General features: G+C 43.8%; 1 protein-coding gene across 1 annotated transcript; it reads right to left on the bottom strand.

Moving 5' to 3' along the window:
• Positions 1–24,797: 24,797 nt before the first annotated feature.
• Positions 24,798–40,626, bottom strand: LOC135040802 (vomeronasal type-2 receptor 26-like). Its single transcript, XM_063954865.1, has 5 exons — positions 40,429–40,626; positions 39,789–39,872; positions 32,245–32,349; positions 25,849–25,972; positions 24,798–25,705 (listed from the first exon to the last, which is right to left on the bottom strand). Exons 1-5 carry the CDS (start codon positions 40,624–40,626, stop codon positions 24,798–24,800), a joined length of 1,419 nt encoding a protein of 472 aa, XP_063810935.1.
• Between the last annotated feature and the right edge of the window lie 30,484 nt (positions 40,627–71,110).

Genomic DNA, 71,110 nt, shown 5'->3' with positions numbered 1-71,110 from the left:
TCATCATATATACCTGTCACTGATCATTATAGTGTAATACTCACTCCAGATCTATCAGGCTGCAGCGATGTTCCCTGCTAGAGTCTCATCATATATACCTGTCACTGATCATTATAGTGTAATACTCACTCCAGATCTATCAGGGCTGCAGCGATGTTCCCTGCTAGAGTCTCATCATATATACCTGTCACTGATCATTATAGTGTAATACTCACTCCAGATCTATCAGACTGCAGAGATGTTCCCTGCTAGAGTCTCATCATATATACCTGTCACTGATCATTATAGTGTAATACTCACTCCAGATCTATCAGGACTGCAGCAATGTTCCCTGCTAGAGTCTCATCATATATACCTGTCACTGATCATTATAGTGTAATACTCACTCCAGATCTATCAGGCTGCAGCGATGTTCCCTGCTAGAGTCTCATCATATATACCTGTCACTGATCATTATAGTGTAATACTCACTCCAGATCTATCAGGCTGCAGCGATGTTCCCTGCTAGAGTCTCATCATATATACCTGTCACTGATCATTATAGTGTAATACTCACTCCTGATCTATCAGGACTGCAGCGATGTTCCCTGCTAGAGTCTCATCATATATACCTGTCACTGATCATTATAGTGTAATACTCACTCCAGATCTATCAGGCTGCAGTGATGTTCTCTGCTAGAGTCTCATCATATATACCTGTCACTGATCATTATAGTGTAATACTCACTCCAGATCTATCAGGCTGCAGCGATGTTCCCTGCTAGAGTCTCATCATATATACCTGTCACTGATCATTATAGTGTAATACTCACTCCAGATCTATCAGGCTGCAGCGATGTTCCCTGCTAGAGTCTCATCCTATATACCGGTCACTGATCATTATAGTGTAATACTCACTCCAGATCTATCAGGCTGCAGTGATGTTCTCTGCTAGAGTCTCATCATATATACCTGTCACTGATCATTATAGTGTAATACTCACTCCAGATCTATCAGGCTGCAGCGATGTTCCCTGCTAGAGTCTCATCATATATACCTGTCACTGATCATTATAGTGTAATACTCACTCCAGATCTATCAGGCTGCAGCGATGTTCCCTGCTAGAGTCTCATCCTATATACCGGTCACTGATCATTATAGTGTAATACTCACTCCAGATCTATCAGGCTGCAGCGATGTTCCCTGCTAGAGTCTCATCATATATACCTGTCACTGATCATTATAGTGTAATACTCACTCCAGATCTATCAGGCTGCAGCGATGTTCCCTGCTAGAGTCTCATCATATATACCTGTCACTGATCATTATACAGTGTAATACTCACTCCTGATCTATCAGGCTTCAGCGATGTTCCCTGCTAGAGTCTCATCATATATACCTGTCACTGATCAGTATACAGTGTGTGACTGTTACACAGCGTGTGTGACATATACAGCAATGAGACACTGTGACACTGTCACCTCTGCAGAACTGTCACTGCGTTAGTCACACTCACACCTGGAGAGACACCTGGTGGTAGCTGCACACATGTTGTGGGGTCTCTCAGTACATGTATGTAATAGGTGGTGTGTTGTTGGGAAATGTGTGTCCCTATTTCACTATTGTAATATGTTTTCCCTAGATAACAAAACAAACAGAAAGACCCCTGTAAATAAGCCAACAAGCAATTACAGTAAATAGTTAAAACACAGAAAATACACAAAGAATGACCTACCCTGTACATACAGGGTGCAATATAGACCTGCCGTATCCATATATATTCACTGACGTTTTGAAATGAGCAGATATCAGTCCTCCGATAATGATGTCTCCATCTTGGCAATATTTAAACTCAAATACAGGCTTGAATGCAGCAAGGTGACACTGATTATATCCAAAAAACAGAGTAGAGTAACTTGCGCCTTAGTTGCGAGTTATTTCTATCTGGGAATAGAATTATTTTCCCTTAGTGTTGTAAAATTTCTTTTCATTCCACACTTCGGTTCGCACCTTTGGACTGACCTCCAAACGGTGCGGGATGTACATCAAAAGGTTTCTTTATACTTTTTCACAGCATCTCAGATTGCATCAATAGGACATCACCCCGTCCCTTGTAGGGAACACTCACCTCTACTAGGTTCCCTATGTTCCTTGAAAGGTTTCTTTAGCCGTAACACCGTCCTGATTCTCTCAAGGGTCAAATTGCCATTCACCACATCAAACGGTTGAACAAGAGGCCAAAAAACCAGATGGTAATAAAATTCTTTCCAAACAAGGGAATATTTTTATTCCGACGTATAAAAAAGTAACAATGGATAAAAACAACTACAACATAAAAAAACAATAGAGATCCCGCTGATCCTGTGTTTGTTCTGCTCTATACCCTCAGGAACCACTTGCAGAAAAAAGAATGTCCTAAAGCAATGGACCTTAATAACGGGTAGGGGCTTAAAAGAACACTTACAGGCAGGGGTCAACACAAGTACCAACGCATTTCGGATAGGTTATCCTTCCTCAGGGCATGTTGCAGAACAAACACAGTCGGCCATTTATACCCACTGGTCTCTTCCTATGTGTCCAGGAACCAATCACTGTTTAGGACATCAACTCTATGCGTTACACATCTGTATTTGAATATCTCCACTTTATCTAAATTATACATTAGCATATCAGCATTTAGGATTATTCAATATAAACAAATAACTTTAAAACACCGAAGAAAATCAAATATATCATATAATTGGTCTTCCAAATATCCTGTACTGGATTGACAGGATTTAAAAAACCCCATATAGTCACTTTTTAAACATATGATCAATCCGGATTTTTATGCCGTTTTTCTTCTTTTACTTCCATGTGGCAAAAAGTCCATCCCTCTCATTTCCCCCGGAAGTGATGTATATCAGTACGGCCCGGTCTGTTGTCCCCTCACAATAGGTGCACGTTTTCATCAGTTCCCATATGGGAGTGCATTTCTTTGCGGTCAGTCCGTTCGTGACCGGAAGTGACATCTGTGTACATCCTGTTGGTGGAACGCAAGTTCCAGGTATTGGTGGAACGCACAGACATCTTCCCCATATGAAATATATTTGTTCGTAGTAAACTCATATATCATAGAAAGAAGAAAGGATAAAACATTGATTACTATACATAAACAGACTCCTTCTCCAAGGACATAACACCATGATTAGTAAAAAAATAAAATAGACAGGATTTTTATAGCCGTCATAATATAGTCTATCTCAATTTCTCGGTATAGATGGCACATTGACGCATCCATTTTCCAGGGGATTAGAATTATATTTTTTAGGAACTGGTTCCAACCATAAGGTGATATTCTTCTATTACATTATAGGAACCACTTCATTTCAAAGTCGATATTGAGCCCTTTCGGGTCTAGGGTTCTCAACTCATAAATTGTTTGCATTTCAGCCTTGGCTAGCTGTATCTCCCCATCATTTGTTCTCCAGTTGGGGATAACAGCTTTTATTCCACAGAAGCTAGCCAAATGGTCTATATTGCATTTGTGATCTTTTTTAAAATGAAGTGAGACGTTATGGGTTTCCAAACCCTTTCTGATGTTCCTTACGTGTTCTGCCATGCGGGTCTTCAGCATGCGGGTTGTTCGCCCAACATACTGAGAGCCACACGAACACTCCAGCAAATACACGCAATTTTTCGTATTGCACGTAATGAAGTCTCTGATGGTATAAGTCTTATTAGTTTGTGTGGACTTGTAGTGGGTAACTTTATTCCCCTTACTCTTACATGTCCGACACATAATACATGTGCCGCACCTATAGAATCCTTTGGAGACATTCCTTGTCGCCATTTTCGGTGCGGCTACTACACTTTTAACAATGCTCTCTTTTAAATTCTAAGCTCTTCTGTACACAAACCTTGGAACTTCAGATATGTGTTTTTTGAGTATGGGATCCCTACTTAGAATTGACCAGTGACGTCTAATTAACTTTTCAACTTCCTTATGTTGGCTACTAAAGCCCATAATAAGGGGGATATCTTTAGGGTTATTTCTTTTCTTGTCTGCACACCTGGTGAGCATATTCTGGCAATCACTCTTGCCTGTTTCTTCCATTACTTTTTGAACTAGTGCTTGATTATATCCCTTTTCTGTGAATTGTTCCCGTAATGTACCTGCCTGCTCCCAATATATCTCCACATCAGTACAATTCCTCCTAATTCTTTGGAATTGACTGACTGGTATACTTTGTAACCAATTGTGATGATGATTACTTTGATAATCTATAAATGAATTGCAGTCAGTTTGTTTAACAAAGTTACTGGTCTTAATTTTATTATCTTCAATATATATCCGAAGATCTAAGAAGTTGACTTCTTTTTCACTAATATTGAAAGATAATTGGATGTTATTGGAATTGTTATTAAGATATTTGCAGAATGCATCTTAAGAGGTAAGGTCACCCCTCCATATAAACAATATATCATCTATATAGCGGTGCCATGACACCAGACTGGCACCCCATTCATGACCACTCCACACTTGGTGTTCCTCCCAGTGTGCCATGAATAGGTTAGCATAACTGGGTGCCAGTCTGGTGCCCATGGCTGTTCCTGTCAGTTGAAGATAAAATGCATTATCAAACCAAAAGAAATTATTATGTAATATTAATGAGGTTCCCTCAAGGACAAAGTTTATCTTCTCCGTGGGTATATCATCTTTATCCATAAAATAGGCCATGGCATCTAGTCCCTGTTGATGGTAAATAACAGTATACAGAGATGTGACGTCCGCAGTAATTAGAAGGAAGTCTTGTTGCCAATCTACCAACATGAGTTTGTTAATGGTTGTTATAGTATCTTTCAAATAAGATCTAGTGGTTTTCACCATGGGTTGTAACATGTGATCTATAAAATACGATAAATTCGATAGGCTGGAATTGGTTCCTGCTACAATTGGACGACCTGGGGGTACCTTTTTATCCTTATGGATCTTCGGCAAGATATATAATACCGGTATAGTCGGATTCTCTATGGTCATAAATTTCTGCTCTTCTTCTGAAATAACACCCTTTGTAAGGTACATAGCCAGGAAGATCTCTAGCTTCTTGTCTATATTGTTACTGGGATTTCCTCTTAGTTTTTTATAGGTGGTATTATCCATTAGTTGACGAAAGTGACCTCACCGCTGAGCAGAAAGTTCCCACCATTGGTTACAATGGAGCGCATAGGCGCTACATTGTAACACTGCCGTGTGCCGCCTGTCAGTCAGTACAGGAGCACACAGCCGATCAGGAGGGTGCTACAACGTGGCGCTCCCTGATTGGCTGAAGAAACCCACTTAGACATCAGTCAGAGTGGGTTTCTGGCATTCGGGGAAAGGGGGCCCATGTGCAAACATGGGTCCCCTTTCAGTGCGTGGCTCGGGTGTCCGTTTTTTTTTTTAATCAAGTACGTGGATTACAAAAGGATTCTCCGAGGAGCCTGGGACCCTGGATCTGGTGAGTAGAATTTATTCAACAGGTACCCCATGGATTCTACTGGAGAAGAGGACCGACCCTCGTGTGAACATAAGGTAAGTATGTTTGTATGTTTGTGTGGATGTATGTAATAAAACTTTACTTTCAAGGTGTGTGTGTATTGTCTTTTTTTGGGTATTTTTTTAGTAGTAGTACTACAGGTACCAGCGGGCCCGTTTTTCCGCCGCATGCTGGTACTTGTGGTTCTCCAAGTACCAGCATGTGGGGGAGGCTTGCTGGGCCTTGTAGTACTGCTACTAAAAACAATATCTTTTCATTTTCACAAAAGGCTATCAGCCCCCCATCCGCAGCCAATTGGATGGGGGGGACAGCCTCGGGCTTCACCCCTTGCCCTTGGGTGGCTGGGGGGGGACCCCTTGATTGAAGGGGTCCCCACTCCCCCAGGGTACCCCGGCCAGGGGTGACTAGTTGGATATTTGATGCCACGGCCGCAGGGCACTATATAAAAGTGACCCCCGGCTGTGGCATTATCTGTCCAGCTAGTGGAGCCCGGTGCTGGTTTTAAAAATACGGGGGACCCCTACTCTTTTTGTCCCCCGTATTTTTGGAACCAGGACCAGGCGCAGAGCCCGATGCTGGTTGCTTAAATATGGGGGAACCCCAGTCAATTTTTTCCCCATATTTCTGCAACCAGGATCGGCTCAAAGAGCCCGAGGCTGGTTAAGCTTAGGAGGGGGGACCCCACGCAATTTTTTTAAAGTTTTACAGTGTTTATTTAAAAAAAAAAAATTGAACCCCAGCACGGATCACACAGATCCGGCCGAGATTCATTTTGAAAAAGTCGGCAGTGTTTTGCTAATCACTGCCGTAAAAAACAAAAAAAAAAAACGAATGACATCGACATCGGAAAACCCGAAAAGGCAAAATACGGCAGCTTAGTAAATTAGTCGTAATCAATTAAAAAAGTTGCAAATTTACACTGTCGATGTCATTCGTGATTGAACTTTGACCTTTTTCCGAAAATTACGAATGTTAGTAAATATACCCCTTTGAGTTACATTGAATTACATTGGTTCCATTACATCCCCCAACAAGCCCTCCCATTGGATATTCTGCCTAGCACTAAGATAAGAAACTGCATCTACCAGCTGTTCCTTGTTTTGGTACAGACTGGTACAAGAATGTCAACATATCATCCTTGAAACTGTTTAAAGGGAAAGGGGAAAGAGGTTTCTTTTCTCTGATTTGCACATTCCTTGTCTTGTCCATGATAGTCATGTAGCTGAAGCAGATTGGTTCATTAATAATATACAGTATAAGTATAAGAACATGGCTGGTGGTGTTACAAAATGGCGACTATAAATGAAGAACATAAAGTTGACTTTCTCATCTGTCTGTGAGATCATCATCTCTAGGTTATACAACATTGGTTATTACTTGGAAGCACTGGTGCAGGGGGAGAAGTGATGGCCCCTAATCTTCTGCAATATGGCCCTGGCAATTACTGTTACAGTGTTGGTCAGTATATACACATGTTTGTATACACTTATGATCACATCCAGGGCATCTGCAAGGACAAGTAACTATTTTCATTTGAACTCCTTCCCAGAAGGCATGTCTAGAAATGTTACTTGTAGCCTGGCCAGTGGTTTCTGAAGGTCAGATAATGGGTGTGATGTTCATAAGGGAAAATGCATCCAAAGTCTATTATGTGACATTGTCCACAATTTCCATATGTTCTAAGCCCTGGACATTGGGATTACGTTGTGGAATGTAACACCAGCTTTTATCCACATCCTTCATGATAGGGATCCAAACAGATCCATCCCAGCACCCCACTCAACCACGGTGGCACTCTGCACATACACAGAGGGACTCCTGGACCAAAATACATATGTCAGGGGAACGGAGCTAATTGCAAAGGGCTTCTGCAATACTAATCACATATATTGTTCAGGTTCTTGATACCTGCACCCAACCCTGTACTTGGTATTGTCTGTGATAAATAAGTGCATATACGGTCTGTAAATACTTTTATTTTTGCAGTCACCATGCTCAGTATAACAGACAGTACAATATTGCATATATATTAGTACACATGTAATTTGAGTGATCACACAGTATTATCCATGTTCATAGCAGTAGCATGCATTCAGTGTAAACAAACTGATGTGTAGAGAAATGAATGCAAACTTGATGTTGTGTGATGAATACAGTAATAAACAGTCTTGAGAGTAAATAATGTCTCTATTCCGGATATTTCCAGTGGCAGTCTTTTCCTAAAGGGACTTCCATGTCCCCCAGTATGAGTCTGATTAACTGTGCCCAAAAGCAGTTCTTTCTCAATGTCTGGTTTCTGATGGGGGTCATGTTCTGGGAGGTCGGCATCGCGGCCTTCCAGGTGCAACTTACCCTCACAATGGGGTGCCTCATTCTCGTTGTTCACTCTGTGGTGAGCCTCTGTGCAACCGCTTGCGTAACTTCAACCCTCTCCGTCCCAAGTGGTGATCCTCTGCATGCAGTGCTGGATGTCTTCCTGGTTCTGCTGCTGGGCCGCTGGTACCCACCGGAAGCCGCACTGAACACCGCAAGTTGCATTGCAATAAGGCTCTGCTTCTTCCTGTGTCCTGTGCGGTCTCAATAGCCGCTCCACTCGCCAGCTGGCGAGCAGTCATATGGATGTGGTCTGCGGTGATGTACAGGCAATGCAGGCTTGTAGTGTCTGTGTGTAGATCTGTCTCCAATGTGTTTTGGCCACAAACAGCCTGTGTCAAGGACTAATCACATATGTTAGTACATGTTTAATTATTAGAGATGTGCACTTGAAATTTTTCGGGTTTTGTGTTTTGGTTTTGGGTTCGGTTCCGCGGCCGTGTTTTTGTTTCGACCGCGTTTTGGCAAAACCTCACCGAATTTTTTTTGTCGGATTCGGGTGTGTTTTGGATTCGGGTGTTTTTTTCAAAAAAACACTAAAAAACAGCTTAAATCATAGAATTTGGGGGTCATTTTGATCCCAAAGTATTATTAACCTCAAAAACCATAATTTCCACTCATTTTCAGTCTATTCTGAATACCTCACACCTCACAATATTATTTTTAGTCCTAAAATTTGCACCGAGGTCGCTGGATGACTAAGCTAAGCGACCCTAGTGGCCGACACAAACACCTGGCCCATCTAGGAGTGGCACTGCAGTGTCACGCAGGATGGCCCTTCCAAAAAACACTCCCCAAACAGCACATGACGCAAAGAAAAAAGAGGCGCAATGAGGTAGCTGTGTGAGTAAGATAAGCGACCCTAGTGGCCGACACAAACACCTGGCCCATCTAGGAGTGTCACTGCAGTGTCACGCAGGATGGCCCTTCCAAAAAACACTCCCCAAACAGCACATGACGCAAAGAAAAAAAGAGGCGCAATGAGGTAGCTGTGTGAGTAAGATAAGCGACCCTAGTGGCCGACACAAACACCTGGCCCATCTAGGAGTGGCACTGCAGTGTCACGCAGGATGGCCCTTCCAAAAAACACTCCCCAAACAGCACATGACGCAAAGAAAAAAAGAGGCGCAATGAGGTAGCTGTGTGAGTAAGATAAGCGACCCTAGTGGCCGACACAAACACCTGGCCCATCTAGGAGTGGCACTGCAGTGTCACGCAGGATGGCCCTTCCAAAAAACACTCCCCAAACAGCACATGACGCAAAGAAAAAAAGAGGCGCAATGAGGTAGCTGTGTGAGTAAGATAAGCGACCCTAGTGGCCGACACAAACACCTGGCCCATCTAGGAGTGGCACTGCAGTGTCACGCAGGATGGCCCTTCCAAAAAACACTCCCCAAACAGCACATGACGCAAAGAAAAAAAGAGGCGCAATGAGGTAGCTGTGTGAGTAAGATAAGCGACCCTAGTGGCCGACACAAACACCTGGCCCATCTAGGAGTGGCACTGCAGTGTCACGCAGGATGGCCCTTCCAAAAAACACTCCCCAAACAGCACATGACGCAAAGAAAAAAAGAGGCGCAATGAGGTAGCTGTGTGAGTAAGATAAGCGACCCTAGTGGCCGACACAAACACCTGGCCCATCTAGGAGTGGCACTGCAGTGTCACGTAGGATGGCCCTTCCAAAAAACACTCCCCAAACAGCACATGACGCAAAGAAAAAAAGAGGCGCAATGAGGTAGCTGTGTGAGTAAGATAAGCGACCCTAGTGGCCGACACAAACACCTGGCCCATCTAGGAGTGGCACTGCAGTGTCACGCAGGATGGCCCTTCCAAAAAACACTCCCCAAACAGCACATGACGCAAAGAAAAAAAGAGGCGCAATGAGGTAGCTGTGTGAGTAAGATAAGCGACCCTAGTGGCCGACACAAACACCTGGCCCATCTAGGAGTGGCACTGCAGTGTCACGCAGGATGGCCCTTCCAAAAAACACTCCCCAAACAGCACATGATGCAAAGAAAAAAAGAGGCGCAATGAGGTAGCTGTGTGAGTAAGATAAGCGACCCTAGTGGCCGACACAAACACCTGGCCCATCTAGGAGTGGCACTGCAGTGTCACACAGGATGGCCCTTCCAAAAACACTCCCCAAACAGCACATGACGCAAAGAAAAAAAGAGGCGCAATGAGGTAGCTGTGTGAGTAAGATAAGCGACCCTAGTGGCCGACACAAACACCTGGCCCATCTAGGAGTGGCACTGCAGTGTCACGCAGGATGGCCCTTCCAAAAAACACTCCCCAAAAAGCACATGACGCAAAGAAAAAAAGAGGCGCAATGAGGTAGCTGTGTGAGTAAGATAAGCGACCCTAGTGGCCGACACAAACACCTGGCCCATCTAGGAGTGGCACTGCAGTGTCACGCAGGATGGCCCTTCCAAAAAACACTCCCCAAACAGCACATGACGCAAAGAAAAAAAGAGGCACAATGAGGTAGCTGTGTGAGTAAGATAAGCGACCCTAGTGGCCGACACAAACACCTGGCCCATCTAGGAGTGGCACTGCAGTGTCACGCAGGATGGCCCTTCCAAAAAACACTCCCCAAACAGCACATGACGCAAAGAAAAAAAGAGGCGCAATGAGGTAGCTGTGTGAGTAAGATAAGCGACCCTAGTGGCCGACACAAACACCTGGCCCATCTAGGAGTGGCACTGCAGTGTCACGCAGGATGGCCCTTCCAAAAAACACTCCCCAAACAGCACATGACGCAAAGAAAAAAAGAGGCGCAATGAGGTAGCTGTGTGAGTAAGATAAGCGACCCTAGTGGCCGACACAAACACCTGGCCCATCTAGGAGTGGCACTGCAGTGTCACGCAGGATGGCCCTTCCAAAAAACACTCCCCAAACAGCACATGACGCAAAGAAAAAAAGAGGCGCAATGAGGTAGCTGTGTGAGTAAGATAAGCGACCCTAGTGGCCGACACAAACACCTGGCCCATCTAGGAGTGGCACTGCAGTGTCACGCAGGATGGCCCTTCCAAAAAACACTCCCCAAACAGCACATGACGCAAATAAAAATGAAAGAAAAAAGAGGTGCAAGATGGAATTGTCCTTGGGCCCTCCCACCCACCCTTATGTTGTATAAACAGGACATGCACACTTTAACCAACCCATCATTTCAGTGACAGGGTCTGCCACACGACTGTGACTGAAATGACAGGTTGGTTTGGACCCCCACCGAAAAAGAAGCAATTAATCTCTCCTTGCACAAACTGGCTCTACAGAGGCAAGATGTCCACCTCATCATCATCCTCCGATATATCACCGTGTACATCCCGCTCCTCACAGATTATCAATTCGTCCCCACTGGAATCCACCATCTCAGCTCCCTGTGTACTTTGTGGAGGCAATTGCTGCTGGTCAATGTCTCCACGGAGGAATTGATTATAATTCATTTTAATGAACATCATCTTCTCCACATTTTCTAGAAGTAACCTCGTACGCTGATTGCTGACAAGGTGAGCGGCGGCACTAAACACTCTTTCGGAGTACACACTTGTGGGAGGGCAACTTAGGTAGAATAAAGCCAGTTTGTGCAAGGGCCTCCAAATTGCCTCTTTTTCCTGCCAGTATAAGTACGGACTGTCTGACGTGCCTACTTGGATGCGGTCACTCATATAATCCTCCACCATTCTTTCAATGGGGAGAGAATCATATGCAGTGACAGTAGACGACATGTCCGTAATCGTTGTCAGGTCCTTCAGTCCGGACCAGATGTCAGCATCAGCAGTCGCTCCAGACTGCCCTGCATCACCGCCAGCGGGTGGGCTCGGAATTCTGAGCCTTTTCCTCGCACCCCCAGTTGCGGGAGAATGTGAAGGAGGAGATGTTGACAGGTCGCGTTCCGCTTGACTTGACAATTTTGTCACCAGCAGGTCTTTGAACCCCAGCAGACTTGTGTCTGCCGGAAAGAGAGATCCAAGGTAGGTTTTAAATCTAGGATCGAGCACGGTGGCCCAAATGTAGTGCTCTGATTTCAACAGATTGACCACCCGTGAATCCTCGTTAAGCGAATTAAGGGCTCCATCCACAAGTCCCACATGCCTAGCGGAATCGCTCCCTTTTAGCTCCTCCTTCAATGCCTCCAGCTTCTTCTGCAAAAGCCTGATGAGGGGAATGACCTGACTCAGGCTGCCAGTGTCTGAACTGACTTCACGTGTGGCAAGTTCAAAAGGTTGCAGAACCTTGCACAACGTTGAAATCATTCTCCACTGCGCTTGAGACAGGTACATTCCACCTCCTATATCGTGCTCAATTGTATAGGCTTGAATGGCCTTTTGCTGCTCCTCCAACCTCTGAAGCATATATAGGGTTGAATTCCACCTCGTTACCACTTCTTGCTTCAGATGATGGCAGGGCAGGTTCAGGCGTTTTTGGTGGTGCTCCAGTCTTCTGTACGTGGTGCCTGTACGCCGAAAGTGTCCCGCAATTCTTCTGGCCACTGACAGCATCTCTTGCACGCCCCTGTCGTTTTTTAAAAAATTCTGCACCACCAAATTCAAGGTATGTGCAAAACATTGGACGTGCTGGAATTTGCCCATATTTAATGCACACACAATATTGCTGGCGTTGTCCGATGCCACAAATCCACAGGAGAGTCCAATTGGGGTAAGCCATTCCGCGATGATCTTCCTCAGTTGCCGTAAGAGGTTTTCAGCTGTGTGCGTATTCTGGAAACCGGTGATACAAAGCGTAGCCTGCCTATGAAAGAGTTGGCGTTTGCGAGATGCTGCTACTGGTGCCGCCGCTGCTGTTCTTGCGGCGGGAGTCCATACATCTACCCAGTGGGCTGTCACAGTCATATAGTCCTGACCCTGCCCTGCTCCACTTGTCCACATGTCCGTGGTTAAGTGGACATTGGGTACAACTGCATTTTTTAGGACACTGGTGAGTCTTTTTCTGACGTCCGTGTACATTCTCGGTATCGCCTGCCTAGAGAAGTGGAACCTAGATGGTATTTGGTAACGGGGGCACACTACCTCAAGAAATTGTCTAGTTCCCTGTGAACTAACGGCGGATACCGGACGCACGTCTAACACCAACATAGTTGTCAAGGCCTCAGTTATCCGCTTTGCAACAGGATGACTGCTGTGATATTTAATCTTCCTCGCAAAGGACTGTTGGACAGTCAATAGCTTGGTGGAAGTAGTAAAAGTGGGCTTACGACTTCCCCTCTGGGATGACCATCGACTCCCAGCAGCAACAACAGCAGCGCCAGCAGCAGTAGGCGTTACACGCAAGGATGCATCGGAGGAATCCCAGGCAGGAGAGAACTCGTCAGAATTGCCAGTGACATGGCCTGCAGGACTATTGGCATTCCTGGGGAAGGAGGAAATTGACACTGAGGGAGTTGGTGGGGTGGTTTGCGTGAGCTTGGTTACAAGAGGAAGGGATTTACTGGTCAGTGGACTGCTTCCGCTGTCGCCCAAAGTTTTTGAACTTGTCACTGACTTATTATGAATGCGCTGCAGGTGACGTATAAGGGAGGATGTTCCGAGGTGGTTAACGTCCTTACCCCTACTTATTACAGCTTGACAAAGGCAACACACTGCTTGACAAATGTTGTCCGCATTTCTGGTGAAATACTTCCACACCGAAGAGCTGATTTTTTTGGTATTTTCACCAGGCATGTCAACGGCCCTATTCCTCCCACGGACAACAGGTGTCTCCCCGGGTGCCTGACTTAAACAAACCACCTCACCATCAGAATCCTCCTTGTCAATTTCCTCCCCAGCGCCAGCAACACCCATATCCTCCTCATCCTGGTGTACTTCAACACTGACATCTTCAATCTGACTATCAGGAACTGGACTGCGGGTGCTCCTTCCAGCACTTGCAGGGGGCGTGCAAATGGTGGAAGGCGCATGCTCTTCACGTCCAGTGTTGGGAAGGTCAGGCATCGCAACCGACACAATTGGACTCTCCTTGTGGATTTGGGATTTCGAAGAACGCACAGTTCTTTGCGGTGCTTTTGCCAGCTTGAGTCTTTTCATTTTTCTAGCGAGAGGCTGAGTGCTTCCATCCTCATGTGAAGCTGAACCACTAGCCATGAACATAGGCCAGGGCCTCAGCCGTTCCTTGCCACTCCGTGTGGTAAATGGCATATTGGCAAGTTTACGCTTCACCTCCGACAATTTTATTTTAGATTTTGGAGTCCTTTTTTTACTGATATTTGGTGTTTTGGATTTTACATGCTCTGTACTATGACATTGGGCATCGGCCTTGGCAGACGACGTTGCTGGCATTTCATCGTCTCGGCCATGACTAGTGGCAGCAGCTTCAGCACGAGGTGGAAGTGGATCTTGATATTTCCCTAATTTTGGAACCTCAACATTTTTGTTCTCCATATTTTAATAGGCACAACTAAAAGGCACCTCAGGTAAACAATGGAGATGGATGGATACTAGTATACTTATGGATGGACCAGCGACTGCCGACACAGAGGTAGCTACAGCCGTGGACTACCGTACTGTGTCTGCTGCTAATATAGACTGGATGATAATGAGATGAAATTAATATATATATATATATATATATATATATATATATAATATCACTAGTACTGCAGCCGGACAGGTATATATATTTATTATGTAATGACTGATTACGGACCTGCTGGACACTGTCTGCTCAGCAGCACCGCAGACTGCTACAGTAAGCTACTATAGTAGTATGTATCAAGAAGAAAGAAAAAAAAAACACGGGTAGGTGGTATACAATTATGGATGGACGAGCGACTGCCGACACAGAGGTAGCTACAGCCGTGGACTACCGTACTGTGTCTGCTGCTAATATAGACTGGATGATAATGAGATGAAATTAATATATATATATATTTAATATCACTAGTACTGCAGCCGGACAGGTATATATATTTATTATGTAATGACTGATGACGGACCTGCTGGACACTGTCAGCTCAGCAGCACCGCAGACTGCTACAGTAAGCTACTATAGTAGTATGTATCAAGAAGAAAGAAAAAAAAAACCACGGGTAGGTGGTATACAATTATGGATGGACCAGCGACTGCCGACACAGAGGTAGCTACAGCCGTGGACTACCGTACTGTGTCTGCTGCTAATATAGACTGGATGATAATGAGATGAAATCAATATATATATATATATAATATCACTAGTACTGCAGCCGGACAGGTAGATATATTTATTATGTAATGACTGATGACGGACCTGCTGGACACTGTCAGCTCAGCAGCACCGCAGACTGCTACAGTAAGCTACTATAGTAGTATGTATAAAGAAGAAAAAAAAAAACCACGGGTAGGTGGTATACAATATTATATATATATTATATACAATTATATATATATATATATATATATATATATATATATTAAACTGGTGGTGATTATTAAACTGGTGGTCAGGTCACTGGTCACACTATCAGCAACTTGCAAGTAGTACTCCTAAGCAGACAATCACAATATATATTATACTGGTGGTCAGTGTGGTCACAATGGCAGTGTGGCACTCTGGCAGCAAAAGTGTGCACTGTACATTATATGTACTCCTGAGTCCTGCTCTCAGACTCTAACTGCTCCCCACTGTCAGTGTCTCCCCCACAAGTCAGATAATACAGTCACACTATCTATCACTTCAGCAAGTAACTAGTCTAGTACTCCTCCTAATGCTCCCCAAAATTACTACTGTGTCTCTCTCTACTGTCTCACTCTCTTCTCTATAAACGGAGAGGACGCCAGCCACGTCCTCTCCCTATGAATCTCAATGCACGTGTGAAAATGGCGGCGACGCGCGGCTCCTTATATAGAATCCGAGTCTCGCGATAGAATCCGAGCCTCGCGAGAATCCGACAGCGGGATGATGACGTTCGGGCGCGCTCGGGTTAACCGAGCAAGGCGGGAAGATCCGAGTCGCTCGGACCCGTGTAAAAAAAAATGAAGTTCGGGCGGGTTTGGATTCTGAGGAACCGAACCCGCTCATCTCTATTAATTATTATGTATGTAATGTTTGTTGGAATGGATCACCCCCAAAAGTTGTGCACTCATTTTATTTCTTGAACTATTATGGCAAATTTATTGAATATATTTCATAGTTTTGAGTCAAAAACTGGGAGAACACTGTACAATAATCAGGCTGAACAGCCACTTCATGCCATAGGGACATCCTCCTTCTCTCCTGCACTGGGCTTTACTGCCTCTATAACTTGCATCTAGACCATGGCTCACACAGATTGTATGTGTTTACCTCCAGTGACTGATATTTCTCTACTGCTAGTGCCTTCACTTCAGTGTCAGTATCTCCCACAGGATGACTCTACCTGTTCAGCTGGATCTTCTAGGGGGCTTGTGACCCCTGTCCCTGCCTTCACTCACTGCTACCTGAAACGGGATGCTGCACTTAGGGAGGGCTTCTGTTTCTTATTATGAGATCATTCGATAAGTGTGGTAAATTTCTATGAGATGGTGCTACAATTCCATTGGTGACATGACACCTGGAAAGTTCCACGCTTCTAACTCCCCACACCACCACCACCACCACCACCACCACCACCACCACCACAAGCCAAATTGTAGTCAGAAGTGAAGCATTCACTTGTGTGGTCATCACTTGAAATGAGCCATTTAGCAGTTGCTACAATAATGAACAAAAACGAATTCCATGCAGTAGATTAAAGCAGAGTTAGAGGAAGTTCATGGGGAATCTGCTACTGCAATAGACAATCTATTTATGGATAAACATATTTTAAATTGGCCGAACATGCACTGAAGACAATATGCTCTTCGGACACCCAGTTGAAAACACCACATCAGATATGGTTGCAAAAATTCATGGTATCATTACAAAAGATCAATGAGGAAAGGTGCATGAGATTGCTGAGGACAGACATATTGAAGAAATGAGTACATAACATTCTGCAGGGAAATTTGCACATGAAAAGCTGTGTTCATGATGGGTGCCACAATTGATGACTCTTAATCAAAATATCACATCAAAGGACATTTCAGCACAGTATTTGGTGATGTATAAGCATAATACACAGGATTTCTGACATTGATTTGTAATAATGGTTGAAACTTGCATCCACCACTACACTCCAGGGTCAAAGAAGCAGTCAAAAGAGTGGACAATGCCTGGTGAAAATGAACCGACTAAGGTAAAGACTGTTGTCGGCTATAAAGGTGATGGCCACTGTTTTTTGAGAGTCCAGAGGAATTATCTTAATTGACTAGTCACAAAAATGTAAGACATTAAAAGAGAGTACTATGCAACTCTTCACTCTCTGCAATATGTAAGGAGTCCTAAAAATTCTTTAAATGTGTTTAGAACACTTGCAGACTGTATTACATTTTTTTTCCTCAGTAAGGTGTTTAGCTTGGTGGGAGATGCAGTAACCTAAAAAAACAACCTTTGGCTGAACTATTGATACATTGCAATTTTTGTCATACAAAAAGTGAAGAAAAGAGATTGTATCTTGCAAACACTGTGTCTATGTATCTGTGCCAAGTTGGAGATTATCTATATATTGTATGATCACCATGGCTGGATTGAAAGGTAACCAGTCTTTTAACACTAATGTCAGTATTCACTCAAGCTACTAGCCCCTACCTGGGGCAATCTTGTCCAAGTATATTGTACCCCATGGGGTGTGAATGCCAATATTTGCTGACTTTGTTTCGTTATAGTAACAGAGAAAAATGCATTTGCAAGATCTATAATTGTGCATTACCAAGAAGTGGGTGGTATGGAGTTTAGCAGTGTGTGTGTGGATTTGGCACTATGGGGGCATTTACTTGTATTATTTTTATTTTTTCCCTTAGATCATGCACCATTCTAAATTAAGGTGTTCCATCAGGATTGAGTGTCTTTATCCTAATGGGAAACAAAGGTGAGTTCCAACAGGAATTACATTCTTTAAGGACCCCTGCCTAAACATAATCCTGGTTCTGAGTTGTGATAGCAATTACTTGGTCAGGTCTTAGGAGGTACTGCTTAACTTTAACAGGCTGTACATTTGGTCTCAATTTAATCTGAACAGGCTGCACAGGTAACAATCTCACATCCATGTTTACTTTAGCCCACAACTCATCATGGACCTGAGATAAAACTTAATTAAAATGTGGGCTCTGGGGCTTTGCAAGCATAATACATTTCGTTATTAACCATGTAATGTCAAATACAACATTGCCAAATGCTCCTGGTTTCAAAATCAGAGTCACTTACCCATTTTTACACTGTATGACTGCAATTAATGCTGACAGCATGTCAGCTCCCAGTAAATGACAAGAACAAACATCAGAAACAAGAAATTGAGTTGTAATTACTACAGATTCATTAACACAGACTTGTAGGGGTTTTATCTTTTTGTACATATTGCAGATCTTCATTCAAGTCAGTTTCTGCCACAATAGAGGATGTGAGCATGTCAGAAGTTATCTAGATTGCACTGTTGATCTAGAAGCCCCAGAGTCTACCAATGTAGTAGTAGCTACTGTTCCCTGTATGTTGATAGGGACAATAGTATTTTTCGAACTGTATGTTTATAGGGACAATAGGATTAGGCAAACTGGGGAGCATATGACTCTGGGGCCACTTTCCTATGCTTGCTTTTCTTTGTGTTCCACTGTGGGTTTAGAGGCATGTGGGCAGTACATATTAAGGTGCCCTCTTTGTAGGCAATGGAAATACAGTTCATGATATGTGAATATTTGTGATCTTATTTTAACAAATGCGGATGCTGCTGGTTTAATTTTAGGGCGATCACAAAGGTTGCCTCTGGTTTCCTGGGGTTTGTACTTGGGATGCATTTGCTGCACTACATAAATAGGTTGTAGAGCCTCCTGGTGGAAGCCCACTGGATTTTTGGACAGTGGGGGTACATCTTGATCCTTATGGGACCAGGGTTTATACCAGGACACCTATTTATCTGGTTTTATAGGGTTGTTTACACCACCAGCTGCTCTTCCAGGAGTCATTTGGGAGAATACTGGATAAAGCAAGGTAGAGGTGGGGATAATATAGCTTGTGGTACCGAAGCCACGGATCCATTATAGGAGGGTGGATGACTGAGGGATTTTCTATTATCCCTATTCAAGCTGCATTTATCACATTTTGTCTCTTGCCACAGTTTAACAGTGGGACAATTACACCTCCAAGTGTACTTTTTGTTGTACGACAACCAATTGTTCTTAATTTTTGCATATCCCCTCTTATTATTTTTGGGAACATTAAATGCAATTGTTCTTAATTTTTGCATATCCCCTCTTATTATTTTTGGGAACATTAAATGGAGTTGTGCTGTAACAAGGTCTACATGACTCTGGCCAAGGGTTTTTAAAGACTATACACAACTGATCCTCAGATAAATTTCAAAATCTACAATCTGGATTTACACAACTCCAGTCTCTTCCAATATTGGCAATTACTAAACAACTTAAATTACAATTGTCCCAATAATTACCCAAATACATTGCAGCCATATGCTCTTCTAAATCTGGTGTTTACATTTCTAAGATTACCTATTCTACCACTTTGAGCCAACTGGACAACTTTCCCTTTATTTTATGACTTTTTATATAGGGACCACATGCTTTATGAATTTGGTGTAACTTAATTGGGTCCAATGTGCCCTTTTTTTGTCTATGCCAGCCTTTCTAAATAGAGCTGGTAGTCCTTATAAACCCTCATGACCTAAAACTGTGCTCATAATGTCCATAAGGCTTTGGATTTCTTCAAGACTTTTGCTGTCAGTATTACCCATAATAATTGTTCTGTGAATTTAACTAAAACCCCTCTGTTACTTGTTATGGTACCACCCTACCTTAGGACATGTTATAACTGGGTTTATCAATATTCTGGCTCTGTGTGTCAACCAAAAACCAAAGGAAAACAGATCACCTTTTTTACTGCAGTGGGATTTGGGTAATATATTGATCAATATATTGAATATGGGGTCTTTGCAGGTGATACTCAAATAAGACTTGGTATTTAAGACAATGTCATTCAGGCTTTGTCTTTTCCTGACAGTATAATGACTACACTTTTACAGTCCTTACGTCTAAACTTCTATATATATTTATAGACATGTCATATTGAAAATAACAGCAAGATCCTGAGACACATAGATATCCATACCTGTTACCGCAGACAGACATAGGAGGGCATAAATCAATGGACTCTAATGAGTGGCAAACCTACTCACCGCGGTTAGAGTCAGTGTCCAGGATTTAAGCCTCTCCCATCATGTCTGACCTTGGCTCAGAGTAAGTTATGGAATCAAGGGGTTTGCGTGGAGCGCACAGTATGTGTATCTTGTTCAAGGGGGCTGCTGGTATCTGGAGAGTTGTCCAGACTCTAGGGCTAGTGTTATCGTACAGGTTTTGGATACCTGCGCTCACCCTCTCTTTGGTGTTTGTATGTGAGAAATGATGTATCTCTATGATCTGTAAATACCTTTATAAGTCACAATGCTTAGTATAACAGATGGTACAATAATTCATATATAATTGATGATATTGTGATTACACATAAATGCCCTTATAGTAACGTGCATGTTGTGTGAACATCCAATGTATAGGGAAATTAAACACAAGATGAAATAAAATATGGTATTGCCGCTTGATGAATATCCTAAAAGAAAAAAAAAAGGAGTCTTATGAGAAAAGGAGTGTCTTTGTTCCAGATATATAGGAGTCAGTCTTTATCTGAAGGGATTTCCTTTCCCCTCAGTGTGAGTCTAAACAGTGTGCCCAGAGGCGTTTCTTTTGTCAATAATTGATCGAAGGTGGAGGTCGTGTTCTGGGAGGCCGGCGTCCCGGCCTGCCAGGTGCAACTTACCCTCACGATGTGGCCACTTGCGCTGTTTCCGCTGTATCCGTCCCCGGTGGTGTTCCTCAGCAGACAGGGCTGGAAGCCTTCCTGGCTCTGCTGCTAGGCTGCCGGGTCCCGCCGGAATTCAATTCTGTCCACCCGACTGGTCTGAATGAAACTATGGAACTAAATGTAGTCCTCTAATCTCTCCAGTACCAGCCTGGATGGGGGGGGTAATTATTTTTTTTTCCCTTATTCTTTATTCTCTCTCATCCCTACCTCCTTTTTTCCTCATATCTATTTTTATATATAGGATTCCAATGTGTGATTTATATCTGTTATTGTAAACACTGTATATTTCTAAGAATTTAATGTATCATTAAGAATGTTTTGACCAAAGATTAGTTCACCGGACAAATAATGGATATATATCAATGGATTTCTCATATGAAAAAGTTGCCGTGGAACTGTTTAAATGTCCACTCCTTTGTATCTACTTATATTGTTTTTTTCTTTTTCTTTGGATGGGATTATGAAAAAACCATCTACTCACCTTATGCACTTACATATTTTATATGGGATTGTTATAGTCCAGCACGATGTGTATTAAGTAATTGTTGATCACGGACTGGTGGTGTGGTCTGCACCCGCGTCCCATTGGTACAAGTGACAATTCCGTGCCGCCTGTGTGTGTGTCCTTACACGGCCCCGGAGGGATCCACACACACCTGTGACGGGACAGTGGATCATCCCTGTGGGCTCGTCACAGATGAGTGGTCATCTGGATTAATTCCAGAGGACATGGCATCTCCTGCAATGCGGTAGTCAATCCGGGGCTGTGTGGACACCCAATAGGGATGTGGAGACGACCTCCCTATGGGTTCCGTCCGTTTATGGACACCATATACAATAGAAATGACTGCCTGTGTCTATATTGAGTGTTCTTCAGGTCACTTAGTATAATACTATACAACGTTATGAATCCCCCATTGGCTTGTATCTCTTACCTCCCCTGGTCTTAATTATGAACATTCAGATGCGGCACTACTTTAGTCTGCACTGGCTGCTCAAAAATACTTCCTTTTCTATACAAATTAATATTGGCCATCTGTGCCCCCGGACCTGTGATGTTAGTATATATCATGAGGTGTTTGGCATTAGCTGCCTAGCAACCATAAATTCCATACTCCATCCATTAGTTCCGACCATGTGACCTTGGGGAAACACACGGTCATTTGTGCATCTGGTCACGTGACGGTAATACACGTCACAATTTCTCGGCACTGGTTGCTTAGCAACCACCGACTCCCCCATCTCCCTCTCATTGGCTGAGCCCTCCTGCTCCTGTCCACGTGACCCCCGGGGACGCGCTTGCTGTGTCCTATGAGATCCCGCTGGCGGGCGCGATCGCTTATTAAAAGAATGACCGTTTTACAGGTCTTAGATACAACTAATGCTACAGAGGTGCCCTGTCCCCTTGTAAGTAAAACACCAAGGATATATTTAGAGGTTAATCATATATATAGGTGTCCCAGCCTCTGTGAGCTGATGGGTCACATGACTATCTTGAACTCTGACCTGACTTGTTGCTTAAATAATTTTTATTTCCATATAGCAAACAAAGCTGTTTCTTTAGAATTTTATGTGGGTTTGCCTCCCAAACTGCCTAATTTTTATATGTATTATAATGAGGAGTAAACTTTATAAAACATTTGTGGATGATTGAAATAATTAGTTACATCACACCTGATGGCCATTAGGTGTTTAAAGGGGTTTAAATAGATTCCATATTCAGTCTGAGTTATACTTCTGATGGAGCTAGGTGACCGTGCCTAGGGAAACGCGTTAAGTGACAAGCTGCCACCAACATATGCATTCCATCCTGTGAGGATCCAGATATGGACTTTTAACACGAATATTCCTGGCTTGGAAATTTCTCTGTGGGACTGCATCATTACAGCACCGATTGGAGTTAATCAGCCTCTGCATAAAACATCACAGCTTGCCTGCTGTTACTTTTCAAGCTCTTGAAGGACTCCATCACCATGGGTAACACCAGCTGTATTTAAACAACATTATTCCCCAGGGAACTTTATTTCTCAGTCCGGGATCACATGTGGATGCATACTAGCAGCTATTCTTATTTTGATTCTCAGCTTCAATCTATGCCCAATCTTATTTGTTTTTAAGTGATATTTTAACTGTTTAGTGAATAAATTATTTACTTGTTTCAATTCATCCACGTTTCTGTTATTAATATTGGAGAAACTTCTACTAGCACCAATATACCTTTTCCTATATTTTATGTATATTTGGGGCTGACAATCCCCTACTGGCAGCAGTGACAGCGCGTCTGGTTTTTGCTTTTCTAATTAATACTTATGTTGTGTGTAAACTACATTTGTTTAGTAGCGCTCCTGATATAATGGAATATACATTGAATTATGTTGCTGGTAGCACAAATTCTAAAGAGGTAAGCTTATTTTCATATAATAGAATACACACTATTATCAGTTAGTGGAAAATACATATAATTATGTTGCTGGTAGCTCAAATACTGAGGAGATAAGTTTATTATTATATATTTTGGTTATACATACTGCTGAAATAGCACAGAGAAATAATATTTATTTTTTAAATAGATTAGAATGGGAAAAGTCACATTATCTCTAATATATTACCTGAACGGGAAGTGATGTCATAGCTATGGAGGTATACATAACCCTAGATTGGATCCCAGTCATTATCTTTTGACTGGTGACTGATGCACACATAATCCTGTGAGATTGTAAGTAACATTTATTTATTGGATCTGTCCAACTTTTCTGCCATTAATGTTAATGATGTAATAGGTATTAAATTTACCTTAATGTTTTATGTATGTATATTTGGACTATTGGATAAATTTGAGTTGTGTCTAAAGTTGGACTATAATATGATATTGAATTTTTAGTTCCCAATAACAATTCAGATAGTGTACCATATGAGACTTAGGCCCCAATATTAATTTGAACATGAATTGACCATTTTAGGACATATTATGATGTTGCTTCTTATCTTCGTTTGAAAAAAATTCTGTCACAGAATCTAGAGAAACATGCAAGTTTAGTATTGGTATGTACGCTATATATTTATTCATTAGAATTTAGAGTTTAGCTCCATCTGACTAATTTGCATTTACATGTAGTAGATTTTGAATTCCCTTTTTTATCTGAAGAATTAACTTCATCATAAATTCCTTATCACAAGTATTCGTGTTCAAACTTGGTATGTAATCTAAACATTGCTGAGTTCCTTTTTATTTCCACTTCTCAAATTTCCAACTCTAAATTAGGAATTATTTTTTCACTCTTTAAAGACTTTTGCCCTTGATAAAGCCATTGAGACGAAACGCGTAGGGTTCACCAATCTGCATTGATTGTTTAAAGTGTATATGAGAATTTCATACTAAACTCACACCTATCAAAGTGAGGGTGTACTGTATTCCAACTCCTCAATACTGACATGAACATGTAAAGATTGGTGTTGTATTATACATATTTTGTATTGTACATGTATGAATTGTATACTATTTTTATATGTAGTGAATAAATGATATTCTGAATAACAAAAATTGAGTACTAATGGCTGTCTATTTTTGGGTGATATTACTATGGTGAGGGGGTTCTTTTCAGGATATTCTTTATTGATCCCTCCATAAGTCAGATCCGTACTTTACTGAATGATTTGACTGGCCGTCATGGTGTGAATCACCCTGAATTGTTTTTTGCTGAATTCACAGTATTGTATACACTAGCACACTGGGATACTTTTTGTGTATATATATATATATATATATATACATACATACACACAGTATATATATATATATATATATATATATATACATACACACACACACACACACACACACACACACACACACACACACTATACACCCTTTTCCTTTGTCCTTGTCACTGAATCCAGATCTTCCTATACTTATTTACATAAACCATTTTCAATGCAAAGCCTTATAATTAAGCAAAGTTTAAGGAAAACAACAGGATTTGTATAGTATAATGGTAAAGTACAGTATCTGATGGTTTATATAGTGTTTTTCCCCAGTATTGTTTTTCTAGAGTTAAATTCAGGTTTTATAAGCAGAATATACAGCTTTGGGAAAAATATACAGCCCAGAACACCAGCACATGAGGTCAGTATGGCAAATATCTCCACAGCCACCATGTATTTCCCTTTGGTGCTCAGATAGGCCGGGATCATTGCAATCCAGACACTGCAGAGCACCAGCATGCTGAAGGTGATGAACTTGGCCTCATTGAAGCTGTCCGGTAATGTCCTAACCATGAAAGCCAGAACAAAGTTCACAGATGCCAGGATCCCCATGTAACCCAACATAGAGTATAACCAAATCACTGACCCCTCATTACACTGAACGATGATCATTCCCTTATAGGAGTGATGGTCATACTCTTGGTAGGGAGAAGAAACAGTCAGCCAGATACCACAGATGAGAGCTTGGACAGAGGAGCACACAATGACCACATAATTAGATACTTTGAGTGTTACCCACTTCCTCCAGGTACTGCCGGGTTTGGTGGCTTTGAAAGCAATGAAGACAGTGACAGTCTTGGCTAATACAGAAGAGACAGCTGTGGAGAAGAAGATCCCAAAAGACATCTGTCGGAGTCTGCAGGTTATATCCACCGGTCGTCCGAGGAACAAGAACACACAGAGGAAGCTCAGCAAGATGGAAATCAGGAGAATGAAGCTTACAGCCCGGTTATTGGCTTTCACAATTGGGGTGTTCCAGTAATAAATAAAGTTCCCTAATATAAATAATGTTATGGCAGAGAACAATGAAGCTGTTACTGCAGATATTTGCACCACAATGTCCTTTTCATAGGACAGAAAGTCATATATTTTGGGTACACATCTCACTCTTCTCTCATCCGGCCACTCTTCATCAGGACATCTATAGCAGATCTCACAATCTAAAATGTAATATAAAACCATACATATAATCTCAGTGGGTCAGTTCTTTTGTTCATTATAAAACAATTAGACACTATGTATATTTTAAATCTTTACTCTATATGTTAATTTATCAAATGTGTATACTGTAACACATTCCTACCTGTTGTATTACAAAATTCTCCCTCAGAACATTGGACACAGTCATAGCAGCAGACATGAAATCCTCCATTAAAAGCTTTTCTGTACCCAGGAAGACATCTGTCATTGCACCGGGATTTGGGGATCTTGTACATGCAATAAAATATAAAATATGATTCAGGATTTTTATATAAATAATTTAATTTGAATATTATTATTTTTTAATTGCAAGAACATTTGCTATTTTTTTACATTTATCTTAGGGATATTATAATATGCTGATATGCCCTCATCCTCCAGTGATAACATGACCACATATTATGTCCCTCAAGTCTGTTGCCTCTTTATCATCCTAATATTCACTCTCACCTTCACTCCCCACATCAAGGCAATATATTAATAGTGATGGATATAACTTTTTATTAAAGCATTTCATCCTTCCTGATTATTTAATTCTCCAGCCCTTCACAATATATATTTCTCTGCTCATCCTCCAACTGTTCTTTCCTTCACTTTAGAGTGTAAGCTCCTCTTTCTTGTTCTTCCTTGGTACACTTTGTCTCACCAGTACTCCATGTCCTTGTCTCCTTCCTACAGCTACTCTGATTCTTGTAGCTTGCCCATATGCTGGGTACAGGATCACTGCACTGCACTGACTCCCACCTTTTACTCCAGCTATCTTCAATGAGTTGCCATATCCATGTCCTAACAACCTGTCCTTTACAGTATGGTGTAAACTAATTTTTTAACACTTATATTATGGCGTTCCTTTGTGTATTGTAATTAAAATCCTACTGTAATGCCCTGTTAATGAGAAATGTTTTGTAAGTGTATTCTATAGAGCGGTGTATACATTTTGTGGCACATAATAAATAAAATGTAATAAAAATATTGTGGGATTACACACATGAGAATTCACACCTATTAAAATATACAGTAAATGGATTAAATTCTATAAGTCCTATAACTTGATTTTTTTTGGGTTTCATTGTACACAGCTGATCATTCATAATCATTTCTACAACTTGCTTATTGTCTAATTATTCATAACATATTTCAGCATTCATGTTGCTGTGTATAATCCACAAGCCTCCTGCACAACAGCTCTGACCACTTTTATCAAGTATAGATGCTTCCCTTGGTCACACACTCTGCAATATGATCAATCTGCAACTTATTTCTAATATAAAAGATTTTATGGTCAGTTATCTGTCTGTATCGTATTATAGGATTTACTATTATTACAGATTAGGCATGTGATTTACATATATTCTGCTGTAAATTTCCAAGTACACTTTGAAGATGGATTACATATTGTTATGATTCCAGCACTCTGGTCTGAGGAGATCTTGTAGCAAGGACCTGAGTACTGAAACGTTATGCTGGGAAAAGGGAGCGGGAACGGAAATAGCCCCTGGCGCCCTAACTCCGTTGTCTCGCCCGTACTGTCAGAAATCTCTTGCGAGACTATGGTTGCTTGAGCCCATGGCAGCCGCGTTTGAAGGGCGGATTACGTCTGCCCAACTCCGATGCCCCCTCAGGTCTTAATGGGAGACAAAGAGAAATCCGAGGCAGGGTGATAACAAAGGGCCCTCTAACTAAGCAACAAGGCCAGGGGCTAAGCTAACCTAAAACAATTATATGTGCGGAAAAACCGCCAGGGAAAAGGACAACCAAAATATCCACTTGTCCACTCTCCTACCCGACACCGCCGAGTTCCGGAGAGGGCTTGTGGGAGCGGAAACCTCCGCAAATGCTCCGGATCAAATAGCAAAATAGAGCGGCCTGAGCCGCAGCACACGGCAGAGCCGTAACTCACGAAACCACAATATTCTCTGGTAACTGGGACGAGATGACAACTCCTAGATTCTGGAACTCAGAGGACAGGAATGACCGGACACAGCAGGACTGGAACAGACGTTCAGCAACCAAAGCAGCATGCAGAAAGCTATTACCGGCGTCTGTGTGAAGCACTGAGTGGGTATTTAGCAGGGAGTCCTCCAATCAGATGTTCGGAGCCTGATTAACAAACATGCCGTGCAGCTGGCTTGAACCAGCAACGGGGAGCGCGGTCCGCCCGTGGCGTCCCCGTTGCTAGGGTCCAGGCGGCTCAGTGTTGCTAGGGAGCCGGCAGCTAAGCGCGCACGGCGTCCCAGCGTTGCTAGGGACCCGGCGGCTCGCACGCCTGGCGCACCTAGATGCTAGGCGCCGGGCCGCGAGGACATCGCGGACCACGGCGCCTAACACATATATGATTGATTACAGCAGTTTATGTCCTTATTATTTATATTATTCTTATTTTTGTATGTTATTTATAAGGTGCCACAATGGTCCTCAGTGCTGTACAATGGGGAGAGCACAGAATACACTGAGTAGACAATATGCAGACATCAAATATTATATGTAATTCAACACTTTAAATTATACAATAACCAGCAAAATAAATTGATGTACAGTATCAGAGCCAGATTAAGGCTGGTGGCGCCTGAGGGGCAACAAGGTTGTGAGGGTCCATGCTATTAAAATATCTGAAAACCACCCCTGAGCACCCCCCTATTCCACCTTGAAACGCACACACACACACTGAAAGCCCCCTCTCTACTTGGACAGGACAGCATGTATCTGCTGTGTGTGGGGGCCCTAGGTCTGACCTCTGTTGCAGAAAGTGGTGATGTGGGAGCAGCACCAGAGAACCAGAGGATGGAGAGGATGCAGCACACTTCAGTAAGGAGCGGCAATGTGAGAGCGGAAGTGGAGCACCAGAGGAGGGAGAGGCTGCAGTGCACACACAGCAGCTGGCAGTGGCACCTGACACCCCCCTCCTCCTGCTTATTCTTCCACATCTGGGTACCGCACCAATGACTTGATACACATACTGTAGCTATGGTGGAAACTGCTCCCTGAGCAGCTGCATGACAACTACTCAGCTGCAAGCAGCTATGTGTGGGGGCCCCTGGGCCACTGCAGCCATCGCCCCTCCCTTAATCAGGCCATCTATAGTAGTATAAATAAAATATAAAATTACAGAACCAACAATTGACAATAATGTGAGCAAAAGGCATAAGTATTACTCACTTGAGGTACAGATGTAGCCATGCTCATCATTGCTGAGATGTAGAATGCTGCAAGATGTCTTTCTGCATGGTACTATGGGCTTTGACTATTGATAGCTAGCAATTGCTCCATCAGCTCCTTTAATTCCAATAGGAATTAAAGGAGCGATCGCCGCCTGCAAATAATCACAGACCAGCGCACCATGCAGAAAGCAAAGATGAACATGGTTACATCTGTATGCCAGAGAATTAATTTGAGAAATAGACATGCAGAGATTAAGTGTTAGGTAGTTACCTGCTCATGACAGCTTACATATATAGGGAAGAGGCAGACAAACTTAGTGTGCAACTAAGTGGGGAGTTGAAATGGTATCAAAAACTGGAGGTTAACAGGAATAACAGTAGAGATTAATTCTGATAGCTTGAAGCCTTGGAGACTAGTGTAGGTGGCCATAAGTTACAGATGTGTCCATCCCATATGAGCCGTATGACTAAATTAGGATATATACCATGCCTTGTGATTTGTATTAAGATATGCTACTGTAATTTGCTACTTTAGATAAATACTTTTATGGAAAAATAAAACTGGGAATCCACCCAATCGCTGACCATAGTGGGTGTATGAGGACAAAGGAGTGGCTTAGTGTTTTGTAGATCAGGATAAGGAGATGGAACTTGCAATGTACTGTAGGTAAGAGAGAACCAGTGTAGTGATTGGCAGAGAGGGTAGACTGAATCAGAGTGGCAAGAGAGAACAATTATTTGGGCATGTAAAATAGATTGATAGTGTGACATAGTATGGCTAGAAAGAAAGCAGTTATGGTAGTTGAGGCCAGAGATGGCGAGTGAGAGAATAAGAGCTTTAATTATTAGTTATGGAGATAATGGACAAAATTCTGGTGAATTGGCAGAAGTGAATTCTACAGGAACAAAGAAGGGCCAGTATTTACTAAAAATCTGAGTTTGGCCGATATGTGTTGTTTTTTTCTAAGTCCCAACACGGGAATTCACTAAGCACAAATCTCGGCAGTGTTTGGACTATTTGTAATGGTTTGAATGACAAAGGTCAGAAATACGAATGAATAGACCATCGGTCAAACACGGCTGTTATTTCATACAATACGGGTATTCACTACTCATTCGTATTTGGGTGTTAGTCTCTGAGTGGTCAAGTGCAGGTGTATTTTTTTGCGAATCATTAAAAAAAGCAGCAAAAAAAATAGACCTGCAATTTCCAGTCGAGTTTGGATAATCATGCACGGATCAGTGAGATCTGTGCATGGTTATCTATGGGATAGGGTCTGTTTACTGTAAAAAAAAATAAAAAAAAATTGCGTGGGGTCCCCCCTACTAAGCAAAACCAACCTCGGGCTCTTTGAGCCGGTCCTGGTTGAAAAAATATGGGGAAAAAAATTGACCGGGGTTCCCCCATTTTTGATCAACCAGCATCGGGCTCTGCGCCTAGTCCTGGTGCAAAAAATATGGGGGCAAAAAGCGTAGGGGTCCCCCGTATTTTTTGAACCAGCACCAGGCTCCACTAGTCAGAGAGATAATGCCACAGCCGGGGGCATTTATATAGGTCCCTGCGGCCCTGGCATTAAATCACTAACTAGTCACCCCTGGCCGGGGTACCCTGGAGGAGTGGGGACCCCTTAAATCAAGGGGTCCCCCCCTCCAGCAACCCAAGGGCCAGGGGTGAAGCCTGAGGCTGTCCCCCCCATCCATGGGCTGCAGATGGGGGGCTGATAGCCAAGTGTAACATAAAAGAATATTGTTTTTTGCACAAGAACTCCAAGTCCCTGCAAGCATCCCCCGCAAGCTGGTACTTGGACAACCACATGTACCAGCATGCGGGAGTTAAAGGGGCCCTCTGGTACCTATAGTTCTTCTGCAAAAAAAATACCCAAATAAAAACAGGACACACACACCTTGAATGTACAACTTTATTACATTCATTCCGACACACACATACTTACCTATGTTCAGATGCCGACTCGGCCCAAGTCTCACCGTCGATTCCAGGGTACCTGAAAATAAAATTCTACTCACCTAAATCCAGTGTGTCATGTCCTTTTGTAATAATCCACGTACTTGGCAACCTGAACGTTTGGATGCAGTAGGTTCAGAATGATTGCCAGTTGGGATGTTAAAGTCCCCAAGATGAGAGAGGGAAGGTAAGAAGAGAAAAAGAAAGGGAGCCAAGTGGCAAAATTATCAAGGAATTCATAGACTGTTTTAGTTATGCAAATGTTATCTGGGTGGAAGAGGCAGGTAGGGTGGACATCAAATGAGGATGAGAGGAAAGATTCAGGGCAAATAACCTGGAAGATGTGAATGGGAATAAAGAATCATCAGTTTGTTGCTGGTCAGGTCAGGGATTATAGGAAATGGACAAAATTACAAAGAGAGAACAGTATGCCGGTTGTGTCAGATGAGGACAGCAAAGTTAAGAAAATTAGAGATATCATTAATCATGAACTTAAGCTACGGTATGTTTGTTGCACATCACTTGCATTACTGAGTACACAAGAAAGAGGGAGAGAGAAAAAAAGGGTTGGGTGATATTTCTGGATTGCAGGGTGGGCAATGTTTTTATCAAAGAGGTTGATATAAAGAGAAGAGGGAAATGAGTCAAAAATCAGAAAGGGGGGGAGATCATCAGTAGACTGGATTGGAAGAAGTGGGAGAGCGGCATACTATTTTGTGAAGTTGATTTGAAAGGAGAGAACAGTGAAAGAATAAAAAAGAAAACAAGTGCTAGAAAACAGTTAGTTTATTGCTAAAAAAAATAGAAAAACATGCAATATTATGAATTAGTTCACACTGGTTGGTACATCTTTTCAAATTATAATAAAATATTTATAAAACAATAAAAAATCACCTCTATTCTTATTCTTTCTCTTTTTAATTTCTACATAAAATTGTTAAAATAGATTGCTTTTCATATTTTGTCAGAATTGTTTCATTCAATTCTAAACAGTTGCTTGCCATACCCAATCGGGTATGAACAGCGCAAGCGAATGGTCCGCAATGTGCAGGCACGTCAGCCACCGTCGCCGGCCGTTGCCGGGCAGTAGCGGATGGAATGAAAAAAGTATTTGCAGTGGCGAATGCAAGAAGATTAACAGGAAGAAGGCGTTCGTGGGCGGCAACTCACCGTATTCAGGGAGTGCCCAGGAAAACACAGGCGTGCCTGGCCATCTCCAGGGAGGGTTCCTGACATCAGCTCCATCCAGGATCATCGCAGTGGTTGAGTAAGTCCTGAGCGGTGCAGAGACTGCACAAACTATTGTATGACCAGCTCGCTGCACAGCCCATCGCACCCCTGCACAGCGTTTACCCCCTCCCCTGTAGGCAGCGATTACCTGGTCGCAGCAGTGCATAGAATAGCCTGCCTGCAACCAGGTCTGAATTAGGTCCATTGTCTCTTCAGAATTTGGCTTTGTATCATTATGCTGTATTGTGGTCTCCTAATAAACAGAAAAACATTTAAAAACCAACAAAAATTCAAGGTGCATTTATTTTATTAGCTGCTATATTATTTTCAACATTAATCTTGGATACTTAATATGCACTAGGATTTTACATGCAAGCATATAAAGGGATGATGGCATCAGGGCCGGACTACCCATTTAACCTCTGGCTGTTTGGTTTGGCTGCCCCTTGCCTGAAGTGTGCGTCTCCAAGAAAATTGAGGTGTACAATGAGTCCATACCCCCCTGATTCACAGCACACCCCTTGAGCTCTGCTGCACGCTCCTGCCCGCACGCACCCTGAAGTGTCTGTTTCAAGTCATGAGTACATGCCCCCTGATTCGCAGCAAGCCCCATGCACTGTGTCCATTCGCCCTCCATGTGACGTGTGCAAAGACTTAGAAATGTCAGGGCCAATTATTAGCTGAAGTATGTCCTTGGATAGCATGCAAGCTAATATGGCTTCCTTGTTATGAACATGCATGGGTATATGTATATAGCTAATGTGTTAATAGCGTACAAGCTAATATGGCTTCCTTATTATGAACATGCATGCGTATATGTATATAGATAATGGGTTAATAGCGTACAAGCTAATATGGCTTCCTTGTTATGAACATGCATGGGTATATGTATATAGCTAATGTGTTAATAGCGTACAAGCTTATCTAGCTTTCATATTGAGCACATATAGGGCCTAATTCAGACCTGATCACTGCTGCAAATAAAAATGCAAGAGGCAACTTTTAGCTTCCGATCATTGCGCATGTGCCAGGATGCAATGTGCGAAAAATGTGCAGACATACAAAGAAAATGTGAACGCACGCAGGCAACAATATAGAGGCATGCCAGGGGCAGGGTGGGGGTTGTGGCTTTGCAGACCTGAGAAGAGGGACGTGAAGTTGGGTGTGCAGTGGGTGTGTATGGCTTGGGCTGCAGGCGGAATTTACACATGTCTACATAGAAATTCCCTCTCACTGCACACAATCCGATCTGCACATTCTAATCCCTCAAGCAATGGGGAAACAACTTGTGGCAATGTGGCAACTCATTTTAACAACACCTTTTTTTATTCTGGATGAAGGGGGACTTCAGGTGAACGGGTTCAGCAAGTAGATCTCCCAGTGCTTTGGCCAGAAGTGTTTTGATCTTGGCCAGGGCTAAGGGATGGTGCAGACAAGGAGATTGGCCTGAGAGTTTGGGTCTGGAGGGATGCGATCTTTTGCATGCCTTAGGCAATGATAGCCAGAAAGGTGGCTACTTCACGCATGCGTGGCCTGATAGTTGAGGTGAGCTCCAGGAACATCTGTTTTGGAATTCATCTCTTCTTTGGCCTTGCTCTTGTATGGCCAACAGAAGCTCCAGTATGGTTGGTGGGGGGCAGCAGTTTGTTCAATGTGTGGTGGTGAGTCAGGCCCACCCTCAGACAGCAAATCTAAGTTCCCCTTCCCAGGCTGTGTGAGCTGCACCTCCTGTTCTGAAAATGTATAGAAAAATAAACAGAAAGTAGCATTTCCATTTTGCATGTCCCTAAAATTGTGTTTAATCTTACTATCATAATTACCTGGCTCAGCATACAGAGCCTCAAGGGCAGGCATGTCTGTTTCCATCTCGGACATGCCTGCCACCACCTCTTCGGCCATGCACCTCAAGGGCCTGCTACTCCATGGTGGTGTGCTACAAACCACTGGCGTATTTATAATGGGTGCAGTGTGTGCAGTGCACATGGGCCCACGGGGTCCAGGGGGCCCACAACGCACACCCTGCACCCATTAATAGAAATACTTACCCTCCGGAGTGACACAGTGCAGCAGCTCTGCTGTCGAAATCACTAGGAAAATGGCGTGGCTCCATTTTCCGTGTTTTGCACATGCGCAGTAGGTAAATCAATGGCCGCTGTGCCATTTTCCCAGAGATCTGCACATGTGCTGTAGACTCTGGAACAGCGCTTGAGTCCCCTAGGGACCCTAGTGCCCAGAGTCTACACAGCACTGCTGGCTAGAGAGGAGGAGGCCAGCTGGAACCTGCACATGGGCCTCCTCCTCTCTAGAAATGCACCTGCTACAAACTCTCAGGAAAACACCCACCACCTGTCCCCCTCGCATGCCGTGCAGCCATCTTCACCTTCAGCTGGCAATTAAAGTCAGCCCATCTAAAATAAGTTACAATATTGAGGACACAAATATTCAACATATGTTTGTAAAGTATTATCAAAACACTATTTACAAGTTCCTGGTGCATTCTCTAATGTTATGTCAAACTTTTTTTACATTTGAAAAAAAATTATATCCAATATTTAATATTTAATATATAATATATAACCAATGTTTAAACTATTTCTAACCAAACCAAAGCACAACCCTTAGAGTAGATGAGTTACGCCTACTTGTCCTTGTACCCATACACACTGTCCTCAAGAGATTTGCAGTATGCATATGCACACAAAAACTTGTCACTTAGCAAATAATCACACAGGGGAAGCAAGAAAAGCCCATTAGAACCCTTAATGCATTCCTTCTTTTCACCACTCGCGAAGTGCGTATGATGGGCGTCTTCACATTCACCACATCAGTAATTTTATGCCAGATGCAGCCCCCATGTTCTTGAGCCAATTGCGGATATTCTCCATTGCCTGAGGGACCACAATGTCTAACTCCCTCCTGCCAAATGGGGATTGCAATTTTTTTGTAGGCTTTTCCTGTGATTGTGACTGGGTACTTAGTCCTGGTTCCTCTGTGGATTATTGTGACTGGGTACTGAGTCCTGGTTCCTCTGTGGATTGTTGTGACTGGGTACTTAGCCCTGGTTTCTCTGTGAATTGTTGTGACTGGGTACTGAGTCCTGGTTTCTCTGTGGATTATTGTGAATGGGTACTAGGCCCTGGTTCCTCTGTGGATTGTTGTGACTGGGTACTGAGTCCTGGTTCCTCTGTGGATTATTGTGACTGGGTACTGAGTCCTGGTTCCTCTGTGGATTGTTGTTATTGGGTACTAGGCCCTGGTTTCTCTGTGGATTGTTGTGACTGGGTACTTAGCCCTGGTTCCTCTGTGGATTGTTGTAATTGGGTACTGAGTCCTGGTTTCTCTGTGGATTGTTGTGACTGGGTACTGAGTCCTGGTTTCTCTGTGGATTATTGTGACTGGGTACTGAGTCCTGGTTTCTCTGTGGATTGTTGTGACTGGGTACTGAGTCCTGGTTCCTCTGTGGATTGTTGTAATTGGGTACTGAGTCCTGGTTTCTCTGTGGATTGTTGTGACTGGGTACTGAGTCCTGGTTTCTCTGTGGATTATTGTGACTGGGTACTGAGTCCTGGTTTCTCAGTGGATTATTGTGACTGGGTACTGGGCCCTGGTTTCTCTGTGGATTGTTGTGACTGGATACTTAGCCCTGGTTCCTCTGTGGATTATTGTGAATGGGTACTAGGCCCTGGTTCCTCTGTGGATTGTTGTTATTGGGTACTAGGCCCTGGTTTCTCTGTGGATTGTTGTTACTGGGTACTGGGCCCTGGTTCCTCTGTGGATTGTTGTGACTGGGTACTAGGCCCTGGTTCCTCTGTGGATTATTGTGACTGGGTACTGGGCCCTGGTTCCTCTGTGGATTATTGTGAATGGGTACTAGGCCCTGGTTTCTCTGTGGATTGTTGTGACTGGGTACTAGGCCCTGGTTTCTCTGTGGATTGTTGTGACTGGGTACTTAGCCCTGGTTCCTCTGTGGATTGTTGTTATTGGGTACTGGGCCCTGGTACCTATTCAACTACACGGCCAGGTCCTGGAGCTTTTGTGCCATGTCCATCATCTGCACGGCTAGGTCCTTGGATCTTTTGTGCAAGTGCAGCCTGTCTCTCTGCTGATCTTCTTTCTTCTGCTCTTTTTCTTCATTCCTCTACACATATCCATGCAGTTATCTTGGACAGATGTCTGCTAATGCGATCCATTGTGACTGCCATGCTGTGAACGAAACTAAGGTGCATTTTTATTAGAGATGAGCAGGTTCGGTTCTCAGAGAACCAAACCCTACCGAACATCACGTCCCAAGCCCAGATCCGAGTCCGGCTCGGGACTTCCCGCCTGACTCAGAAACAAGAACGAGGCAAAACGTCATAATCCCGCTGTCAGATTCTCACGGGTTTTGGATTCAATATAAGGAGCCATGCGTCACTGCCATTTTCACTCTGGAATTGGAGAGTGTAGTCAGAGGATGTGTCTTCATCCTCAGTGTCTGTTCGGGAAAGTGGGGTGGCGATTCCAGTGCTGTCTTGTGCTGCTCAGTCCAGTGTAGTGTCTTATGCTGCATCAGTCCAGTCACAGTGGTGGTGTCCTCTGCTGCCATATGTCTAGTGTAGCTGTATAAGTCCATTGCAGTGGTGCTGTGTTGTCCTGGATCAGTCCAGTGGTGGTGTCCCTGTGCAACTGTATAAGTCCTGTGGTACTGCCATTTAAGTCCAGTGATACTGCCATATATATCCAGTGATACTGACGTATAAGTCCAGTGATACTGCCGTATAAATCCAGTCCAGTGGTACTGCCATAAATGTCCAGTGATACTGCCGTATATGTCCAGCAGTAATGCCGAATAAATCTAGTGAAACTGCCGTATATGTTAGGTGGTACTGCTTTATATGTCCAGCCCAGTAGTACTGCCATATAATTCTAGTGATACTGCCGTATATGTCCAGTGGTACTGTCATATAAATCAAGTGATACTGTCGTATATGTACAGTGGTACTACCGTATAAATCGAGTGGTACTGAAATATAATTCCAGTGATACCGCCGTATATGTCCAGTGGTACTGCCGAATAAATCCAGTGATACTGTTGTATATGTACAGTGGTACTACCGTATAAATCCAGTCCAGTGATACTGCCATATATGTCCAGTGGTACTGCCGTATAAGTCCAGTGGTACTGTCGTATAAATCCAGTCCAGTGGTACTGCCATATAATTCCAGTGATAATGCCATAAATATCCAGTGGTACTTCCATATAAATCCAGTCTTACTGCCGTATAAATTCAGTCCACTGGTACTGCCATATAATTCCAGTGATACTGGCATATATGTCCAGTGGTACTGCCGTATAAGTCTAGTGGTACTACTGTATAAGTCCAGTCCAGTGGTGTTGCCATATAAGTTCAGTGATGCTGTCCTGTGCTGTATATTATTTACTCCAAATAAAGGGGTTATTAATATTTAATCTAAATATTTCTTACAGGGTTTGCCCTGTGTAGTGTAGAGGTACTCTCTACTGTGCTGCATTTGGTCATATAACTCCAGGAAAATAATGGAGAAAAAAAATTTGGAGGATAAAATAGGAAAAGATCAAATACCGCTTCCTCCTACTGCTGCTGCTGCTATTGTTGCTGCTGGGAGTCGATCGTCATCCCTGAGGGGAAGTTAGAAGGCCACTTGTACTACTTCAACTAAACAAATGACTGTCCAACAGTCCTTTGTGAGGAAGATGAAATATGACAGCAATCATCCTGTTGCAAAGTGGATAACTGAGGCCTTGACAGCTATGTTAGTGTTTGATGTGCTTCCAGTGTCCGCCGTTAGTGCAGTGGGACTGCAGTGCCACTCCTAGATGGGACAGGTGTTTGTTCTGCACACTTGTGTCGCTTAGCTTAGTCATACAGCTACCTCATTGTACCTCTTTTACTTATTTGCATGATGTGCTGTTTGGGGACTAGTTTTTTTAAGTGCCATCATGTCTGCCAATGCAGTGCCACTCCTAGATGGGCCAGGTGTTTGTGCCGCACACTTGTGTCGCTTAGCTTAGTCATACAGCTACCTCATTGTACCTCTTTTACTTCTTTGTATGATGTGCTGTTTGGGGACTAGTTTTGGTTAGTGCTATTATGTCTGCCAATGCAGTGCCACTCCTAGATGGGACAGGTGTTTGTGCCGCACACTTATGTCGCTTAGATTAGTCATACAGCCACCTTGGTGCAACATGTTGGCTTAAAAACAGTATTGTGAGGTGTGAGGTGTTCAGAATAGACTGGAAATGAGTGGAAATGAATGTTTTTGAGGTTAATAATCCAATAGCATCAAAAGTACCCCACACATTCTGTGATTTTAGCTGTTTTTATGTTTTTTTTTAAATCAGCCAGATCCAAAATCAAAACCAAAACATGAAAGGGATCAGCCAGATCCAAAACACGAGCATGGAACCAGAACCAAAACCAAAATTCAATACACGAAAATTGCCCGCCGCACATCTATAATAAATAAATACATATATATATATATATATATATATATATATACAAACACAAGAATCCACTGCACTCGCCATTCCCAGGAGAGGGGTGCACTCACATAATCCCCACTCACTGGGGTGCAGTGGGCTGTTATCACCGTACTCAAATCTACATATACAGTGGATCCTGCACACTCCTCATCAGCTTCAGTCACCTTAATGCTTTAGTATTCATCTGAATAAATATTGGGGTTTTGAGTTATGATTTGTACACTGCATGTTTGTTTGCAGCCCAATCCACAGGACCCTATTTCACCACAAGTCGTACTCTATCACATAAACTGGCTACTGCTGTCTCATAGGGAAAATGTACTTACTGTACCTGGTTTACAGCTTACCTACCACACTTATAGCTTTTAAAAGGCAATACAGTCATCAACACAACTTCACAAGTGTGCTTACCTGGTTTAAAGCTCACCTGCCAACTGACTTCTGGCTTTCAAAGTGAGACAGTCACCAACACACCAAAACAGCAGCTGACCCAGGTTAACAGTAAATGAGCTTAGGGGTGTATGAGAGAGATATGATGATGTGTATGATAGGGTTTATTTTTAATTGACCCATTTGTGATCAGGAGAGTGTATGGTTCTCAGTATATGTGTGTGTAAATATATATATGTGTGTGTGTGTGTGTGTGTGTGTGTGTGTGTGTGTGTGTGTGTGTGTGTTTGTATGTTTATTATAAAACAACTATAAATGTAAAATTGAAATATCATTTTCTTAAATGTATACAGTATACACAGGCCATTGTTTTTAATCAGGATTAGAGAAATAAAAAATGTTTTGTGAATTTTTTTTATATGTTACAAATATAAAAAATATATAAAGTAAACACATATACCTAGTCCATGAACACTGTGAAGTATAATTAAATAAATTGATTTTCTACTCAAAAAGCACATAAATATTTGAAAATATATATATTTTAAATGGATCCTCACTTTTGCAAAGATCAAACCTTCATGAAAAGGTTGCACATAAGAAAAAAATAATTTACAGTACAGTATGTCATTACACTTTAGTAACAAAGTACACAATGGTGTACAAAAATATTACAATCACAATAAATTATTTAATAACATATATAAGTAACCAAAATAACTATGATGTTTTTTTTTCAACAGATTGAACAGGTCACTGCTTGAGACTACCAGCACCCAGGGCCTGCTGAGACATACCTCTGGTGTGGGCTGTTTATAGGGCTGGTGTTTTGTAGGTGTAGGTGTTTGGAAGTGGCTGCCTGCTGATGTAATACCATTCTGCTAAATTGAAGTTAACAAAAATTGACTTATTCTGCATTCTCTTATAGAGCAGTTTTTAAAACCATTTTCAGAAAAAAGTCGACTAATTTCTGAAATGACTAAACGTCCCTTGGATGCCATCAATGTTGACACCCTATTTATTAAGGCAGAAATTACCTCAGTAGGGCTCAGGTTCCCCTAGTTCAGGGGTGACTCCTTCTGTACTGACTGAAAGGAGAATCCAGAGTTTTTTGCATCCAAAGATTTCTGAGTCTGAGCACCAGCAATAGAAGGACAATCTGCTGTGCATGTGTTGTAAAAGCACAAGACACTTTATTAAGGACTGCTCCCTCTGCAGGTCAGGAAAAAGTGATGTTCAACATCTCAAGTTTCAGGCAGACAAGTCACCTCAAGTAGTCATCCCAGACTCCCTCAATTCCAATGAGAGTATCAAATGTTCCCAAAAAGAGGGTAAGGTCTAAAACTTGGGTCCTATGACCCGAAACCCCAGATGAAGATTTGCAATCCAAATGAGGGTATCCAAATCACTCAAACCCAGGGTAATCCCTAGTCCTACAGCAATAGGAGATTCATCAAACACTACATTCCCTGGAGTTTCATCCAGTGCTGTAGCCCCAGTAGATGTACCTGTTTCCGTGTCAAGTCTTGAAGCCCCTGGAGGGGCATCTGTTCCTATATCTAGTTCATACACTGTAGAAGGGAAATCTGTCTCTGTGTCAAGTCCTGTAACCTTAGGAGAATCTTCTGCTTCCATATCTAGTCCTGAAAACCTAGGAGGGGAGGCTTATGCCTGAGCCGATGGTCTGTCCCAAAGAGGGCAGGCCAATGTCTCAGCCAATGACCAGATCCCATGAGGGGTATCCGATGCCTTGACCTCAGTAGAGTTATCTGATGTAATGACTCCAGGGGAGGTGACTGGTCCAGCTGAGACCTGGGGGTATATTTACTAAAATTCTTAATTTTCAGAATGAGGTTAAAGTTCAAACACAAATGACATCGAATGTGTAAAATTGCAACTTTTTGAATTTATTACGACTAATTTACTATGCTGTCTTATTCTGCATTTTCGTGTTTTCCGATGTCGATGTCATTCGTATTTTTTGGAAGTGTTTTACAGGAGTGAATAGTAAAACACTGCCGACATTAACACAATGAATCTCGGCCGGATCTGTGAGATCCGCGCAGGACTTCAATGTGCACCTTTCGTAGAAAAAAAATTGTTAAAAATCACACAAAAAAATGCGTGGGGTCCCCCCTCCTAAGGAAAACCAGCCTCGGGCTCTTTGAGCCGCTCCTGGTTGACAAAATATGGGGGGGGGAAATGACAGCGGTTCCCCCATATTTCATCAACCAGCACCGGGCTCTGCGCCTGGTCCTGGTTCAAAAAATATGGGGGACAAAAAGCGCATGGGTCCCCCGTATTTTTTGAACCAGTACCGGGCCCCACTAGCCAGGTACATAATGCCACAGCCGGGGGACACTTTTATTGTGGTCCTGGCGGCCCTGGCATTACATACCCAACTAGTCACCCCTGGCTGGGGTACCCTGGAGTAGTGAATAAATTGGAGAACCACAAGTACCAGCATGCAGTGGAAAACCAGGCCCACTGGTACCTGTAGTACTACTACTAAAAAAATACCCAACAAAAAACAGGACACACACACCGTGACAGTATAAGTTTATTACATACATGCACACCTCCAAACATACATACTTACCTATGTTCACTCGAGGCTCGGTCCTCTTCTCCATGTAGAATCCTCGGGGTACCTGTGAAAAAATTATACTCACATAATCCAGTGTTGCTTGTGTTCTTTGTATAATCCACGTACTTGGCAAAACAAAAAAACGGAAACCCGACCACGCACTGAAAGGTGTCCTATGTTTACACATGGGACCCCTTTCCCCAACTGCCAGGACCCCCCTGACTCCTGTCAAAGAGCGTCCCTTCAGCCAATCAGGGAGCGCCACGTCGTGTCACTCTCCTGATTGGCTGTGTGCTCCTGTAGTGTCTGTGAGGCTGCACACGGTAGAGATACAATGTAGCGCCTATGCGCTCCATTGTATCCAATGGTGGGAACTTTGCGGTCAGCAAAGTTCCCACCATTGGATACAATGGAGCGCATAGGCGCTACATTGTATCTCTGCTGTGTGCAGCCTCACAGACACTACAGGAGCACACAGCCAATCAGGAGAGTGCCACGACGTGTGGTTCTCCAAGTACCAGCTTGCGGGGGAGGCTTGCTGGGACTTGTAGTACTGCTACTAAAACAATATTCTCATTTTTTACACAAGGCTATCAGCCCCCCATCCGCCGCCCTTGGATGGGGGGACAGCTTCGGGCTTCACCCCTGGCCCTTGGGTGGCTGGAGGGGGACCCCTTCATTTAAGGGGTTTCCACTCCTCCAGGGTACCCCGGGCAGGGGTGACTAGTTAGGTATGTAATGCCAGGGCCGCCGGGACCACAATAAAAGTGTCCCCCGGCTGTGGCATTATGTACCTGGCTAGTGGAGCCCGGTGCTAGTTTTTTGTCCCCCATATTTTTTGAACCAGGACCAGGTGCAGAGTCCAGTGCTGGTTGATGAAATATGGGGGAACTGCTGTCATTTTCCCCCCATATTTTGTCAACCAGGACCGGCTCAAAGAGCCCAAGGCTGGTTTTGCTTAGGAGGGGGGACCCCACGCATTTTTTGTAAAAAATTTTAACACTTTCCCACCCCTTACCACTGATAAACATGCACGGATCTAATGGATCCGTGCATGCCTATCAGAACACGGTAAAAAAAAGCATGTCAATTTTAAAACTGCTATTTTTTTACGATTTGTATTTATTCACGGCAGTGTTTGGCTATTGCCGGCAGTGTTTGTGAAATACAAACTTTAGTAAATGACCGAGTTCTATCAAATAACAGGCGTATTTGACCGATGGTGTATTCATTTGTATTTTTTTTTCTTTGACTTCAAAAAAAATACAAATGCCCTCATCACTGCCGTGATTTGTGTTTAGTAAATTTCCAAGATGACACTTTGAAGAAAAAACACCAAATCGGTCAAAATCGGGAGCTTAGTAAATATACCCCACGGTTTTACTTTTGAGACCTCTGGAGTGGTATTTCTAGTCAAGTTCCCTAGATGGGAAATTCTATCTGAGACCTCTGGATAGGTAGATCAGAGTTCCCAGAAAGGAAGATTCCAGCTGAGACCTAAGAAGGGAAGATACTAGCTGTGATGCAAGAAGGGGTGGTTCATGTCATGCCTTTTGAAGAGATTTCTGTTTCTGCAGAAAATGATGGGGCAATTGACACTCTTATATCTGAGGAGACATCCCAGCCAAATGTTTCAGCAGGTAATTCACAAATTCCTCCTAAAGACCATGATCCAGATCCAGTCATCCTTAACTGTGAACTGGGACAGTTTCATTAGCTAATATTGCAGTCTCTAGCTGCAGCTCCACTCTGTTCTCAGGCAGAGTTGGTGATTCTCCTTCTTATGTCCTTCAGAGGGGAGGCTAGGAAGTGGGCTGACCAGTTAATAGCATCTAGATATCTGATTCTACAGGACTTGGGGACTTTCAGCAAAGCTGTGGTCAAGCGGTTTGGTGGAACAGATTCAGTTCATTCTGGATCTTCTGAGAGTTCTGTTTCACCTACCAAGAACTCATTCACCAGCAAAGAGGTCAAGTCTGCAAGATCCGGGCTTAAACACGGCTTAAAAATCATGAATCCATATGTCATGAGAAAACACGATACTGTAATACATAGTACATTTTTATGTTTGAGTAAATAAACAATCTACTGTGCATGAGTGATCACCACCCTGTTTATACTTGGGAGAACTTGGCCAAAACTATTTTTTGTAAATTTATTCTCAGGAGAGAACATTAGTGCATGCTTCAGGAAGATATCAAGAGAAAATCATAATCTACAATATGTGCCTGTTTTACATACTGTAGCAGCCTATCTATGTCTAAATAGTGTTATTACATAGCAAGTCACATTTTTAAGGTCAAATAGATTTAAATAGAGAAGAAAATAGGGTACAAAGATAAAGTAATAATTAAGTTAAAAAATACAAAATTCCTCTTTATAAAAAAATTGAATCTGCTTTGCTGCAACAGACTGATATATCTAATAAATAGTGTGAACAGATTTCAGAAGACATTACAGTAACAATATTATTGGTTGTTAATTTGACTGAATTCTTTTAGTTCTATATTTAGCTGAGGTCGTATGTTTACCCAGATCTAAAGGAATACAGTATATTTACTAAAGTGCTGACTTTTAGTAGTGTCAATGTTGCCAATAGTAACCAACCAGAATCTACCTATCTTTATCTAGCACGTACTAGTAGAAAAAATGCTAGAATCTGGTTGGTTGCTATTGGCAACATCACCACTTAAAAACCCATACCTTAGTAGAGATGTGCGGCTGGCACTTTTCGTGTTTTGTGTTTTGGTTTTGGTTCTAATTCCATTTTCATGTTTTGGTTTTGGCTTGGTTTTGCCAAAATCACCCTTTCGTGTTTTGGTTATGGTTTTGGATCTGGATGATTTTTTTGGGGAAAAACATAAAAACAGCTAAAATCACAGAATTTGTGGGTAATTTTGCTCCTACAGTATTATTAACCTCAACAACAATCATTTCGACTCATTTCCAGTCTATTCTGAACACCTCACAAAATTGTTTTTAGGCCTAAAAGTTGCAACGAGGTGGCTGTATGTCTAATCTAAGCCACACAAGTGTGCGGCACAAACACCTGGCCCATCTAGGAGTGGAATTGCAGTGGCAGACATAATGTCAGATTTAAAAAATAGGCCCCAAACAGCACATGATGAAAAGAAGAAAAAGAGGCGCAATGAGGTAGCTGTATGGCCAAGCTAAATGACACAAGTGGGCGGCACAAACACCTGGCCTATCTAGGAGTGGCACTGCAGTTACAGACAGGATGGCACTTAAAAAACTAGTCCCCAAACAGCACATGATGCAAAGAAGAAAAAGAGGTGCAAGATGGTATTGTCCTTGGGCCCTCCCACCCACCTTTATGTTGTATAAACAGGACATGCACACTTTAACAAACCAATCATTTCAGCGACAGGGTCTGACACACGACTGTGGCTGAAATTACTGGTTTGTTTGGGCCACCACCAAAAAAGAAGCAATCAATCTCTCCTTGCACAAACTGGCTCTACAGAGGCAAGATGTCCACCTCATCATCCTCCAATTCCTCACCATTTCACCATGTACATCCCCCTCCTCACAGATTATTCTTCCCGGATTACTTTATAATTCATTTTGATGAACATCATCTTCTCCACATTTTGTGGCAGTAACCTCCTACGCCGATCGCTGACAAGGTTACCGGCTGCACTAAACACTCCTTCGGAGTACACACTGGAGGGGGATAACATAGGTAAAATAAAGCCAGTTTGTGCAAGGGCCTCCAAATTGCTTTTTTTTCCTGCCAGTATACGTACGGACTGTCTGACATGCCTACTTGGATGCTGTCACTCATATAACCCTCCATCATTCTTTTAATGGTGACAGAATAATATGTAGTGACAGTAGACATGTCAGAAATCATTGACAGGTCCTTCAGTCCGGACCAGATGTCAGCTTTCGCTCCTGACTGCCCTGCATCACCGCCAGCGGGTGGGCTAGGAAATCTTATCCTTTTCCTTGCAGCCTCAGTGGCGGGAGAAATTGAAGGAGGAGCTGCTGACGGGTCACATTCCGCTTGAGTTGACAATTTACTAACCAGCAGGTATTTGCCCCTCTGCACACTTGTGTCTGCTGGAAAGAGAGATACAACGTAGGCTTTAAACCTAGGATCGATCACGGTGGCCAAAATGTAGTGCTCTGATTTCAACAGATTGACCACCCTTGAATCCTGGCAAAGCGAATGATGGGCTACATCCAAAAGTTCCACATACTTTGCGGAATCGTTCCGTCTTATCTCCTTTTTCAATTTATCCAGCTGCTTCTGCAAAAGCCTGATGAGGGGAATGACCTGACTCAAGCTGACAGTGTCTGAACTGACTTCACGTGTGGCAAGTTCGAAGGTTTGGAGAACCTTGCATAAGACGTAAATCATTCTCCACTGCACTTGAGTCAGGTGCATTACCCCTCCTTTGCCTATATCATAGGTAGATGTAAAAGATTGAATGGCCTTTTGCTGCTCCTCCATCCTCTGAAGCATATAGAGTGTTGAATTCCACCTCGTTACCACCTCTTGCTTCAGTTGATGGTGGGGCAGGTTCAGATTGTTTGCTGGCGCTCCAGTCTTCGGCACGCAGTGGCTGAACACTGAAAGAGGCCCGCAATTTTCAGGGTCACTGACAGCATCTCCTGCACACCCCTCTAATTTTAAAAAAAATTCTGCAATACCAAATTAATTGTATGTGCAAAACATGGGATGTGCTGGAATTTGCCCAGTTGTAATGCACGCACAATATTGGTGGCGTTGTCCGATATCACAAATCCCCAGGAGAGTTCAATTCTGGTAAGCCATTCTGCGATGATGTTTCTCAGTTTACGAAAGAGGTTTTCAGCTGTGTGCCTCTTATGGAAAGTGGAGATACATAGCGTAGCCTGCCTAGGAATGAATTGGCATTTGCAAGATGCTGCTACTGGTGCCGCAACGGGAGGCCATACATCTACCCAGTGGGCTGTTACAGTCATATAGTCCTTAGTCTGCCCTGTTCCACTTGTCCACATGTCCGTAATTAAGTGGACACTGGATACAACCGCATTTTTAGGACACTGGTGACTCTTTTTCTGACGTCTGTGTACATTCTCGGTATCGCCTGTCTAGAGAAGTGGAACCTAGATGGGATTTGATACCGGGGACACAGTACCTCAAACAAATCTGACTCTGAACTAATGGTGGATACCGGACACACCTCTAACACCAACATAGTTGTCAAGACCTCAGTTATCTACTTTGCAAAAGGATGACTGCTGTCATATTTCATCCTCCTCACAAAGGACTGTTGGACAGTCAATTGCTTACTGGAATTAGTACAAGTGGTCTTCCGACTTCCTCTCTGGGATGACGATCGACTCCCAGCAGCAACAACAACAGCGGCAGCAACAGCAGGCGTACAACTCAAGGATCCTACGGAGGAATCCCGGTTAGGAGAAGACTCCTCAGTCTTGGCAGTGACATGGCCTGCAGGACTACGGACGTTCCTGGCTAAGGAGGAAGTTGACGTTAAGGGAGTTGGTGGTGTAGCTTGCAGGAGCTTGGGTACAGGAGGAAGAAGGGATTTAGATATCAGTGGACTGCTTACACTCTTACCCAAAGTTTTGCAACTTGACAGTGACATCTGATGAATGTGCAGCAGGTGATGTATAAGGGAGGATGTTTCTAGGCGGTTAACATCCTTACCCCTACTTATTACAGATTGACAGAGGCAACAGATGGCTTGACACCGGTTGTCCGGATTTGAGGAGAAATAATTCCACACCAAAGAGGTAGCTTTTTTTTTGGTAGTTTGCCCAGTCATCACAATGGGCTTCTTCATCCCAAGGACAACAGGTGTCTCCCCAGGTACCTGACTTAAACAAACCACATCACCATCAGAATACTCATCGTCAACTTCCTCCTCAACACCAGCAACACCCATATCTTCATCCTGGTGTATTTCAACAGTGACATCTTCAATTTTAATATCAGGAACTGGACTGTGGGTGCTCCTTCCAGCACTTGCAGGGGGCATGCAAATGGTGGAAGGAGCCACCTCTTCCCGTCCAGTGTTGGGAAGGTCAGGCATTGCAACCGCCAACACAATTGAACTCTCCTTGGGGATTTGTGATACCATCTCAGAGCGCACAGTTTTTTTCTGTGCTCTTTCCAGCTTAACTCTTTAAAATTTTCTAGTGGGAGGATGAGCGCTTCCATCGTCATGTGAAGCTGAACCGCTAGCCATGAACATAGGCCAGGGCCTCAGCCGTTCCTTGCCACTCTGCGTCGTAAATGGCATATTGGCAAGTTTATGTTTCTCCTCAGATGTTTTAAATTAGTTTTTTTGGTTCTTTTTACTGAAATTTGGCTTTTTGGATTTTACACACCCTCTACTATCACATTGGTCATCGGCCTTGGCAGACGACGTTGATGGTATTTCATTGTCTATGTCATGGCTAGTGGCAGAAGCTTCAGCACTAGGAGGAAGTGGTTCTTCTTGATCTTTCCCTATTTTCTCCTCAATTTTGGTTCTCCATTCTTTTTTGGGAGTTATAATAGACAATATGCGTCACAGGAATGACTGGAAGTACTGATGACATAGGACATTATCAATGGTCTGATGTAGCCTAACAGGTTGTTATAATTGTTATACTGCAGCAGTAGATATATATAGCAGCAGCGTATATCGCCACTGGAATTACTGATGACAAAGGACACTACCAATGCTCTGATGCAGCCCAACAGGTTGTTATAATTGTTATATTGCAGCAATGGATATATATAGCAGCAGTGTATATCGTCACTGGAATTACTGATGACACAAGACACTACCACTGGTCTGATGCAGCCCAACAGGTTGTTATAATTGTTATACTGCAGCAGTTGATATATATAGCAGCAGCGTATATCGTCACTGGAATTACTGATGCAGCAGAGAACACTAACACTGTGACTGCCTGGACTGATACAGCACAATACACTGAGTGACTACACTGGACTGGGATGCACAACACAGCACTGGATATATGGACTGGACGGAGCAGCACAACACTTGTCACCCCACTTTCCCACCCCAATAAACAGACACTGAGCACACTGAATACATGTCCTCTCAATCTCTGAGACTGGAGTGAAAATGGCCGCGACGCGCAGCTCCTTATATGGAATCCAAATCCAGCGAAAATCCGACAGCGGGATGATGACGTGTTGCCGTGTTCGGATTTCAGAGTCAAGAGTAGAGGTGGGCAAAATACGACCCGCGGGCCGGATGCGGCCCGCAAACCGATCCTGACCGGCCCACTGCTTCCCACCAGCATGCAATGACAAGCGGCCCGACTGACTGAGCTGCTTGTCATTGCTCTGCAGTACTCCAAGCTGCTGGCGCCTGTCTCCCCTGCTGCTGCTGCTGCTGCACGGCGCCTGACACACATCCTCCAGAGTCCCCATTGGCAAAGGCAGCGATCAGACAAAAAGGGGGCGGGGCTATGCTGAGATGAGGGGGCGGGGCTACGCGGGACTTTAGGGGGCGGAGATACAAAAGCCACTGCTAGAGATCCATCCTTCCTGCCACTGCCAGCCAGACACAGATCAGTAAGTTAATGGAAAAAGTGAGGGAAAGAAAGTGTGTGTGTGTGTATATATATATGAGAGAGTGTGTGTGTGTATGAGAGAGTGTGTGTGTGTATATATGAGAGAGTGTGTGTGTATATGTTTGTGTGTGCGGGCAGTGGCGTCAGACTGTTTTTAGGTTAGGGGGGAGATCTTTAATGCTTGCTGTACCACCCCCCAACCCCCCACCCCCTCTGGATTCTTTCACCGTGTCACCCCCCATGTTCTGTCACTGAGTCACCCCCCCGTGTTGTTACCGTGTCACCTCCCGTGTTCTGTCACCGTGTCCTGTCACCCCCGTGTTCTGTCACCGTGACACCCCCCCACGTTCTGTTACTGCGTCACCCCCGTGTTCTGCCACTGAGTCAGCCCCCCCATGTTCTGTCACGGTGTCATCCCCCCCGTGTTCTGTCACTGTGTCACCCCACCGTGTTGTTACCGTGTCACCTCCCATGTTCTGTCACTGTGTCACCCCCCCGTGTTCTGTCACTGTGTCACCCCACCGTGTTGTTACCGTGTCACCTCCCATGTTCTGTCACTGTGTCACCCCCCCGTGTTCTGTCACTGTGTCACCCCACCGTGTTGTTACCGTGTCACCTCCCATGTTCTGTCACTGTGTCACCCCCCCGTGTTCTGTCACTGTGTCACCCCACCGTGTTGTTACCGTGTCACCTCCCATGTTCTGTCACTGTGTCACCCCCCCGTGTTCTGTCACTGTGTCACCCCACCGTGTTGTTACCGTGTCACCTCCCATGTTCTGTCACTGTGTCACCCCACCGTGTTGTTACCGTGTCACCTCCCATGTTCTGTCACTAAGTCACCCCCCGTGTTCTGTCACTGTGTCACCCCACCGTGTTGTTACCGTGTCACCTCCCATGTTCTGTCACTAAGTCACCCCCCGTGTTCTGTCACTGTGTCACCCCACCGTGTTGTTACCGTGTCACCTCCCATGTTCTGTCACTGTCACCCCTCGTGTTCTGTCACTGTGTCGGCCCCGTGTTCTGTCACTGTCACCCCTCGTGTTCTGTCACTGTCACCCCCCGTGTTCTGTCACTGTCACCCCCGTGTTCTGTCACTGTCACCCCCCGTGTTCTGTCACTGTCACCACCCCCATTTTCTGTCACCGTGTCACCCCCCTGTGTTCTGTCACTGTCACCCCGCCGTGTTGTTACAGTGTCACCTCCCGAGTTCTGTCACTGTGTCACCTCCCGTGTTCTGTCACTGTGTCACCCCCCCGCGTTCTGTCACTGTGTCACCCCCCGCGTTCTGTCACCGTGTCACCCCCGTGTTCTGTCACCGTGTCATACCCTGTGTTCCATCACCGTGTCCCACCACCGTGTTCTGTCACTGTGTCACACCTTTCCCCAGGGGCCATAAGACACTGGATAATTTGCTTGCTGTGCAATGATTATCCCAAATAAAATGTTAATGTGTAAAAAGGGGACTCTACCTGCCGTAATGTGTAAAAGGGGGCTCTACCTTCCATAATGTGTAAAAGGGGGCTCTACCTGCTGTAATGTGTAAAAGAGAGCTCTACCTGGCGTAATGTGTGACAGGGGCTCTACCTGGAGTAATGTGTGTAAGTGGCGCTACTGTGTGGCGTAATTTGAATAATGGAGACTATTGTGCAGCCTAAAATGAATCTGTATTATTTTTTGGCCACACCCCTTCCCCATGAAGCCACGTCCCTATATTCTTGGCACATAGGGGAGCTGATATTTTGTTTGCGGCCCTCGAAAACTGACAGGAAAGTGTCAAGTGGCCCCTCAGCTGAAATAATTGCCCACCCCTGGTCAAGAGGGAAAATCCAAGCCTGGCTCGGATCCGGACTCGGAAGGCAAAGTTTTGGGGGGTTCAGTTCTCTGAGAACCGAACCCGCTCATCTCTATACCTTAGTATTGTTAATATATTCCATAGAGGTCACTGAGGTCTCCCACAGTCTGGGGATGATCTCCTCCTTCCTGCTAAGGCAGTGATTTATCATTCAGCAGTGTGTTGTCCAACTCCTTATAAGGGTGAGTACAGCATTAGTAGATCATGTCAGACACCAGAAATCCCCCTACATCAGGTGTTGTGTAAAATCCCATGTAAGAAATATACTGATACTGTGTAATATATAACTTCTGGAACGTCAACCAAAACTTGTATTTTTCCAATATATAGATATAGTTATATTTTAAATTAACATTTTAAGACCATCTTGCTAAATTAAATTTAGTTTGAACCACCCAGAAATGAATCATATATCCTCATTGGTTATTAAAAAAACTCCTTAACATTGACAAATTATTTTCCATTCTCTTACAAAATTCTCACTGAATTACATGTAAGGTGATTCTTTAAATACAGCATTAATAGTTAATCATAGCAGTCAAAGATATAAGTTACAAAAAAAGTTAGACTGACAATGTGGGAGATGTATGATGCAGTAAAAATAGTGGAGCCACTGGGGTAGTTACCATTGGCAATCAATTATTTGCTAAAGATGGAGCCACGCTAGTCGTGACTCTGTCTGTGTCTAGGCATGCCCGCCCAGGCACGCCTATCACTGAGAGCATCACTTGAATGGAGAGTGTCTCCGTCCATGCACCTAGACAGAGATGCTCTGAATGGGAGCATCTCTGTGCACTCCCGGAGTGACTAGGTGAACAGATCACCTAGTCGCGATGGGAGTGCACGTTTCATGGAGCCACCTCAGATGAACGTGGCTCAATCTGTTTGTATAATTGTATAGAATTCACTAAATAAATGTTATCTCTAAGCTGATTGGTTATTAAGGACTACTTCTCCACTGAACCACTACTCCATTCTCTTCACTGCTTCATACATCTACCCCAATGTGTTCTAGTATTAGACATAATGATGCAGAAGGCTGTCCCCGGACAGGTGATACTTCTCAAATATTTTTCTTCCACTTGGTTAAGACTTCACATTTCCAGTTGACTGACATGAACAGGACTATTGATGCCAGACAATACAGGCAGACCACCCCATCCAGTCATGACCTGTATAACTCATGACAGCAGGTGGTGGGGCTTCATGTATTAGCCTGTGTGAATGGGAAGTAGAAACCTAGAACATTGTGTAGATTTAGAGAAACATCTAACAGCAAAAAATTCTGCAGGCTTCCACTGTGTCAGGACACCTGTTAAGAGTAAAATAAACAAACAATAAAGAGGGGGAAAAGTTATATGAAAAAAAACTGTTAAATGATGACCTACAGTGTAAGTCAAAATATGTAAGCATAAGTGACTTTATACAGATGGAGCCCTGCTCATCTATCCCTTTAATAGGAATAACTGAGACAGTTCTGTTTGACTTAGTCCCCTGCTTTAATTACTTAATCCTTGCTCTGTTTAATGAGGAATATAAACTGGCTGCTGCATTGAGGATAAAATGGAGAAGAGAGAGGCATTTTTTCAGGGATTCCAGATAGGAGGAGATTACAGTAGTCTATTCTGGAAATGACCACTGAGTGGATAAGGGTCTTCGTATCATCCCGGTTGAGAAAGGGTCTGATCCTGGATATATTTTGAGATGAAAATGGCAGGTTTGTGAGAGGTGCTAAATGTGTAGTTTAAAGGAGAGGGAGAAGTTAAGGATTACTCCAATACAGCACACTTGGAGGCTAGAGCAGATAATGGTGTCATTAATAGATAAAGAAATTGTGCTGGTTGATGTTCTGTGGAAGGGTGGGAAGATGATTAACTTAGTCTTAGTCATGATAAGTTTAAGAAAGTGCTGGGATATCTAAGAAGAGATAGCTGAAGACAGTTGGAGATATAGTTTGAGGGAGGAGAGCAGGGGAGAGTTCAGGGGAGGAAAGTTAGCTTTGAGTATTATCAGCATAGAGAAGACAATGGAAGCCAAAAGAGCTGATGAGTTTACCTAAAGAGGACATCTAGATAGAGAAAAGGAAAGGACCAAGAACAGAACCTTGGAAGACTACAACAGTTAGTGGAAGTGGGGGTTAAGTGACGTCATGAGAGGAGTAAGAGAAGGAATAGTCAGAGATCAGACCAAGAGAGTGAAGGATTTGAAGAAGAGGGTGGTCCACAGTGTCAAATGCAGAGTTTATGAATAATTAGCAGAGAGTAGTGGCCCTTAAATTTGGCAGCATGGAGGTCATTGCAAACTTTTGTGAGGACAGTTTCAGTGGAGTAGAAAGGACAATAACCAGACTGCAATGGGTCAGTCATTGAGAGGGAGGAAAGAAAGGAAGTAAAGCAGTTGTAGCCAATGGGTATGGTTCATCAAATCGACAGTGTCTAGGTCGACAAAGTTTAGGTCGACCACTATAGGTCAACAGTCACTAGGTCGACATGGATGGAAGGTCGACAGGGTTTCTAGGTCGACATGTGCTTGGTCGACAGGTCTAAAGGTCGACATGAGGATTTTTTTGTGTGTCGTTTTCTTCGTAGAGTGACCAGGATCCCAAATTAGTGCACTGCGTCCCCTCGCATGGCTCGCTTCGCTCGCCATGCTTCGGGCATGGTGCCTTCGCTCCGCTACCGCTTTGCTTGGCAAACTTTACCATTCCAATCGTAGTCCACGTGGATCGTTAAGTATGAAAAAATTCAAAAAAAGAAAAAAATGTTGAAAACTCATGTCGACCTTAAGACATGTCGACCTAGCACATGTCGACCTAGAAACCCTGTTGAGATTCCATCCATGTCGACCTAGTGACTGTCGACCTATAGTGGATCGACCTAAACATTGTCGACCTAGACACTGTCGATCTACAGACCGGATCTCGTAGCCAATATGCTCAAGAAGTTTGGAGGAAAAAGGAGGAAATAAATCTGTAAGTAAATGGAGAAGGTGTTTGGATAAAAGGTAGGTTTTTAAGAATAGGGGATATGAGTGTATTCTGGAAGGCAGAGGTTACAGTGCCTCATGAGAGGAAGATATTAAGGAAGTTAGTCAAGTGGAGAATATTTTGGATGTGAAGTAAGTGGCAAAATCAAGAGCTTAGAATGAGGAGCAGAGACTAGTTTTGGGTGGAAGAGGAGGGAGCGTACAGTGACAAAGAGGCATGGAGGAAGTGTGCCTTAGATTGGGATTTCCTCCCCGTCACTCTGCAGTTTGTGAGCATTTTTGCAGATATCTGGTGCAGTTGGTGTGCCAGGGTTGAAGTGTTAATCTGCGAGGGATGTTTAGTATAACTAACGACACTGACAAAATTGTAAATGAATAGGAGATTGGAATAAAAATTATATTTGCCTCATAAGACATACAGATTTGTCATAATACACCTAGAGTCTTTAAAGCATATAATATGGCTCAAGACACCTTATGTGACTAAGACAATCCAAGATGGGTAAATAACATTTCACTACTACTATGTATTAGTCACATCATACATTCCCTGCATATACTGTACAGATCTAGTCAAGTCACAGCACAGGCATACCTAGCATGCCTAGTCAAACACAGGGCTTCAGATTTTGCCATGTAATAAGATGTTATTGTGCTCAGGAGAATCTCAGATGCACATGCACGTCAGCAGGCACGCACATCATGGCAAACGAGTTGCTCCCATGCCTATTAGCAGACACAATGAGCGTGGATACATTTGTAAAGCTGATAACTGTGTAGCAGATATGATATGTTGCACATGATGTTGCAAAATCATTAGTATGACTCATGTACAAAGTAGAGATGTGCACCGGAAATTTTTCGGGTTTTGTGTTTTGGTTTTGGGTTCGGTTCCGCGGCCGTGTTTTGGGTTCGAACGCGTTTTGGCAAAACCTCACCGAATTTTTTTTGTCGGATTCGGGTGTGTTTTGGATTCGGGTGTTTTTTTCAAAAAACACTAAAAAACAGCTTAAATCATAGAATTTGGGGGTCATTTTGATCCCAAAGTATTATTAACCTCAATAACAATAATTTCCACTCATTTTCAGTCTATTCTGAACACCTCACACCTCACAATATTATTTTTAGTCCTAAAATTTGCACCGAGGTCGCTGGATGACTAAGCTCAGCGACCCAAGTGGCCGACACAAACACCTGGCCCATCTAGGAGTGGCACTGCAGTGTCACGCAGGATGGCCCTTCCAAAAAACACTCCCCAAACAGCACATGATGCAAAAAAAAAAAAAAGAGGCGCAATGAGGTAGCTGTGTGACTAAGCTCAGCGACCCAAGTGGCCGACACAAACACCTGGCCCATCTAGGAGTGGCACTGCAGTGTCAGGCAGGATGGCCCATCCAAAAAATACTCCCCAAACAGCACATGACGCAAAGAAAGAAAAAAAGAGGAGCAATGAGGTAGCTGTGTGACTAAGCTCAGCGACCCTAGTGGCCGACACAAACACCTGGCCCATCTAGGAGTGGCACTGCAGTGTCAGGCAGGATGGCCCTTCCAAAAAACACTCCCCAAACAGCACATGACGCAAAGAAAAAAAGAGGCGCAATGAGGTAGCTGTGTGAGTAAGCTCAGCGACCCTAGTGGCCGACACAAACACCTGGCCCATCTAGGAGTGGCACTGCAGTGTCACGCAGGCTGGCCCTTCCAAAAAACACTCCCCAAACAGCACATGACGCAAAGAAAAAAAGAGGCGCAATGAGGTCGCTGGGTGAGTAAGCTCAGCGACCCTAGTGGCCAACACAAACACCTGGCCCATCTAGGAGTGGCACTGCAGTGTCAGGCAGGATGGCCCTTCCAAAAAACACTCCCCAAACAGCACATGACGCAATCAAAAAAAAGAGGCGCAATGAGGTAGCTGTGTGAGTAAGCTAAGCGACCCTAGTGGCCGACACAAACACCTGGCCCATCTAGGAGTAGCACTGCAGTGTCACGCAGGCTGGCCCTTCCAAAAAACACTCCCCAAACAGCACATGACGCAAAGAAAAAAAGAGGCGCAATGAGGTAGCTGTGTGAGTAAGCTCAGCGACCCTAGTGGCCGACACAAACACCTGGCCCATCTAGGAGTGGCACTGCAGTGTCAGGCAGGATGGCCCTTCCAAAAAATACTCCCCAAACAGTACATGACGCAAAGAAAAAAAGAGGCGCAATGAGGTAGCTGTGTGAGTAAGCTCAGCGACCCTAGTGGCCGACACAAACACCTGGCCCATCTAGGAGTGGCACTGCAGTGTCAGGCAGGATGGCCCTTCCAAAAAATACTCCCCAAACAGCACATGACGCAAAGAAAAAAAGAGGCGCAATGAGATAGCTGTGTGAGTAAGCTAAGCGACCCTAGTGGCCGACACAAACACCTGGCCCATCTAGGAGTGGCACTGCAGTGTCACGCAGGCTGGCCCTTCCAAAAAACACTCCCCAAACAGCACATGACGCAAAGAAAAATGAAAGAAAAAAGAGGTGCAAGATGGAATTGTCCTTGGGCCCTCCCACCCACCCTTATGTTGTATAAACAGGACATGCACACTTTAACCAACCCATCATTTCAGTGACAGGGTCTGCCACACGACTGTGACTGAAATGACGGGTTGGTTTGGACCCCCACCAAAAAAGAAGCAATTAATCTCTCCTTGCACAAACTGGCTCTACAGAGGCAAGATGTCCACCTCATCATCATCCTCCGATTCATCACCGTGTACATCCCCCTCCTCACAGATTATCAATTCGTCCCCACTGGAATCCACCATCACAGCTCCCTGTGTACTTTGTGGAGGCAATTGCTGCTGGTGAATGTCTCCATGGAGGAATTGATTATAATTCATTTTAATGAACATCATCTCCACATTTTCTAGAAGTAACCTCCTACGCCGATTGCTGACAAGGTGAGCGGCGGCACTAAACACTCTTTCGGAGTACACACTTGTGGGAGGGCAACTTAGGTAGAATAAAGCCAGTTTGTGCAAGGGCCTCCAAATTGCCTCTTTTTCCTGCCAGTATACGTACGGACTGTCTGACGTGCCTACTTGGATGCGGTCACTCATATAATCCTCCACCATTCTTACAATGGGGAGAGAATCATATGCAGTGACAGTAGACGACATGTCCGTAATCGTTGGCAGGTCCTTCAGTCCGGACCAGATGTCAGCATCACCAGTCGCTCCAGACTGCCCTGCATCAATGCCAGCGGGTGGGCTCGGAATTCTGAGCCTTTTCCTCGCACCCCCAGTTGCGGGAGAATGTGAAGGAGGAGATGTTGACAGGTCGCGTTCCGCTTGACTTGACAATTTTCTCACCAGCAGTTCTTTGAACCCCTGCAGACTTGTGTCTGCCGGAAAGAGAGATCCAAGGTAGGTTTTAAATCTAGAATCGAGCACGGTGGCCAAAATGTAGTGCTCTGATTTCAACAGATTGACCACCCGTGAATCCTTGATAAGCGAATTAAGGGCTCCATCCACAAGTCCCACATGCCTAGCGGAATCGCTCTGTGTTAGCTCCTCCTTCAATGTCTCCAGCTTCTTCTGCAAAAGCCTGATGAGGGGAATGACCTGACTCAGGCTGGCAGTGTCTGAACTGACTTCACGTGTGGCAAGTTCAAAAGGTTGCAGAACCTTGCACAACTTTGAAATCATTTTCCACTGCGCTTGAGACAGGTGCATTCCACCTCCTATATCGTGCTCAGTTGTATAGGCTTGAATGGCCTTTTGCTGCTCCTCCAACCTCTGAAGCATATAGAGGGTTGAATTCCACCTCGTTACCACTTCTTGCTTCAGATGATGGCAGGGCAGGTTCAGGCGTTTTTGGTGTTGCTCCAGTCTTCTGTACGTGGTGCCTGTACGCCGAAAGTGTCCCGCAATTCTTCTGGCCACCGACAGCATCTCTTGCACGCCCCTCTCATTTTTTAAATAATTCTGCACCACCAAATTCAAGGTATGTGCAAAACATGGGACGTGCTGGAATTTGCCCATATTTAATGCACACACAATATTGCTGGCGTTGTCCGATGCCACAAATCCACAGGAGAGTCCAATTGGGGTAAGTCATTCCGCGATGATCTTCCTCAGTTGCCGTAAGAGGTTTTTAGCTGTGTGCGTATTCTGGAAAGCGGTGATACAAAGTGTAGCCTGCCTAGGAAAGAGTTGGCGTTTGCGAGATGCTGCTACTGGTGCCGCCGCTGCTGTTCTTGCGGCGGGAGTCCATACATCTACCCAGTGGGCTGTCACAGTCATATAGTCCTGAGTCTGCCCTGCTCCACTTGTCCACATGTCCGTGGTTAAGTGGACATTGGGTACAACTGCATTTTTTAGGACACTGGTGAGTCTTTTTCTGAGGTCTGTGTACATTTTCGGTATCGCCTGCCTAGAGAAATGGAACCTAGATAGTATTTGGTACCGGGGACACAGTACCTCAAACAAGTCTATAGTTGGCTCTGCAGTAATGATGGATACCGGAACCACGTTTCTCACCGCCCAGGATGCCAAGGCCTCAGTTATCCGCTTTGCAGCAGGATGACTGCTGTGATATTTCATCTTCCTCGCAAAGGACTGTTGGACAGTCAATTGCTTGGTGGAAGTAGTAAAAGTGGTCTTACGACTTCCCCTCTGGGATGACCATCGACTCCCAGCAGCAACAACAGCAGCGCCAGCAGCAGTAGGCGTTACACGCAAGGATGCATCGGAGGAATCCCAGGCAGGAGAGGACTCGTCAGAATTGCCAGTGACATGGCCTGCAGGACTATTGGCATTCCTGGGGAAGGAGGAAATTGACACTGAGGGAGTTGGTGGGGTGGTTTGCGTGAGCTTGGTTACAAGAGGAAGGGATTTACTGGTCAGTGGACTGCTTCCGCTGTCGCCCAAAGTTTTTGAACTTGTCACTGACTTATGATGAATGCGCTGCAGGTGACGTATAAGGGAGGATGTTCCGAGGTGGTTAACGTCCTTACCCCTACTTATTACAGCTTGACAAAGGCAACACACGGCTTGACAAATGTTGTCCGCATTTCTGTTGAAATACTTCCACACCGAAGAGCTGATTTTTTTGGTATTTTCACCAGGCATGTCAATGGCCCTATTCCTCCCACGGACAACAGGTGTCTCCCCGGGTGCCTGACTTAAACAAACCACCTCACCATCAGAATCCTCCTGGTCAATTTCCTCCCCAGCGCCAGCAACACCCATATCCTCCTCATCCTGGTGTACTTCAACACTGACATCTTCAATCTGACTATCAGGAACTGGACTGCGGGTGCTCCTTCCAGCACTTGCAGGGGGCGTGCAAATGGTGGAAGGTGCATGCTCTTCACGTCCAGTGTTGGGAAGGTCAGGCATCGCAACCGACACAATTGGACTCTCCTTGTGGATTTGTGATTTCGAAGAACGCACAGTTCTTTGCTGTGCTTTTGCCAGCTTAAGTCTTTTCATTTTTCTAGTGAGAGGCTGAGTGCTTCCATCCTCATGTGAAGCTGAACCACTAGCCATGAACATAGGCCAGGGCCTCAGCCGTTCCTTGCCACTCCGTGTGGTAAATGGCATATTGGCAAGTTTACGCTTCTCCTCCGACGATTTTATTTTAGATTTTTGAGTCCTTTTTTTACTGATATTTGGTGTTTTGGATTTTACATGCTCTGTACTATGACATTGGGCATCGGCCTTGGCAGACGACGTTGATGGCATTTCATCGTCTTGGCCATGACTAGTGGCAGCAGCTTCAGCACGAGGTGGAAGTCGATCTTGATCTTTCCCTATTTTAGGAACCTCAACATTTTTGTTCTCCATATTTTAATAGGAACAACTAAAAGGCACCTCAGGTAAACAATGGAGATGGATGGATACTAGTATACTTATGGATGACGAGTGACTGCCGACACAGAGGTAGCTACAGCCGTGGACTACCGTGCTGCGTCTGCTAGTATAGACTGGATGATAATGATATAAAAAAAATATATATATCACTACTGCAGGACAGGTATATATTATATAATGACGGACCTGCTGGACACTGTCAGCAGCAGACTCCTAAACTACTAGTATGAAGAAGATAGAAAAAAAAAACCCACCACAGTTAGGTATACAATTATGGACGAGCACTGCCGACACAGAGGTAGCTACAGCCGTGGACTACCGTACTGCGTCTGCTTGTATAGACTGGATGATAATGTTATAAAAAATATATATATATATCACTACTGCAGAACAGGTATATATTATATAATGACGGACCTGCTGGACACTGTCAGCAGCAGACTCCTACCCTACTAGTATGAAGAAGATCGAAAAAAAAAACCCACCACAGGTAGGTATACAATTATGGACGAGCACTGCCGACACAGAGGTAGCTACAGCCGTGGACTACCGTACTGCGTCTGCTAGTATAGACTGGATGATAATGATATAAAAAATATATATATATCACTACTGCAGGACAGGTATATATTATATAACGACGGACCTGCTGGACACTGTCAGCAGCAGACTCCTAAACTACTAGTATGAAGAAGATAGAAAAAAAAACCCACCACAGGTAGGTATACAATTATGGACGAGCACTGCCGACACAGAGGTAGCTACAGTCGTGGACTACCGTACTGCATCTGCTAGTATAGACTGGATGATAATGATATAAAAAATATATATATATATCACTACTGCAGGACAGGTATATATTATATAATGACGGACCTGCTGGACACTGTCAGCAGCAGACTCCTAAACTACTAGTATGAAGAAGATCGGAAAAAAAAACCCCACCACAGGTAGGTATACAATTATGGACGAGCACTGCCGACACAGAGGTAGCTACAGCCGTGGACTACCGTACTGCGTCTGCTAGTATAGACTGGATGATAATGATATAAAAAATATATATATATCACTACTGCAGGACAGGTATATATTATATAATGACGGACCTGCTGGACACTGTCAGCAGCAGACTCCTAAACTACTAGTATGAAGAAGATCGGGGAAAAAAACCCCACCACAGGTAGGTATACAATTATGGACGAGCACTGCCGACACAGAGGTAGCTACAGCCGTGGACTACCGTACTGCGTCTGCTAGTATAGACTGGATGATAATGATATAAAAAATATATATATATCACTACTGCAGGACAGGTATATATTATATAATGACGGACCTGCTGGACACTGTCAGCAGCAGACTCCTAAACTACTAGTATGAAGAAGATAGAAAAAAAAAACCCACAGGTAGGTATACAATTATGGACGAGCACTGCCGACACAGAGGTAGCTACAGCCGTGGACTACCGTACTGCGTCTGCTAGTATAGACTGGATGATAATGATATAAAAAATATATATATATCACTACTGCAGGACAGGTATATATTATATAATGACGGACCAGCTGGACACTGTCAGCAGCAGACTCCTAAACTACTAGTATGAAGAAGATTGAAAAAAAAAAAACCACCACAGGTAGGTATACAATTATGGACGAGCACTGCCGACACAGAGGTAGCTACAGCCGTGGACTACCGTACTGCGTCTGCTAGTATAGACTGGATGATAATGATATAAAAAAAATATATATATATATATATATATATATCACTACTGCAGGACAGGTATATATTATATAATGACGGACCTGCTGGACACTGTCAGCAGCAGACTCCTAAACTACTAGTATGAAGAAGATAGAAAAAAAAAAACTCACCACAGGTAGGTATACAATTATGGACGAGAACTGCCGACACAGAGGTAGCTACAGCCGTGGACTACCGTACTGCGTCTGCTAGTATAGACTGGATGATAATGATATAAAAAATATATATATATATCACTACTGCAGGTATATATTATAATATAATGAATGACGGACCTGCTGGACACTGTCTGTCAGCAGAATGCGTTTATAGAATAAAAAAAAAAAAAAAACACCACACGAGTGTTTAACTTTTTCAGGCAGACAATAGTAGCAAAGCACCAGGATAAACCATGCTGCACTGCAGGTGGGGCAGATGTAAAATGTGCAGAGAGATGTAGATATGAGAGGGGCATTCCAAAACTGAAATCTAAATTGCAGTGTAAAACAAAGCTGTCCAGCATTTGTGGGCTACATGCAAAAGCAGCCAGTATTTATGTACTGGTGGTCACTGTTCAGTCTCAATGGCAGCAAAAGTGTGCACTGTTATGTACTCCTGCTATAACTGCTCCCCGTCCCCAGTCTCCCCCACAATTAAGCTGTGTGAGCAGTGAGCACTCAGCACAGTCAGATATACATAGATGATATTATCATGCAGCACACTGAGGCTGAGCACAGATATGGTATGTGACTGTGTATCATTTTTTTTCAGGCAGAGAACGGATTTTAAATAATAAATAAAACTGGTGGTCACTAGTATAACTATCAGCAAAACTCTGCACTCTCTGAGTACTCCTAATGCTCCCCAAAATTACTAAAATTAAATTACTAAATCAAGTGTCTCACTCTCTATCTAAACGGAAAGGACGCCAGCCACGTCCTCTCCCTATCAATCTCAATGCACGTGTGAAAATGGCGGCGACGCGCGGCTCCTTATATAGAATCCGAGTCTCGCGATAGAATACGAGCCTCGCGAGAATCCGACAGCGGGAGGATGACGTTCGGGCGCGCTCGGGTTAGCCGAGCACGGCGGGAAGATCCGAGTCTGCCTTGGACCCGTGTAAAAAGGCTGAAGTTCGGGGGGGTTCGGATTCCGAGGAACCGAACCCGCTCATCTCTAGTACAAAGTCAAAGCTTCATCATAATGTAACAATGATTAATGAATAGCCACAGACACCCCTATCTTACATAGATTTCTACTAAGCCACACATAGATGTACACATTCCACAAGATACAGTGGTAAGTGTGCATTATTAATATAGTTTTGCACCTTGCACTTTTTAAAAGTGCTAATAAGACACAACTGTTAAAAAATGGCAATTACCGCATAAGTCATAAAGACCCTGCACACATCAAGAGGTGCTATGTATTTTTTATTTTTTATTTATTTATTATTTATTTATTAACAGTTTCTTATATAGTGAAACAAATTCTGTTGCGCATTAAAATTGGAAATAACAATGATATAACAAAACTCGGTAATAACTAGAGATGTGCACCGGACATTTTTCGGGTTTTGTGCTTTGGTTTTGGATTCGGTTCCGCGGCCGTGTTTTGGATTCGGACGCGTTTTGGCAAAACCTCCCTGAAATTTTTTTGTCGGATTCGGGTGTGTTATGGATTTGAGTGTTTTTTTACAAAAACCCCTCAAAAACAGCTTAAATCATAGAATTTGGGGGTCATTTTGATCCCATAGTATTATTAACCTCAATAACCATAATTTTCACTCATTTCCAGTCTATTCTGAACACCTCACAATATTTTTTTTAGTCCTAAAATTTGCACCTAGGTTGCTGGATGGCTAAGCTAAGCGACCCAAGTGGCCGACACAAACACCTGGCCCATCTAGGAGTGGCACTGCAGTGTCAGACAGGATGGCAGATTAAAAAAATAGTCCCCAAACAGCACATGATGCAAAGAAAAAAAGAGGTGCACCAAGGTCGCTGTGTGACTAAGCTAAGCAACCCAAGTGGCCGACACAAACACCTGGCCCATCTAGGAGTGGCACTGCAGTGTCAGACAGGATGGCAGATTTAAAAAATAGTCCCCAAACAGCACATGATGCAAAGAAAAAAAGAGGCGCAATGAGGTAGCTGTGTGACTAAGCTAAGCAACCCAAGTAGCCGACACAAACACCTGGCCCATCTAGGAGTGGCACTGCAGTGTCAGACAGGATGGCATATTTAAAAAATAGTCCCCAAACAACACATGATGCAAAGAAAAAAAGAGGCACAATGAGGTAGCTGTGTGACTAAGCTAAGCGACCCAAGTGGCCGACACAAACACGTGGCCCATCTAGGAGTGGCACTGCAGTCCCACTGCACTAATGGCAGATACTGGAAGCACATCAAACACTAACATAGCTGTCAAGACAGGATGGCATATTTAAAAAAAAAATCCCCAAACAGCACATGATGGAAAGATAAATGAAAGAAAAAAGAGGTGCAAGATGAAATTGTCCTTGGGCCCTCCCACCCACCCTTATGTTGTATAAACAGGAAATGCACAGTTTAACAAACCCATTGTTTCAGCGACAGGGTCTGCCACACGACTGTGACTGAAATGACGGGTTGGTTTGGGCCCCCACCAAAAAAGAAGCAATCAATCTCTCCTTGCACAAACTGGCTCTACAGAGGCAAGATGTCCACCGCCACCTCATCGTTCGATTCCTCACCCCATTCACTGTGTACATCCTCCTCCTCACAGATTATTAATTCGTCCCCACTGGAATCCACCATCTCAGGTCCCTGTGTACTTTCTGGAGGCAATTGCTGCTGGTGAATGTTTCCACTGAGGAATTGATTATAATTAATTTTGATGAACATCATCTTCTCCACTTTTTGTGGAAGTAACCTCGTACGCCGATTGCTGACAAGGTGAGCGGCTGCACTAAACACTTTTTCGGAGTACACACTGGAGGGGGGGCAACTTAGGTAAAATAAAGCCAGTTTGGGCAAGGGCCTCCAAATTGCTTCTTTTTCCTGCCAGTATACGTACGGACTGTCTGATGTGCCTACTTAGATGCGGTCACTCATATAATCCTCCACCATTCTTTCAATGGTGACAGAATCATATGCAGTGACAGTAGACGACATGTCAGTAATCGTTGGCAGGTCCTTCAGTCCATGACAAATGTCAGCACTCGCTCCAGACTGCCCTGCATCACCGCCAGCAGGTGGGCTCTGAATTCTTAGCCTTTTCCTCGCTTGACTTGACAATTTTCTCACCAGCAGGTCTTTGAACCCCTGCAGACACATTTGATTTCAACAGATTGACCACCCGTGAATCCTGGTTAAGCGAATTAAGGGCTCAATCCTCAAGTCCCACATGCCTAGCGGAATTGCTCCGTATTGGCTCCTCCTTCAATCTCTCCAGCTTCTTCTGCAAAAGCCTGATGAGGGGAATGACCTGACTCAGGCTGGCAGTGTCTGAACTGACTTCACGTGTGGCAAGTTCAAAGGGTTGCAGAACCTTGAACAACGTTGAAATCATCCTCCACTGCGCTTGAGTCAGGTGCATTCCCCCTCCTTTGCCTATATCGTAGGTAGCTGTATAGGCTTGAATGGCCTTTTGCTGCTCCTCCATCCTCTGAAGCATATAGAGGGTTGAATTCCACCTCGTTACCACCTCTTGCTTCAGATGATGGCGGAGCAGGTTCAGGAGTGTTTGCTGGTGCTCCAGTCTTCGGCAAGCGGTGGCTGCATGCCGAAAGTGGCCCGCAATTCTTCGGGACACCGACAGCATCTCTTGCCCGCCCCTGTCGTTTTTTAAATAATTCTGCACCACCAAAATTCAATGTATGTGCAAAACATGGGACGTGCTGTAATTTGCCCACATGTAATGCACACACAATATTGGTGGCATTGTCCGATGTCACAAATCCCCAGGAGAGTCCAATTGGGGTAAGCCAGTCTGCGATGATGTTCCTCAGTTTCTATAAGAGGTTGTTAGCTGTGTGCCTCTTATGGAAAGCGGTGATACAAAGCGTAGCCTGCCTAGGAACGAGTTGGCGTTTGCGAGATGCTGCAACTGGTGCAGCCGTTGCTATTCTAGCTGCGGGAGGCAATACATCTACCCAGTGGGCTGTCACAGTCATATATTCCTGAGTCTGCCCTGCTCCACTTGTCCACATGTCCGTGGTGAAGTGGACATTGGGTACAACTGCATTTTTTAGGACACTGGTGACTCTTTTTCTGACATCTGTGTACATTCTCGGTATCACCTGCCTAGAGAAATGGAACCTAGATGGTATTTGGTACCGGGGACACAGTACTTCAAGCAATTATCTAGTTCCCTGTGAATTAACGCTGGATAACGGACACACGTTTAACACCAACACAGCTGCCAAGACCTGAGATATCCGCTTTGCAGCAGGATGACTGCTGTGATATTTCATCTTCCTCGCAAAGGACTGTTGGACAGTCAATTGCTTACTGGAAGTAGTACAAGTGGTCTTCCAACTTCCCCTCTGGGATGACGATCGATTCCCAGCAGCAACAACAGCAGCGCCAGCAGCAGTAGGCGTTACACTCAAGGATGCATCGGAGGAATCCCAAGCATGAGAGGACTCGTCAGACTTGCCAGTGACATGGCCTGCAGGATTATTGGCTTTCCTGTATAAGGAGGAAATTGACACTGAGGGAGTTGATGGTGTGGTTTGCAGGAGCTTGGTTACAAGAGGAAGGGATTTAGTTGTCAGTGGCCTGCTTCCGCTGTCACCCAAAGTTTTTGAACTTGTCAATGACTTCTGATGAATGCGCTCCAGGTGACATATAAGGGAGGATGTTCCTAGGTGGTTAACGACCTTACCCCTACTTATTACAGCTTGACAAAGGCAACACACAGCTTGACACCTGTTGTCAGCATTTCTGTTAAAATAATTCCACACCGAAGAGGTGATTTTTTTGTAATTTGACCAGGCATGTCAATGACCATATTCGTCCCACGGACAACAGGTGTCTCCCCGGGTGCCTAACTTAAACAAACCACCTCACCATCAGAATCCTCCTTGTCAATTTCCTTCTCAGTGAAAGCAACACCCATATCCTCATCCTGGTGTACTTCAACAGTGACATCTTCAATTTGACAATCAGGAACTGGACTGCGGGTGCTCCTTCCAGCACTTGCAGGGGGCGTGCAAATGGTGGAAGGCGCTACCTCTTCCTGTCCAGTGTTGGGAAGGTCAGGCAAGGCAAGGTGATTTAGAAGAACGCACAGTTCTTTGCTGTGCTTTTGCCAGCTTAAGTCTTTTCATTTTTCTAGCGAGAGGATGAGTGCTTCCATCCTCATGTGAAGCTGAACCACTAGCCATGAACATAGGACAGGGCCTCAGCCGTTCCTTGCCACTCCGTGTCGTAAATGGCATATTGGCAAGTTTACGCTTCTCATCAGACGCTTTAAATTTTGATTTTCGGGTCATTTTACTGAACTTTTGTTTTTTGGATTTTACATGCTCTCTACTATGACATTGGGCATCAGCCTTGGCAGATGACGTTGATGGCATTTCATCATCTCGGCCATGACTAGTGGCAGCAGCTTCAGCACGAGGTGGAAGTGGATCTTGATCTTTCCCTATATTACCCTCCACATTTTTGTTCTCCATTTTTTAATGTGTGGAATTATATGCCAGTAATATATCAATAGCAATGACCTACTGTACCGTACTGCTATATAATATATACTGGTGGTCAGCAAAATTATGCACTGTACTCCTACTATATATACTGCTCACAACTAAAATGCACCACAGGTATGGATGGATAGTATACTTGACGACACAGAGGTAGGTAGAGCAGTGGCCTACTGTACCATACTGCTATATATTATATACTGGTGATCAGCAAAATAATGCACTGTACTCCAACTATATATACTGCTCACAACTAAAATGCACCACAGGTATGGATGGATAGTATACTTGACGACACAGAGGTAGGTAGAGCAGTGGCCTACTGTACCGTACTGCTATATATTATATACTCGTGGTCAGCAAAATTATGCACTGTACTCCTACTATATATACTGTGCACAACTAAAATGCACCACAGGTATGGATGGATAGTATACTTGACGACACAGAGGTAGGTAGAGCAGTGGCCTACTGTACCGTACTGCTATATAATATATACTGGTGGTCAGCAAAATTATGCACTGTACTCCTACTATATATACTGCGCACAACTAAAATGCACCACAGGTATGGATGGATAGTATACTTGACGACACAGAGGTAGGTAGAGCAGTGGCCTACTGTACCGTACTGCTATATATTATATACTGGTGGTCAGCAAAATTATGCACTGTACACCTACTATATATACTGCGCACAACTAAAATGCACCACAGGTATATATGGGTAGTATACTTGATGACACAGAGGTAGGTAGAGCAGTGGACTATTGTAACGTACTGCTATATATTATATACTGGTGATCAGCAAAATGATGCACTGTACTCCTACTATATATACTGCGCACAACTAAAATGCACCACAGGTATGGATGGATAGTATGCTTGATGACACAGAGGTAGGTAGAGCAGTGGACTACTGTACCGTACTGCTATATATTATATACTGGTGGTCAGCAAAATTATGCACTGTACTCCTACTATATATACTGCGCACAACTAAAATGCACCACAGGTATGGATGGATAGTATACTTGACGACACAGAGGTAGGTAGAGCAGTAGCCTACTGTACCGTACTGCTATATATTATATACTGGTGGTCAGCAAAATTATGCACTGTACTCCTACTATATATACTGCGCACAACTAAAATGCACCACAGGTATGGATGGATAGTATACTTGACTACATAGAGGTAGGAAGAGCAGTGGCCTACTGTACCGTACTGCTATATATTATATACTGGTGGTCAGCAAAATTATGCACTGTACTCCTACTATATATACTGCGCACAACTAAAATGCACCACAGGTATGGATGGATAGTATACTTGACGACATAGAGGTTGGTAGAGCAGTGGCCTACTGTACCGTACTGCTATATATTATATACTGGTGGTCAGCAAAATTATGCACTGTACTCCTACTATATATACTGCGCACAACTAAAATGCACCACAAGTATGGATGGGTAGTATACTTGATGACACAGAGGTAGGTAGAGCAGTGGACTACTGTAACGTACTGCTATATATTATATACTGGTGGTCAGCAAAATTATGCACTGTACTCCTACTATATATACTGCGCACAACTAAAATGCACCACAGGTATGGATGGATAGTATACTTGATGACACAGAGGTAGGTTGAGCAGTAGACTACTGTACCATACTGCTATATATTATATACTGGTGGTCAGCAAAATTATGCACTGTTTTTCTACTATATATACTGCGCACAACTAAAAATGCACCACAGGTATGGATGGATAGAATTCTTGATGACACAGAGGTAGGTAGAGCAGTGGACTACTGTACCGTACTGCTATATATTATATACTGGTGGTCAGCAAAATTATGCACTGTACTCCTACTATATATACTGCGCAAAACTTAAATGCACCACAGGTATGGATGGATAGTATACTTGATGACACAGAGGTAGGTAGAGCAGTGGACTACTGTACCATACTGCTATATATTATATACTGGTGGTCATCAAAATTATGCACTGTACTCCTACTACAGTATATATACTGCGCACAACTAAAATGCACCACAGGTATGGATGGATAGTATACTTGACGACACAGTGGTAGGTAGAGCAGTGGACTACTGTACCGTACTGATATAATACTGGTGGTCACTGGTCAGCAAAATTCTGCAGTGTCCTCCTACTATATACTACAATGCAGCATAGATATGGAGCGTTTTTCAGGCATAGAACGTATAATACTGGTGGTCACTGGTCAGCAATACTCTGCACTGTCCTCCTACTATATAATACTGGTTGTCCCCAGTCCCCACAATAAAGCACACTGAGCACAGATATTTGCAGCACACTGAGCACAGATATGGAGCGTTTTTCAGGCAGAGAACGTAGGTATTTTCAGCACACTGAGCACAGATATTTGCAAGCACACTGCACACAGAACTTTGTAGCACACCGAGCACAGATATTTGCAGCACGCTGAACACAACTGGGAGAACGCTGCACATCCTCTCCCTATCATCTCTAATGCACGAATGAAAATGGCGGCGACGCGCGACTCCTTATATAGAATACGAATATCGCGAGAATATGACAGCGGGATGATGACATTCGGGCGCCCTCATTTTAACCGAGCAAGGAGGGAAGATCCGAGTCTGCCTCGGAACCGTGTAAAATAGGTTAAGTTCGGGGGGGGGGGGTTCGGATCTCGAGGAACCGAACCCGCTCATCTCTAGTAATAACAAACATTCGTAGAGGTAGGAAGGCCCTGCTAGCAAGCTTACAATTTTTTAAGGAAATAGGCATGTGTACACAAGGATAGGTGCATAGTTGTCCGCCAGATTGCAAAGGTTCTTGGTGGGCTGTATGATATGGTCATACAGCAATGATGAACCTGGGTCAAGAGGAAGGGAAAGTGAAGAATGAGTATACATGTGAGGATATGTGTGGAACGCTTGAAGGTTTGGAGACTAGAGGAGAGTCTTATTGTGCATGGTAGGGCATTCCACAGAGTGGGTGCAGCCCGATGAAAGTCCTGCGAGTGGGAGCAAGTAATGAGTGTAGATGAGAGATGCAGGTCTTGTGAAGAGCAAAGAGATCGGTTTGGGAGATATTTTGAGATAAGCGTTTTTGTAGTTTGGTTAATGGCCTTGTGTGTGAGTAAAAGTATTTTCTATTGAATACGGTAGAATACAGGTAACCAATGGAAGGACTGACAGAGTGGATATGCAGACGATGAACATCTACAGTAGCGAGGAAGATTAGCCTCGCAACTGCATTCAGAATGGATTGTAGTGGTGAGAGTCTCATTTTGGGAAGACCAGTTGGGAGATTATTGCAATAATCAATGTGGGGGAGATAATAAGAGCATGGATTAGTGTTTTAGCAGTGTCTTGTGTAAGGTATGGTCGTATTTTGGATATGTTTTTTAGATGCATGTGGGGAACAAAGGACAGATCAGAGTCGAGGATGACACCTAGGTAGCGAGCTTGTGGGGTAGGGTATATTGTCGAGTTTTCAACAGTGATAGAGATATCAGGTTGGTACCTACTATTGGCCAGTGGAAATATAATTAACTCTGTCTTTGAAATATAAATTTTGAGGTGGTGAGATGTCATCCAAGATGAAATGGCAGAAAGGCATTCAGTGACACGGTCCAGTACAGATAGGGACATCTGTGTACAGATGATACTGAAATCCAAAAGAGCTGATTAGTTTACCAAGAGATGAGGTATAGATAGAGAAAAGCAGAGGACCCAAGTTTGAGCCTTGCGGTACTCCAACTGAAAGAGGTAGCGAAGTGGAGGTAGATTCATAGTAGCGAACACTGAAGGAGCGATTAGATAGGTAGGATAGGAA

The sequence above is a fragment of the Pseudophryne corroboree genome, unplaced genomic scaffold, assembly GCF_028390025.1.
Source record: "Pseudophryne corroboree isolate aPseCor3 unplaced genomic scaffold, aPseCor3.hap2 scaffold_767, whole genome shotgun sequence".
NCBI lineage: Eukaryota > Metazoa > Chordata > Amphibia > Anura > Myobatrachidae > Pseudophryne > Pseudophryne corroboree.
The sequence above is the reverse complement of the archived record's forward strand: the minus strand, read 5'-3'. Positions and strand labels throughout refer to the sequence as shown.

Coding starts and splice junctions, on each gene's coding strand:
- LOC135040802 (XM_063954865.1), bottom strand. CDS start 40,626: ATGGAAGCAGAAGATTCTCCTAAGGTTACAGGACTTGACACAGAGACA. Junction 25,973..32,244: donor CTATGCACTGCTGCGACCAG/GTAATCGCTGCC, acceptor TGCATGTACAAG/ATCCCCAAATCCCGGTGCAA. Junction 25,706..25,848: donor AGAATTTTGTAATACAACAG/GTAGGAATGTGT, acceptor ATTACATTTTAG/ATTGTGAGATCTGCTATAGA.